At 46.6% G+C, this 72,089-nt stretch overlaps 2 protein-coding genes and 1 pseudogene across 3 annotated transcripts; 2 read left to right on the top strand and 1 right to left on the bottom strand.

Annotated features, from left to right (window-relative positions):
- The first annotated feature begins 33,462 nt into the window (after positions 1-33,462).
- Positions 33,463-38,748, top strand: LOC127302380 (beta-glucosidase 31). Its single transcript, XM_051332823.2, has 13 exons — positions 33,463-33,720; positions 35,906-35,969; positions 36,066-36,124; positions 36,215-36,290; positions 36,433-36,504; positions 36,621-36,708; positions 36,810-37,068; positions 37,199-37,314; positions 37,402-37,622; positions 37,724-37,749; positions 37,852-37,966; positions 38,071-38,173; positions 38,279-38,748. The coding sequence occupies exons 1-13, from the start codon at positions 33,592-33,594 to the stop codon at positions 38,493-38,495; spliced, it is 1,545 nt and encodes a 514-aa protein (XP_051188783.1). The 5' UTR covers positions 33,463-33,591; the 3' UTR covers positions 38,496-38,748.
- LOC127302382 (F-box/kelch-repeat protein At3g61590) lies at positions 38,194-43,095 on the bottom strand. 2 transcript variants are annotated; one of them, XM_051332825.2, is made up of 3 exons: positions 41,040-43,095; positions 40,080-40,179; positions 38,194-38,949 (listed from the first exon to the last, which is right to left on the bottom strand). In XM_051332825.2, the coding sequence occupies exons 1-2, from the start codon at positions 42,190-42,192 to the stop codon at positions 40,127-40,129; spliced, it is 1,206 nt and encodes a 401-aa protein (XP_051188785.1). In that variant the 5' UTR covers positions 42,193-43,095; the 3' UTR covers positions 38,194-38,949; positions 40,080-40,126. The 2 variants fall into 2 exon arrangements, with proteins under 2 accessions (XP_051188785.1, XP_051188784.1); XM_051332824.2 differs by having other exon boundaries at positions 38,194-40,179.
- An 11,437-nt stretch (positions 43,096-54,532) lies between these two features.
- Positions 54,533-56,035, top strand: LOC127304219 (uncharacterized; annotated as a pseudogene).
- Positions 56,036-72,089: the final 16,054 nt, after the last annotated feature.

The raw sequence follows: 72,089 nt of genomic DNA, 5'->3' as shown, positions 1-72,089 counted from the left end.
ACCTTCCCAATAGAAAAAGTACTGTTCAACCTTCCCCTGTTGGGCCCAATATTTCACTTTTGGGTTGCCAACGAACATCTACATGGTAATTGTTATCGGTCTACTTGCTCCGTCTGTCGAAGCCCAATAACTACAAATGGGCCTTTCTGCTCATGCAATTTCGGCCCTTTTCTAATGAAACACAGATCCTATGATTGGCAAAAAAAACACGGAGATTCTACATAAAAGTTGTTTTTATTTATTTTGAATTATTGGGTTCCAATTTTTGAAACTGCTCATGCCCAATATGAAAATCCATGATCGCTCCATACCCACATGGATAACGGTATTTTTAAAAATTCATAAAGTGGATTTGAAATTTAAAACATATCCTGATAATTCCATGATTTAATCTATCAACTTGCAAGATCTTGGAGCGAAAGAGCTTGTATTAGTCTGCAAAAATAATACTGATAAACCTATCGTTAACAAGAAATGAAGGTTTATCGTTCAGAGAGGATGCCACGTGGGTCCCATGAGACAGTAGCGTCCTCAACGTTTCAAAGAAAAAGGCAAGTAGCCCGAAAATAGGGGTAAAAAATAAATCCTAGAAAGGAAACATTTATAGTTCATAGAGGCTAACCTGTGGGACCGATCTGCCAGCAGCATCCTCATCATTTCGAAGTCGGCAGGGATCAGAAGAAAAAAGCAAATAGCCAGAAATTAGGGGTCAAAAATAAATCCAAAAAAGGAAACTTTTATTCTTCATAGAGGGTGACATGTGGGACCGACCTGCCAGCAGCATTTCAAAGGGGGCAGGGGATCAAAAGAAAAAGGCAAATAGCCAGAAATTAGGGGTAAAAAATAATTCCAACAAAGGAATGGTTTATGGTTCATAGATGCTGACATGTGGGACCCATGAGCCACCTGCGACCTCAATTTCAAAGGCGGCATAAAAACGAAAGAAAAAGGCAAGTGACCAAAAATTAGGGGGTAAAAAAAATCTAAGAAAAGAAACTTTATTGTACATAGAGGATGACATGCGGGTCCCATGAGCCAGCACCTTACTCAACGTTTCAGGGGCGGCATGAGATCGAAAGAAAAAGGAAAGTGACCAAATATCAGGAGCAAAAAATAATCCAAGAAAAGAAACTTTTATTGTACATAGAGGATGACATATGGGTCCCACTTATACAAGCTCTCCAAGATCTTGCAAGTTGATTGTACATAAAGGATGACATGCGGGCCCCTTATGTCAGCAGCTTACACAACGTTTCCAAGGCGGCAGGGGATCAAAAGAAAAAGGAAGTAGCCAGAAATTAGCGGTCAAAAATAACTCCAAGAAAGGAAACTTTTATTGTTCATAGAGGATGACATGTGGGACCCATGCGCTAGCAGCTTCCTCAATGTTTCAAAGGCGGCATGAGATCGAAAGAAAAAGACAAGAGATCAAATATCAGGATTCAGGAGCCAAAAATAATCCAAGAAAAGAAACTTTATTGTACATAAAAGATGACATGTGGGTCCCATTTTGCAGCAGCGGTGTCAACGTTTCAAATGCGGCTTGAGATAAAAAGAAAAAGAGTAGCCATAAATTAGGGGGTAAAAAAAACTCCAAGAAAAGAAAGTTGATTGTACATAGAGGATGGCATGCGGGTCCCATTTTGCAGCTTACTCAACGTTTCCAAGGCGGCAGGGGATCAAAAGAAAAAGGAAATAGCCAAAAATAAGAGGGTGAAAAAAATCCAAGAAAAGAAACTTTTATAGTACAGAGGATGACATGTGGGTCCCATGAGCCAGCATCTTCCTCAACGTTTCAGAGGCTGCATGAGATCGAAAGAAAAAGGCAAGTGACCAAATATCAGGAGCCAAAAATAATCCAAGAAAAGAAACTAGATTGTACATAGAGGATGACATGCGGGTCCCATTTTGCAGCAGTGGTCCCAACGTTTCAAATGCGGCTTGAGATCAAAAGAAAAAAGAAATTAGGGGGTAAAAAACTCCAAGAAAGGAAAGCTTTATCGTTCATACAGGCTGACATGTGGGACCTATGAGCCAGCAGCTTACTCAACGTTTCAAAGGCGGCAGGGGATCAAAAGAAAAAGGAAATAGCCAAAAATCAGAGGGTGAAAAAAAATCCAAGAAATTAAACTTTTATTGTACATAGAGGATGACATGCGGGTCCCATGAGCCAGCAGCTTCCTCAACGTTTCAAACGTGGCATGAGATCGAAAGAAAAAGGTAAGTGACCAAATATCAGGAGCCAAAAATAATCCAAGAAAAGAAACTTTATTGTACATAGAGGATGACACGCGGGTCCCATTTTGCAGCAGCAGTCTCAACGTTTCCAAGGCGGCACAGGACCAAAAGAAAAATGAAGTAGCCAGAAATCAGGGGTGAAAAAAATCCAAGAAAAGAAAGATTTCAATTGGGCTGCATCTGGACATCTGGGACTTCGAACTATCTTGCTGGGCCTTTTGACTCGTACAATTTCAGGCCACTCCAAAACATGAAAGTTCGGATTTTTCTCAAAAAAAAAAAAAACAGGAAAGTCCTATGCTTCGCAAAAACAAAAAACAAGGAGATTCAACATATAAGTTGTAAAAATAAAGATTTAATTTATTCGTTGCAATAGCTCAGAGCGAAATACACTGTTTATTGTCTGCAAAATAATCAAGATATCACATGTTTCTTGTACGGTGAGGCTGACATGCGGGACCCATGAGCCAGCAGCGTCGTCAACGTTTCAAAGGCGGCAGGGGATCGAAAATAATAATAAAATTAGTTGGTAAAAAAATCCAAGAAAAGAAAACATTTATCGTTCTGAGAAGATGACATGCGGGACCCATGAGGCAGCAGCATCCTCAACGTTTCCAAGGCGGCAGGGGATCAAAAGAAAAAAAAGGAAATAGCCAGAAATTAATTAGGGGTCAAAAATAAATCCACCAAAGGAAACTTTTATTGTTCATAGAGGATGACATGTGGGACCGACACCTTATGAGAGTCCTCAACGTTTCAAAGGGGGCAGGGGATCAAAAGAAAAAGGCAAATAGCCAGAAATTAGGGGTCAAAATAACTCCAAGAAAGGAAACTTTAATTGTTCGTAGAGGATGACATGCGGGACCCATGAGCCAGCAGCTTACTCAACGTTTCAAAAGGCGGCATGAGATCGAAAGAAAAAGGCAAGTGACCAAATATGAGGTGCCAAAAACAATCTAAGATTTATTGTACATAGAGGATGACATGCGGGTCCCATTTTGCAGCAGCGGTCTCAATGTTTGACATGCGGCTTGAGATCAAAAGAAAAAGAAAGTAGCTAGAAATTAGGGGTAAAAAAAACTCCAAGAAAGGAAAGCTTTATCGTTCATATAGGCTGACATGTGGGACCTATGAGCCAGCAGAGTCCTCAACGTTTCAAAGGCGGCAGGGGATCAAAAGAAAAAGGAAATAGCAAAAAATCAGAGTGTGAAAAAAAACCAAGAAAATGAACTTTTATAGTACATAGAGGATGACATGCGGGTCCCATGAGCCTGCAGGTTCCTCAACGTTTCAAACGTGGCATGAGATCGCAAGAAAAAGGCAAGTGACCAAATATCAGGAGCCAAAAATATTCAAGAAAAGAAACTTGATTGTACATAGAGGATGACATGCGGGTCCCATTTAGCATCAGCGGTATCACCGTTTGAGAGGCTGCACGGGATCGAAAGAAAAAGGCAAGTGACCAAATATCAGGAGCCAAAAATAATCCAAGAAAAGAAATTTTATTGTACATAGAGTTTGACATGCGGGTCCCATTTTGCAACAGCGGTCTCAACGTTTCCAAGGCGGCACAGGACCAAAAGAAAAATGAAGTAGCCAGAAATCAGGGGGTGAAAAAAACCAAGAAAAGAAAGATTTCAATTGGGCTCCATCTGGACATCTGGGCCTTCGAACTATCCTGCTGGGCCTTTTAACTCGTACAATTTCAGCCCACTCCAAAGCAGGAAAGTTCGGATTTTTCTAAAAAAAAACAGGAAAGACCTATGCTTCGCAAAAACAAAAAACAAGGAGATTCAACATATAAGTTTGTTTATGTAAAAATAAATATTTAATTTATCCGTTTGCAATAGCTCAGAGCGCAATACACTGTTTATTGTCTGCAAAATAATCAAGATATCACATGTTTCTTGTACGGGGAGGCTGACATCGTGGACCCATGAGCCAGCAGCGTCGTCTACGTTTTAAAGGCGGCAGGGGATGGAAAGAAAAAATATACTCCCTCCGTTACTTTTTAATTGACTCAAATTTAGTACAAAGTTGTACTAAATCTGAGTCAATTAAAAAAGAACGGAGGGAGTACCAGAAATCTGTTGGTAAAAAATCCAAGAAAAGAAACATTTTCGTACTGAGAGGATGACATGCGGGACCCATGAGGCAGCAGCATCCTCAGCGTTTATTGTTCATAGAGGCTGACATGTGGGACCCGTGAGCCAGCAGCGTCCTCAACGTTTTAAAGGCGGCAGGAGATCGAAAGAAAAAATAAGCCAAAAATCATTTGGTAAACAAAATCCAAGAAAAAGAAACATTTACCATTCTGAGAGGATGACATGCGGGACCCATGAGGCAGCAGCATCCTCAACTATTCCAAGGCGGCAGGGGATCAAAAGAAAAAAAAGGAAATATCCAGAAATTAATTAGGGGTTCAAAATAATCCATCAAAGGAAACTTTTATTGTTCATAGAGGATGACATGTGGGACCGACCTGCCAACAGCGTCCTCATCGTTTCAAAGTGGGCAGGAGATCAAAAGAAAAAGGCAAATAACCAGAAATTAGGGGTAAAAAATAACTCCAAGAAATGAAATCTTTTATTGTTCGTAGAGGATGACATGCGGGACCCATGAGCCAGCAGCTTACTCAACGTCTCAAAGGCGGCATGAGATCGAAAGAAAAAGGCAAGTGAAAAAATATCAGGAGCCAAAGATAATCCAAGAAAATAAACTTTATTTTACATAGAGGATGACATGCGGGTCCCATTTAGCAGTAGCGGTCTCAATGTTTCAAATGCGGCTTGAGATCAAAAGAAAAAGAAAGTTGATTGTACATAGAGGATGACATGCGGGTCCCATGAGTCAGCAGCTTACTCAACGTTTCAAAGGCTGCAGGGGATCAAAAGAAAAAGGAAATAGCCAAAATTCAGAGGGTGAAAAAAAATTCAAGAAAATAAACTTTTATAGCACATAGAGGATGACATGCGGGTCCCATGAGCCACCAGGTTCCTCAACCTTTCAAGGCATGAGATCGAAAGAAAAAGGCAAGTGACCAAAAATCAGAGGGTGGAAAATAATCCAAGAAAAGAAACTTTTATTGTACATACAGGATGACATGCGGGTCCCATTTTGCAGCAGCGGTCCCAACGTTTCAAATGCGACTTGAGATCAAAAGAAAAAGAAAGTAGCCAGAAATTAGGGTGCCAAAAAAAATCCTAGAAAAAAAAGTTGATGGACATAGAGGATGACATGCGGGTCCCATGAGCCAGCAGGTTCCTCATCGTTTCAAACGTGGCATGAGATCGAAAGAAAAAGGCAAGTGACCAAATATCAGGATCCAAAAATAATTCAAGAAAAGAAACTTGATTGTACATAGAGGCTGACATGTGGGACCTATGAGCCAGCAGAGTCCTCAACGTTTCAAAGGCGGCAGGGGATCAAAAGAAAAAGGAAATAGCCAAAAATCAGAGGGTGAAAAAAAAACCAAGAAAATGAACTTTTATAGTACATAGAGGATGACATGCGGGTCCCATAAGCCAGCAGGTTCCTCAACGTTTCAAACGTGGCATGAGATCGAAAGAAAAAGGCAAGTGACCAAATATGAGGAGCCAAAAATAATTCAAGAAAAGAAAGTTTTATAGTACATAGAGGATGACATGCGGGTCCCATTTAGCAGCAGCGGTCTCAACGTTTCCAAGGCGGCAAGGGATCATCAAAAGAAAAAAGGAAGTAGCCAGAAATCAGGGGTCAAAAAAATCCAAGAATAGAAAGAATTTTGGTTCATAGAGGATGACATGCGGGACCCATGAGTGCCAAAAATAATCCAAGAAAAGAAATTTTATTGTACATAGAGGATGACATGCGGGTCCCATTTTGCAGCAGCGGTCTCAACGTTTCCAAGGCGGCACAGGACCAAAGGAAAAATGAAGTAGCCAGAAATCAGGGGGTGAAAAAAAATCCAAGAAGAAAGATTTCAATTGGGCTGCATCTGGACATCTTGGCCTTCGAACTATCCTGCTTGGTCTTTTGACTCGTACAATTTCAGCCCACTCCAAAACAGGAAAGTTCGGAATTTTCTAAAAAAAACAGGAAAGTCCTATGCTTCGCAAAAACAAAAAAAAACAAGGAGATTCAACATATAAGTTTGTTTATGTAAAAATAAAGATTTATTTTATCCGTTTGAAATAGCTCAGAGCGCAATACAACACATTTATTGTCTGCAAAATAATCAAGATATCACATGTTTGTTGTACGGGGAGGCTGACATCGGGGACCCATGAGCCAGCAGCGTTGTCAACGTTTTAAAGGCGGCATGGGATGGAAAGAAAAAATAAACCAAAAATCTATTGGTAAAAAATCCAAGAAAAGAAACATTTTCGTTCTAAGAGGATGACATGCGGGACCCATGAGGCAGCAGCATCCTCAGCGTTTATTGTTCATAGAGGCTGACATGTGGGACCCGTGAGCCAGCAGCGTCCTCAACGTTTTAAAGGCTGCAGGAGATCGAAAGAAAAAATAAGCCAAAAAACGTTTGGTCAACAAAATCCAAGAAAAGAAACATTTACCGTTCTGAGAGGATGACATGCGGGACCCATGAGGCAGTAGCATCCTCAGCGATTTCAAGGCGGCAGTGGATCAAAAGAAAAAAAGGAAATATCCAGAAATTGATTAGGGGTTCAAAATAAATCCATCAAAGGAAACTTTTATTGTTCATAGAGGTTGACATGTGGGACCGACCTGCCAACAGCGTCCTCATCGTTTCAGAGGGGGCAGGAGATCAAAAGAAAAAGGCAAATAGCCAGAAATTAGGGGTCAAAAATAATTCCAAGAAAGAAAACTTTTATTGTCGTAGAGGATGACATGCGGGACCCATGAGCCAGCAGCTTAGTCAACGTTTCAAAGGCGGCATGAGATCGAAAGAAAAAGGCAAGTGACCAAATATCAAGTGCCAAAAAAATCCAAGAAAAGAAAGTTTTATTGTACATAGAGGATGACATGCGGGTCCCATGAGCCAGTAGGTTCCTCAACGTTTCAAACGTGGCATGAGATCGAAAGAAAAAGGCAAGTGACAAAATATCAGGATCCAAAAATAATTCAAGGATAGAAACTTGATTGTACATAGAGGCTGACATGTGGGACCTATGAGCCAGCAGAGTCCTCAACGTTTCAAAGGCGGCAGGGGATCAAAAGAAAAAGGAAATAGCCAAAAATCAGAGGGTGAAAAAAAGCCAAGAAAATGAACTTTTATAGTACATAGAGGATGACATGCGGGTCCCATGAACCAGCAGGTTCCTCATCGTTTCAAACGTGGCATGAGATCAAAAGAAAAAGGCAAGTGACCAAATATCAGGATCCAAAAATAATTCAAGAAAAGAAACTTGATTGTACATAGAGGCTGACATGTGGGACCTATGAGCCAGCAGAGTCCTCAACGTTTCAAAGGCGGCAGGGGATCAAAAGAAAAAGGAAATAGCCAAAAATCAGAGGGTGAAAAAAAATCCAAGAAAATAAACTTTTATAGCACATAGAAGATGACATGCGGGTCCCATGAGCCAGCAGGTTCCTCAACGTTTCAAACGTGGCATGAGATCGAAAGAAAAAAACAAGTGACCAAATATGAGGAGCCAAAAATAATTCAAGAAAAGAAAGTTTTATAGTACATAGAGGATGACATGCGGGTCCCATTTAGCAGCAGCGGTATCACCGTTTGAGAGGCTGCACGGGATCGAAAGAAAAAGGCAAGTGACCAAATATGAGGAGCCAAAAATAATTCAAGAAAAGAAAGCTTTATAGTACATAGAGGATGACATGCGGGTCCCATTTAGCAGCAGCGGTATCACCGTTTGAGAGGCGGCAGGGGATCGAAAGAAAAAGGCAAGTGACCAATTATGAGGAGCCAAAAATAATTCAAGAAAAGAAAGTTTTATAGTACATAGAGGATGACATGCGGGTCCCATTTAGCAGCAGCGGTATCACCGTTTGAGAGGCGGCAGGGGATCGAAAGAAAAAGGCAAGTGACCAAATATGAGGAGCCAAAAATAATTCAAGAAAAGAAAGTTTTATAGTACATAGAGGATGACATGCGGGTCCCATTTAGCAGCAGCGGTATCACCGTTTGAGAGGCGGCAGGGGATCGAAAGAAAAAGGCAAGTGACCAAATATGAGGTGCCAAAAAAAACTCCAAGAAAAGAAAGTTGATTGCACATAGAGGATGACATGCGGGTCACATTTAGCAGCAGCGGTCTCAACGTTTCCAAGGCGGCAAGGGATCAAAAGAAAAAGGAAGTAGCCAGAAATCAGGGGGTCAAAAAAATCCAAGAATAGAAAGAATTTTGGTTCATAGAGGATGACATGCGGGACCCATGATCCTGCATCGTAAACGGCTCGATCGGAGAGCGTTGAACGAGATGGCGCGATCAAGAAAAAAAACAATGCCAGAGAGGCTACCATCTGGGCCCTACATCCCTCGGCGGTGCGGATTTGCGTTGACTCGGCCGGCGAACCGGAGATTTCGAGATGCACCACGTCCCGGGCCACCATACGCCACGTTTTGGCCGTTTTCGTCGGGCTAGGTGGCCTCAAAAACGAGAAAAAAAACGTTTTGACATGCACAACGGAGAGACCAAAAATCGTCGGCCATAGTACACCAGCAACCACGGCGCGACTTCAACTTCGTCGGCCATGGCAACTTTTCTTGTAGTGGGTGTTGCGCCGCACTACATCCCGCCGCCATCAACCTTCGACGTGCTTCTTGGCTCCTACTGGTTCGATAAACCTTGGTTTCTTACTGAGGGAAAACTTGCTGCCGTGCGCATCATACCTTACTCTTGGGGTTCCCAACGAACGTGTGTATTACACGCCATCAAGCATATTTTCTGGCGCCGTTCCCGGGGACCTGAGGAAAAGTTACTCCACAAAGATTTCTAACTCCCACGTCAACTGCACGCCAGCAACATATTTTCTGGCGCCGTTGCCGGGGAGATCAAGACACGCTGCAAGGGGAGTCTCCACAATCCAATCTCTTTACTTTGTTTTTGTCTTGCTTTATTTTATTTACTTTCTTGTTTGCTGCATTATATCAAAACACAAAAAAATTAGTTGCTAGTTTTACTTTATTTACTGTCTTGTTCTCTATATCAAAAACACAAAAAAATTAGTTACTTGCATTTACTTTATTTACTTTTTGTTTATTTCATCATGTTTCCTCCTAAGTACACTCTAAAAGACATACCGGTAGGACGTGGGTCTATAATTGGGAGAGATAATATAGAAGATTTTTTCACTCATGTTAGTACCACTGAAGATTTTGAAGATAGACACTTGGTAGAACTTGCTCCTACTTATGAAATTGCTGCTGCTTCTTTAGTTCACATGTTGGAAACTAAATTTGTTAATCTTAATCCTATAATCCAACACATGTTTCTCACACTTGGTGATATGGAAGAAGGGGAAAAGAAAGATTTTATTTTAGAAACCCTTCTTAAAGAATTTGGTGGTGTAGCAAGAGAGGCTAGAAAGGTCTTTATCAAATACAATATGCTTGGCTCTTATACCAATTTTGTTAGTATCCTTCAAAAGATGGATATGGAGAGAGTAAGGTACACTAATAATATTAATGATGGTGGGGAGATTAAGACAACAATACCTTGTAAGCTCCTGGGAATGAATGACGCTCTAGAAAATAACTATGGTTGGCTTGTTCCTGAAAATTTGTTTGACGAGGATAGCAAGCCTAAGAATAATGAAAAGGGAGCCTCTGAAACTCACATAGATAAGATAAAATTCATAGTTGAGAAAACTCCCAACACCTATGTTGATGCTTCATCTTTTGATAACACTTGATATACACTTTCTGCGCCTAGCTGAAAGGCGTTAAAGAAAAGCGCTTATGGGAGACAACCCATGTTTTTACTACAGAACTTTATTTTATATTTGAGTCTTGGAAGTTGTTACTACTGTAGCAACCTCTCCTTATCTTAGTTTTGTGCATTGTTGTGCCAAGTAAAGTCGTTGATAGTAAGGTTCATACTAGATTTGGATTACTGCGCAGAAACAGATTTCTTTGCTGTCACGAATTTCGACCTAATTCTCTGTAGGTAACTCAGAAAATTATGCCAATTTACGTGCGTGATCCTCAGATATGTACGCAACTTTCATTCAATTTGGGCATTTTCATCTGAGCAAGTCTGGTGCCACTTTAAAATTTGTCTTTACGAACTGTTCTGTTTTGACAGATTCTGCCTTTTATTTCGCATTGCCTCTTTTGCTATGTTGGATGAATTTCTTTGTTCCATTAATGTCCAGTAGCTTTGTGCAATGTCCAGAAGTGTTAAGAATGATTATGTCACCTCTGAACATGTAAATTTTTATTATGCACTAACCCTCTAATGAGTTGTTTCGAGTTTGGTGTGGAGGAAGTTTTCAAGGATCAAGAGAGGGAGATGATACAATATGATCAAGGAGAGTGAAAGCTCTAAGCTTGGGGATGCCCCGGTGGTTCACCCCTGCATATTTTAAGAAGACTCAAGCGTCTAAGCTTGGGGATGCCCAAGGCATCCCCTTCTTCATCGACAATATTATCAGGTTCCTCCCCTGAAACTATATTTTTATTCCATCACATCTTATGTGCTTTGCTTGGAGCGTCGGTTTGTTTTTGTTTTTGTTTTTGTTTGAATAAAATGGATCCTATCATTCATTGTGTGGGAGAGAGACACGCTCCGCTGTTGCATATGGACAAATATGTCCTTAGGCTTTACTCATAGTATTCATGGCGAAGGTTGAATCTTCTTCGTTAAATTGTTATATGGTTGGAATCGGGAAATGCTACATGTAGTAATTCTAAAATGTCTTGAATAATTTGATACTTGGCAATTGTTGTGCTCATGTTTAAGCTCTTGCATCATATACTTTGCACCTATTAATGAAGAAATACATAGAGCTTGCTAAAATTTGGTTTGCATAATTGGTCTCTCTAAAGTCTAGATAATTTCTAGTATTGAGTTTTGAACAACAAGGAAGACGGTGTAGAGTCTTATAATGTTTACAATATGTCTTGTATGTAAGTTTTGCTGCACCGGTTCATCCTTGTGTTTGTTTCAAATAACCTTGCTAGCCTAAACCTTGTATCGAGAGGGAATACTTCTCATGCATCCAAAATCCTTGAGCCAACCACTATGCCATTTGTGTCCACCATACCTACCTACTACATGGTATTTCTCCGCCATTCCAAAGTAAATTGCTTGAGTGCTACCTTTAAAATTTCCATTCTTTACCTTTGCAATATATAGCTCATGGGACAAATAGCTTAAAAACTATTGTGGTATTGAATATGTACTTATGCATTTTATCTCTTATTAAGTTGTTTGTTGTGCGATAACCATGTTCCTGGGGACGCCATCAACTACTCTTTGTTGAATATCATGTGAGTTGCTATGCATGTCCGTCTTGTCTGAAGTAAGGGAGATTTACCACTCATTTAATGGTTAGAGCATGCATACTGTTAGAGAGAAGAATATTGGGCCGCTAACTAAAGCCATGAATCATGGTGGAAGTTTCAGTTTTGGACATATATCCTCAATCTCATATGAGAACATTAATTGTTGCTACATGCTTATGCATTAAAGATGAGTCCATTATCTGTTGTCTATGTTGTCCCGGTATGGATGTCTAAGTTGAGAATAATCAAAAGCGAGAAATCCAAATGCGAGCTTTCTCCTTAGACCTTTGTACAGGCGGCATAGAGGTACCCCTTTGTGACACTTGGTTAAAACATGTGTATTGCGATGATAATCCCGGTAATCCAAGCTAATTAGGACAAGGTGCGGGCACTATTAGTACACTATGCATGAGGCTTGCAACTTGTAAGATATAATTTACATAACACATATGCTTTATTACTACCGTTGACAAAATTGTTTCTTGTTTTCAAAACCAAAGCTCTAGCACAAATATAGCAATCAATGCTTCCCTCTGTGAAGGGCCTTTCTTTTACTTTTATGTTGAGTCAGTTCACCTATCTCTTTCCACCTCAAGAAGCAAACACTTGTGTGAACTGTGCATTGATTCCTACATACTTGCATATTGCACTTGTTATATTACTTTACATTGACAATATCCATGAGATATACATGTTATAAGTTGAAAGCAACCGCTGAAACTCAATCTTCCTTTGTGTTGCTTCAATACCTTTACTTTGATTTATTGCTTTATGAGTTAACTCTTATGCAAGACTTATTGATGCTTGTCTTGAAAGTACTATTCATGAAAAGTCTTTGCTTTATGATTCATTTGTTTACTCATGTCATTACCATTGTTTTGATCGCTGCATTCATTACATATGCTTACAATTGTATGATCAAGGTTATGATGGCATGTCACTCCAGAAATTATCTTTGTTATCGTTTACCTGCTCGGGACGAGCAGGAGCTAAGCTTGGGGATGCTGATACGTCTCCGACGTATCGATAATTTCTTATGTTCCATGCCACATTATTGATGATATCTACATGTTTTATGCATACTTTATGTCATATTTATGCATTTTCCGGCACTAACCTATTAACGAGATGCCGAAGAGCCGATTCTTTGTTTTAACTGTTTTTGGTTTCAGAAATCCTACAAAGGAAATATTCTCGGAATTGGACGAAATCAACGCCCAGGGGCCTATTTTTCCACGAAGCTTCCAGAAGACCGGAGGACTTACGAAGTGGGGCCACGAGGCGCCGCCACACTAGGGCGGCGCGGCCCAAGCCTTGGCCGCGCCGGCCTGTTGTGTGGGGCCCTCGTGTGGCCCCCTGACCTGCCCTTCCGCCTACTTAAAGCCTCCATCGTGAAACCCCCAGTACCGAGAGCCACGATACGGAAAACCTTACTGAGACGCCGCCGCCGCCAATCCCATCTCGGAGGATTCAGGAGATCGCCTCCGGCAACCTGCCGGAGAGGGGAATCATCTCCCGGAGGACTCTTCACCGCCATGATCGCCTCCGGAGTGATGAGTGAGTAGTTCACCCCTGGACTATGGGTCCATAGCAGTAGCTACATGGTCGTCTTCTCCTTATGTGCTTCATTGTCGGATCTTGTGAGCTGCCTAACATGATCAAGATCATCTATCTGTAATGCTATATGTTGTGTTTGTCGGGATCCGATGGATAGAGAATATTATGTTATGTTGATTATCAATCTATTACCTATGTGTTGTTTATGATCTTGCATGCTCTCTGTTATTAGTAGAGGCTCTGGCCAAGTTTTTGCTCTTAACTCCAAGAGGGAGTATTTATGCTCGATAGTGGGTTCATGCCTCCATTAAATGCAGGACGGTGACAGAAAGTTCTAAGGTTGTGGATGTGCTGTTGCCACTAGGGATAAAACATTGATGCTATGTCCGAGGATGTAGTTATTGATTACATTACGCACCATACTTAATGCAATTGTCTGTTGTTTGCAACTTAATACTGGAAGGGGTTCGGATGATAACCTGAAGGTGGACTTTTTAGGCATAGATGCATGCTGGATAGCGGTCTATGTACTTTGTCGTAATGCCCAATTAAATCTCACTATACTCATCATATCATGTATGTGCATGGTCATGCCCTCTCTATTTGTCAATTGCCCGACTGTAATTTGTTCACCCAACATGCTATTTATCTTATGGGAGAGACACCTCTAGTGAACTGTGGACCCCGGTCCTATTCTTTACATCTGAATACAATCTACTGCAATACTTGTTCTTTACTGTTCTTCGCAAATAATCATCATCCACACTATACATATAATCCTTTGTTACAGCAAGCCGGTGAGATTGACAACCTCACTGTTTCGTTGGGGCAAAGTACTTTGGTTGTGTTGTGCAGGTTCCACGTTGGCGCCGGAATCCCTGGTGTTGCGCCGCACTACATCCCGCCGCCATCAACCTTCGACGTGCTTCTTGGCTCCTACTGGTTCGATAAACCTTGGTTTCTTACTGAGGGAAAACTTGCTGCTGTGCGCATCATACCTTCCTCTTGGGGTTCCCAACGAACGTGTGTATTACACGCCATCAAGCATATTTTCTGGCGCCGTTACCGGGGACCTGAGGAAAAGTTACTCCACAAAGATTTCTAACTCCCACGTCAACTGCACGCCAGCAATGACCTGCTTTATTTTCCTTCTGTATGCAGATTTGGCTACAATTCTGGATGGTCTCAGCAATACTTAATCCATGTTGACGTGATATTTGTCCATTGTTTCTTGGCTATATCATATCAAGAAAAGAGTATAAATATGTTAATATTTACTACGTATCAAGGCAGTTAGTTAGATAAAGTTGTTTGCTTGGATCGCTCTAGGATTGTGATTTGGTCATCTTTATATGAATGAAAGATTAGTTCTTCGAATCATGAACCGGGTGTGATGTGTGCAATCTCGCGATGAGGCGGAAAACATGTCTTCACTGAAATACAGTAGGATCTTTAGTGAGTCAAAACAATTTTTCCTATATACTAATAGTGAGCTCCGAAATATTCTGTTTAATAATATCTGGTAGTGCTATCACTCGAAATCACTTGCATCCGTTTCTTCTCAGGTGTAGGGGAAGCGGTGCGCTGCTGCATGGTTTCGGATGGCCGACCCCTGAACCGGTGGTTGGCTGGTTGAGGTTGGTTCCAGACACATTTTCTCCATCCCATTTCCCGATCCAAGGTTGTGATGTTCTTGATCCCCTTTTAGTCTGTTTCTGATGTGTGCTTCTGACTGTTCTTTGTACAGGTTCATGCGGAACCACTGGGTTTGTGGTTTTCTGGACGGGTTTGCTCTTTTACTCTGAATCATGGATGCTTTGGTTTGGATGTTTGTGTAGTTACTAATCTCTATTTTTTTTTGGCTTTGTAGTTCAGTGTACAGATTTTCTCTTCCATTTTGTCGGTTCTTTTGGTTGCTTGTAACAGATTTATGTGCTTAGTAGGTTTGTTAATTCTGGAGCATTCGTAATTCGCAAAAGAAAAATCACAGTTATACAAAATTTATATTGGTAAGAGCTCCACGGGTTCGTGCGCCAAGGCGCACATTTAAATCTAGTACAACATAATGCTGCAACGCAAATCCCAATAATCCTACATGGTCGGCCTGCAAGACCTTGCAAAACCCCTGTTAGGTCTCCAATCCCTACTGGATTCTAGTTGCAGCCCAGAAATTCCCTAACACACACCCACATGAATCTCGCAAGAGCACACTGAAACATAACGTGGTTCACATCCTCCACCTCCCCATAGAGAGTGCACTCCCCGTTAGAGCGGTCGTTTCAAATCCAGATTTGTTCACATGAGGGGAGTTTGTTCCTGATCATTTGCCACATGAAGATTTTGATCTTCCTAGGAATATTGGAGCGCCACACATCCTTGAAGTGAACGGTGGTGCAATCATTACAAAGATTGTGGTAGATCGAGCTTGTGGAGTAGCACCCCGATGCATTTAGCTTCTAGACCACGTTGTCGTCACCCACCTTGAACCGCATGTGCTCGATATTGTGGGAAAGACTGTCCCAGTCAATAACTTCCGCCGTCCCAAAGGCTCTATGAAAGCCCAGAATCTAGCGGAAGTCCACCCTGGCATCGCTGATCTTAACATTCGGGCTCACACATACACGCACACACTCATTCCTATGAACACACACGCACACCTACCTCTATGAGAACCTTCGAGAGACCGCGTCGAAGAAACTGCTCTAGTCGGTCTTGAGATTCATGAAATCACCGTAGACACCTCGATATCGATGGAAACATCGCCTCCCACTAAAGAATATTTCGCTTTTATGAGACACCAAAGTGCCAAATCTAGGATTTTAATTCTGGTGAACTTGGGGTGCCATTTCCCTCCTAACACTAGTAGAAAAACGGTCATCTATACCGGTTCCAGAGGGCCATTCGTACCGGTTTTGCAACCGGTACAAATTATTCGGCACTAAAGCCCCCCCCCCTTTCGTACCGGTTGCTTACGAACCGGTATAAAACGGGCCTCCACGTGGGCCACCAGGAGAGCTCAGGGCTGAGGATCTTTGGTACCGGTTGGTAATACGAACCGGTACCAAAGGTTCCCCCCGCGGCAGGGAATTTTCCCAAATCTCTGCCGCGGCAGAGAATTGGCTTTTTAGGGTTTTGGAGAGGTTTAGGGATATCGGTTTGATTCATATCGCGTCGATGCACCAGAAACGCGTTTGGGTTTAGGTAGTACATGAAGATCAAGATGATGCATAGCAAGTTGGTGCATATAATATAACACACATGTTATTGCATGAGATCGCAAATTAAGTAGCACTATGCATGAAGATCGATCTTCATGCATAGTGGTGCTCTCCGAGGCGTACTCTATATATGTCTATTACATGTAGCATAGTGGTACTCTTCGAGTCAACGATATATGTAACATGTACATCTTCATTCATTGTGGTGCTCTGCGAGTGGTGGTATGACGTCCCGAAGGAAAAATCCCGCCAATTCCTCGCCTATTGCTATGAAGCGGTCATCGATTGAGAGCTTGTTCCGCTTTCTTGCCAACTATAAAAGAATAAGATACAAATGAATACATGAAACAACTATTACTGAAACTCGGCACAACTTATGATAACAAAACAAATTTGTGAAGATTGTTTTTGTACCTCTTTATTTCTCTCATTATTCGTTCTCTCGTTGACAATTCTGCGGATGAACTCGCAAACGAAGAATCCACAGAGATCGGTCCCCGGAGGTTGTTGCGGGCATTTCTTTACAAGAATATAATTCAATCAAACAATAGTCAAGTATGATAATTGAAAGGTGTGTGGACCTAGGTAGTACTACTTACTTTCGCACGCCATCGCAGCCTTGGTGGCCATTCACGGGACGTATCTTCCTTGATGAAAGTTTGCCATACGCTGCTCGACAAAAGAAAATGCATAAAAGAGTCATCAATTAGTTCAAAGCAGAAATTAACGAAACAAACCGATAAGAATTCAAATTACCTTCGAGCATTAAAAAACAAGACACGTATAGATCCTTTTCTTTGGTTAGTGAGTCCAAGACTTCAACTTCTCCAATTTCCAAATTGATGACGAGAAGAATAAAGTGAAACCTACGCACGTTTCAATATGTAGTCATTAGTTAAAATTTTGACATACGGTGAGCAAAATATAATGTGTTATAAGACAGTAAGACTCACTCGAAGTTGTAAGGCCAAAGTATTAGCTTTTTGTCACGTTGTCGCTTCAAAAACCTTAGCAAAGTCTGCGGTGTATCCTTGTTATAGAGGGGATCATCTATGGTTTTGACATGCATTGTGTTCGGGTCAATGAACCCAATGTATTTGATATCGTCCCTTTTTCATTCGAGAATCTTCGATCTGCATAATATAGCGCACAAAAGATTATAATCTGCAGGACAATGAACGACTTCTCAAATTAAATAAATAAATCACTTACAGACAATAGCAACCGATGATTGATTTGTCGAGGGCCCGGAGATTGTATAACTGAAAGAGTTCGGTGAAGTCAACGTTCACACGGTACTCACGGAAGTAGTGCTCTTCCCTAACTCGCACCATGATAGTCTCGATCCCTTCCTTTGAGGCCTTAAGGTACCACGAATGCAAGTTACGCATACATGTTGGTACCTTCCTGAGATTCTCGACCAAATCTTTCCCTTGAACAAACTGATATGCTCGTTCAGCTAAGGCGTAATCAGTTGCGTCTTGTCGAGAACTTTGAACGGTCTTCCCGTCAAACACCTTGAGAGGGGCGACCGATTGAACGGGTTGTTGTCCGAGCTGGTAGACACCGTGTATCCCTTTTATCTCCCCGATACCCGATTTAACGGGTTTTGTCGCCTCGATCATCTTGTCATACGACCTTTCAATAGAACGCGCATAGTCGGATGGCGGCGATGGTACAGGTCATATAGATTGTCAACGGTACGCACAACTTTCTCCCGATCTAGTGTCTTCTCGAAAGGTATCTCTGGCACTTTCGGTGCAAAAAATTTCTTCACCTCGGCCTTAACGGCCTCCGCGTTTTCCTCTGGAGTTTTTTCCCAAGGTAACTTCTCAGTAGGCGGCAGTTGTTTCTCCTTTCTAGCTTTCTTCCTAGGCGGCGTACCGTTCCGCTTAACGGACGCTGTCTTACGCGGAGGATCTCGAGATGGTGGACTCACGCTGGGGTCCCTCTCAGGTAGGTGTGGACTTGGCTGCTCACCGGACTGCCACCAGGAGGAGTCGATGGCATTTGCTGCTCATGTGTAGGAGTCGGTGGCCTTTGCAAAAGGACGACGTACTTCTTCGGCCATAGGGCGAACCCGTGCTGGACATCGCCCCGGGGCCGCTCCTCTTCACCTCTACGACTATCAAGCTCCACGAGTGCAAACCCCCCAACAACTTCATCCACCCCGACCCGAACACACCCCCGTGGAATGGGCATATGATGGTGCATTGCTCCATCTTCACTTGGGTACACATAGCCGACCGCCACCTTAACGAGACGCGGTCCTGATTAACATATGTAGCTCGCAATCTGTCTTCTCCGTGACATAATCCACGGGGTAGCTTCCTCCACATCCGTCAAGATGCGAGGAACCGACACTGCTTCTTCGCTGAGATGGGGCAGCATCGGCTTGTGGATCCTGTAGAAACAGCGGCTGATCAGGTGCCCTCTGATTTCTCTCAAGAGCCTCCACCCTAGATAACAACTCCGTTACAATGTCGGCGTCCTTCTTCTTCTTTCGCGAACGGCTTCTATAAGTGTCGGCGCTGTCCGGCCACGCTTCCTTCATGGTGAGACACTGGGCGAGCTCGTACCCGTCCAACATGTTCAGGGTTCCCCAGGCGAGTGTCAGCTCGTCATTCTCTCGATCGGGAATGTACTCTCCTTTCTCGACCTTTTCAATTGCATCTACAAGCTTCGGTACAATTGCCTCAATTTTTTCCTTCCATTTTCCCTTCGCAACGATCAACCCTGTCTTTGGGTCCAACCTGCCCCATGAGCGAACAACGAACTTGGACCGTTCGGGCCAGTCCCATGTCTGTGGAGTGATTCCATGATCCATCGGTTTATTCTCAAACGCTGTCCACTTCGGAATGGCACTCTTGTAGCCACCTGACCCCAAATGATGCGGAAGTTTCTTCTTTGCAGCATTTTCGGTATTTTTCTTCGATCGGGACACAAACTTAGACGATTTCTTATACTCCTTAAATGCGGCCCAGTGATCTTTTATCTTCACTAGATTTTCGGTATTATCATCGAATCTGGATCTTCATTCTTATATTTGTCCCATAAATTTTTCTTGAAGCTCTGGAATTGTATGGCCATCTTCTTCCATGTCCATTCCTTGACTTTATCCTTCGGCCTTCCGTCATGTCTTCCGGTAGGCTGAACTTTGTCGATGGCGTTTCCCAAAGAAATTTTTTCATCTTTGTCGTTGACATAAGTAGCACCACTCTCCGGGTTCTTCGGCTTATGCCACTCTTGAATGCTGATCGGTACATGGTCCCTAACAATAACTCCGGATTGACTTGTAAATTTGCGGCAAAACTCCTTGGGCTCCTTTGGTTCACCATTAGCCTTGAATGCCGTGAGGCTAACCTGCCCTCGCCCTTTAGCACCCGCGTCGGGCCTCGTTTTGTTCTAACAGACTTGCTCGATGATCCGTAAGGCTAAAAGAAAAAATTATTCGTTAATAAGTGCAATACAAATAAATGAATGCATCTAGGGATGAACACGAGACTAATTGATACATAGATATACACCTCGCCGGAGTTTGTGATGGACACTTCATTGTCTTTTCTAACTTGTTCAGACTCAAGTCCCTCGCCAAAATCATTCAGAAAGTCGGCGTACTCGTTGTCATCTCCATCGTCGGGTTCCGGACCACGGGCACTCTCATAGATCAATCGCTGCACCGCTTCTTCCCCCTCCTCATCTCGGACGAAGGTGCCGTCCTCCATACCTCAATGTCACTGCAAAATTAAGAAAGCAATTGTATTTCATTCATCATGTAATGATCATATAACAGATTGCTAGATGGATAACAATTGAAATGAAGAAAGCAAAAAAACCCTAACGGACCGCCACGGCCACGGACACGGTGTTCCCCCTCCTCCTCTCGCTCTTCTCTCTATGTCGCGGCGGCACCGCCACGGACTCGGCACCTTCTGAGACCCTAACCCTAACACTCGGCGCTCGCCCTCTCGCTCTTCTCTCTATGTCGCGGCGGCTGTCTATATATCGACCGTACACCCCTCGCCGTATGGATACACGCCTAGCACTACTAGTATTTAAACCGCATCGTGCAGATGCTAATTAACTTCCGGTGCTTCTTCATGGTCAGATTTGCAAATCATGGAAGGTTTTGTTCGGTTCTGATTTTGCTCTGTTTTCGAGATAATGGGCGACGGCATGACTGACAGGATGTGGGAGGCAACGACGAAACACGCCAGGCAATGCGAGGTCGGCGACAGGGTGTACGCGTACACCGCAGGGCAGACCGGCGGCGTCGGCGGCGCCACCGTGTACGTGAACTCCATCTGCCAGCTCGTCAAGATCGAGCTCGCCGGCGTCGAGTGCGTGCCGCAGCACCTCAACAGGGCGCAGAAGGCGTACGTGCACCAGCTGCTGCTGGAGGCGTTCGAGCAGCGCGCCAGCCTCCAGGAGGCCGACATACTCCTCCACGCCAGCCACGGCGCGCGTTCAGGTCGATAACGAGCGGCCCTTCGCTGCATCGCCGAGCATGTTGCGCATGTTGTCGCCGCAGCGCGCGTACAGCGTGGCGAGGGTGTTGGCGACGTAGGGCATGGCGTCGATGCCGAGCTTGGCGCAGCGCGTGCACCTCACGGCCGCGCAGCGCAGCTGGCCTCGGCGCACGCGGTGAGCACGGCGGCGCATGCGTGCGGTCGCGAGGCACCCCGAGGCGCGCATCTCGGCGAAGCGGCGGAGCGCGTCGTGGCGTCGGCCCGTCCGCGTCAGCGCCCACGACGTCGGCCCGCCCGTGTCGGGCGCCCACGAGCATTTCGTCGAACACCCTGAGCGCGAGGCGGCCGGCCTTGGCGTGGCGTCTGCTAGCGCGGTGGCGTGGCCGGCGTCGGAGGAGACGGCCGAGGACCTGACGGCGAGCGTGCAGCGACGCGGCGTGGCCGGCGTCGGCGGCCGCGGCGCAGGCCTTGAGCGCGAGGCTGACCACGAAAGGGTCGGCGGCCGCGAGCGGGGAGGCGTGGATGCGGGCGGCGGAAAAAAGGAGGAGAGGGCCGGGGAGGTACTGCGGGCGGCGGCGGCTGCGTCGGCGGTGGCGGCTGCGTCTGCGGCGGCGGCTTCGTCGGCGGCGGCGTGGGTGCGTCGGCGGCGTGGGTGCGTCAGCGTCGTCGGCGGCGTCGGGGCTCTGTTGTCGCGCGGGGAGAAAGAAGATTTTGGGATTTTTCGGTCGCCGGCTAAGTGTAAAACAGGCGATGGGCCTTTAGTACCGGTTGGTACCACCAACCGGTACGAAGACTTTCGTACCGGTTGGTGGTACCAACCGGTACTAAAGGGTTTTTTTTTGTTTTCTTTTTTCTTTTCTTGTTTTCTTTTCTATTCTTTGTTTCTTTTTTCTTTCTTGTTTTCTTCTTTCTTTCTGTTTCTTTTTCCTTTTATTTTGTGTTTCTTTTCTTTTCTTCTCATTTTCTATTTCTTTTCATTTTCTATTTCTTTTCTTTTCATTTTCTATTTCTTTTCTTTTCATTTTCGTTCCCCTTTCTTTTGTGTTTCTTTTCTTTTCTATTTATTTTGTTTTCTGTTTCTTCTTTCTTTTCTTTTATGTTTTTTTTCTTTTCTTTTGTGTTTCTTTTCTCTTCTTTTTATTTTCTGTTTCTTTTCTTCTCTATTTCTTTTCTATTTCTTTTTCTATTTCCGTTTGTTTTCTTTTCTATTTGTTTTCTATATCCTTTTTTATATTTCTTTTCTATATATTTTCTAATTCTTTTCTATATATTATCTATTTCTATTCTTTACTCTTGCCACGACGCCGTCCGCGCGGGAAACTTTCCGGCCACGACGCCGCGCGGGAAAAGAAAGGGCGGGAATGAAATTTTATTACGATTGAACTCGAATTAAAAGTACATAGCTTAACTGAAAATTAAAGATACATGACCAAATTCTACTGGGGAGTCATTCAGTCATACTCCTGCCTAGCCCTGTAGTACTCGCCACTGTAGTCGTCGTAGTCGCCGTCATCATCGTCGCTGGCATCGGGGTCGCGGTACTCGAACGTCGGCGGGTGAGCACGCGTGGGCTGGGACTGAGGGTAGCGCAGGCGGGGGCCACGGTAGGCCATGACGCCCTGGAGAGTCCGGCCGCGCCACCACAGCCGACGGCCGGCCTCGTTGAAGTTCGGAGGAGGCGGGCCGCCCTCCTCGTGCACGGCAGCGCCCTCTCACGCCGATTGATGAAGAAGCTGTCCCAAGTCGGGCTGTAGTCGGGATGCCACTTGGGATTCCTCCGCTGCTCTGGCGAGAGCTCGAAGTAGTAGTGGTTCGTGATGGCCATCTCGCGCGCCACACCTAGAGGGACTGGAGGGACCGGTACGCCTCCGACGCTTAGCAACCAGCCCGTCGGGACGCGGTAGCCCGGCGGGCGAGGGGTAGTTCGAGGCGCAAAGCGCCTCCGCCTCCCGGGGGTTAGAGATGCGATGGAAGCCATGGGAGAGAATGATGAGGTTTGCAGATATGAGTCTAGATGTGATATGTAAATGGTGGCCAAGCCTACATATATATAGTGAAAAAATGGCGGGAAGACAGAGGCGGGAACCGGTGGAAAGCGCGGGAAGAAAATAGGCGGGAAGACAGATCGAGGCAAACCTTTAGTACCGGTTGGTGGGTGCAACCGGTACTAAAGCTGTCGGCGGGATAAGGACGCCCTGCTCGATGAGATAAAGTATGTAGCGCACGACGCCCTGTCGGTGGGATAAGGACGCGTGGGTAACCTTTAGTACCGGTTGGTGGGTGCAACCGGTACTAAAGCTGTCGGCGAGATAAGGACGCGTGGGTAACCTTTAGTACCGGTTGGTGGGTGCAACCGGTACTAAAGCTGTCGGCGGGATAAGGACGCCCTGCTCGATGAGATAAAGTATGTAGCGCACGACGCTCTGTCGGTGGGATAAGGACGCGTGGGTAACCTTTAGTACCGGTTCGTGTCTACAACCGGTACTAAAGGCTGTCGGCGAGGATAAGGACGCTCTGCCTATAAAAGGAGCATCGATACACCATGGGAAGCAGCTCAACAAGCCAACATGGATGGAGAGTTTCATCACCATGGATGGAGGAAAGGGTTGGGAAATCTCCGTGGCGGAACTTGTCGAAGATGCCCTTGGTGCACACGCCCTATGGCATCTTCGGAAGTTCCGCCTCGGAAAAATTTCCCTGCAAGCCCGTGGAAGACTTCATCTCCTCTAACAAATGTTGGGGAAAGGGTTGGGAAATCTCCGTGGCGGAACTTGTCGAAGATGCCCTTGGTGCACACGCCCTATGGCATCTTCGGAAGTTCCGCCTCGGAATTTTTTTCCTGCAAGCCCGTGGAAGACTCCATCTCCTCTAACAATGTTGCGGAAAGGGTTGGGAAATCTCCCGTGGCGGGACATATCGAATATTGCCGTGGTGCACAAGCCCGATATATGGGATATTCGGTAGTTACGCCGCGGGAATTTTTTTCCTGCAAGCCCGTGGAAGACTCCATCTCCTCTAACAATGTTGCGGAAAGGGTTGGGAAATCTCCCGTGGCGGTACATCTCGAATATTCCCGTGGTGCACAATCCCTATATATTGCAAATTCGGGAGTTCCGCCACGGAAAAATTTGCCTGCAAGCCCGCGTGGCTTAACTAGTAAAAAAAGCCCACCCTCTCCATTGTTAATATCTTACATACGGTAACATCATTACACAAAAGTGATTTCCATATTGAGATACACAAGTTATGATCCCTATATGTAGCTAGCTAGTCTTACGAGTTTTCTTCGCTCGTTTCCCTTTCTTCTTCTTTGCGACGCAACCATGGACAATCTTCATTGTTTAAGATGATGCTTGGGTCAATTTTTACCTTGAAGGGTGGAATATCGTCAAACTTATTATAATCTTCTGACATGTCTGTCTTGTCCTCTACTCCCACGATGTTTCTTTTTCCTGAAAGAACTATGTGCCGCTTTGGCTCATCGTATGATGTGTCCTCTTGCCTTTCTTTCCTTTTTTTCGGTTTGCTAGACATATCCTTCACATAAAAAACCTGAGCCACTTCACTGGCTAGGACGAATGGTTCGGTGTCGTACCCAAGATTCTTGAAATCCACTGTAGTCATTCCGCATCGCGGGTCTACATGTACCGTCTTTCACGTTGAACCATTTACACCGGAACAAAGGGACCTTGAAATTAGGTCCATAGTCAAGTTCCCATATCTCCTCTATGTACCCATAATATGTGACCTTGTTCCCATTGCCATCTTCTGCATCAAAGCGGACACCACTGTTTTGGTTGGTGCTCTTTTTGTCTTGGGCGAAAGTGTAAAATGTGTTCCCATTAATCTCGTACCCTTGAAAAGTCGATATAGTAGAAGATGGTTGCTTGGCCAACAAGTACAGCTGCTCGTCATCGGTGACATTCATGAGACGTGTTTGCAACCAACCGCCGAAAGTCTTCATGTGTTCTCCATCAATCCAATCTTCACGTTGCTCCGGGTATTTAGAGCGTAAGATCTCCTTGTGTTCCTCTTTGTACGGAGCCACCAAGATGGAATTAAGTAGAAGCGTGTAGTGTGCTTGAGTGAAAGAATGTCCGTCCATACACGTTGCTGATTTCTTTCCTAGCGTGCCTTTTCCACGCAGTCTCCCCTCATAGCGCGATTCGGGAACACCGATCGGCTTAAGGTCGGGAATAAAGTCAACACAAAACTCAATGACCTCCTCTGTTCCATAGCCCTTGGAGATGCTTCCTTCTGGCCTAGCACGGTTATGAACGTACTTCTTTATGACTCACTTGAATCTCTCAATGGGGTACATGTTGTGTAGAAATACAGACCGAGAACGCCAATCTCTTCGACCGGGTGAACTAGGAGATGTGTCATAATATTGAAGAAGGATGGTGGGAACACCAACTCGAAGCTGACTAGACATTGGACCACATCCTTACGTAAATTTTGTAGAGTAAGTGGATTGATCACCTTACTGAGAAATTGCATTGAGGAACGCACATAGCTTCACAATGGGTACTCGAACATTTTCCGGCGAAGCCCCTCAATGCAACCGGAAGTAATTGTGTCATAATCACGTGGCAGTCATGAGACTTTAGGTTTTGAAACTTTTTCTCCGACATGTTTATTATTCCCTTTATATTCGACGAGAAGCGAGACGGGACCTTGATGCTACTCGGGACTTCAAAAAAGATCTCCTTCTCCTCTTTGGTAAGAGCATAGCTGGCAGGACCTTGATACTTCTCTGGATTCAGGTTGTTTCCTTCGTGGATACTTTCTTTGGTCCTGCCGTGCATCCGGTGTATCTTTTGTCTTCCCATACACGCCCAAGAAGTTTAGCGAGGTTCACGCAAAGATTTTTCGTCACGTGCATCCACGTCGATTGCGAGTGAACCTCTAAGAATTTCCAGATGGGGTAGCTCCCAAAATATCGACTTCTTCTTCCACATGGGTACGTGTCCGTCAACATCATGCGGAGCAGTTGTCCGCCGGGACCCTTTCCAAAGATCACTTCTAAATCCTTGACCATATCATATATAACTTCCCCATTAGGGCGGGTAGGCTTGGTTCGGTTATCGCCTCACCTCCGAAATGCTTTCCTCTCTTTCTTACGTGATGTTGTTTTGGAAGAAATCGACGATGCCCCCACACATTCTTGTTTCCCAAATAAATACTATCAGTCTCACCTAAACAAGTGTGTGCATGCATTGTATCCCTTGTTTGACTGCCCCGAAATGTTACCAAGAGCAGGCCAATCATTGATGGTTACAAATAACAACGCTCGTAGGTTAAATTCCTTTTGTTCGTGCTCATCCCACACGGTACACCTTCGTCACGCCACAACTCTAAAAGTTCTTCAACCAATGGCCTCGAGTACACATCAATGTCGTTGCTTAGGGTTGCTTCGGGCCACTGGATGAGCACGGCATCATAATGAACTTCCGCTTCATGCACAACCAAGGAGGAAGGTTATAGATACATAGAGTCACGGCCAGGTGCTATGACTGGAGCTCTGCTCCCGAAAGGATTAAAGCCATCTGTACTTAGACCAAATCTTAAGTTCCTTGCGTCATCTGAAAATGACTTGAACTCTCTGTCGATTTTTCTCCATGCGACCCGTCGGCGGGGTGTCTCGACATCACATCTTTCTTACGGTCCTCTTTGTGCCATCGCAACAACTTGGCATGCTCTTTGTTCTGGAACAAACGTTTCAACCGTGGTATTATAGGAGCATACCACATCACCTTCGCGGGAACCCTCTTCCTGGGGGTGGACTCACCCTCAACATCGCCGGGGTCATCTCGCCTGATCTTATACCTCAATGCACTATATACCGGGCATGCATTCAAATTCTCGTACTCCCAGCGGTAGAGGATGCGGTCATTGATGCATGCATGTATCTTTTGCACCTCTAATCCTAGAGGGCAGACAACCTTCTTTGCTTCGTACGTGCTAGAGGGCAACACGTTCTCCCACGGAAGCATCTTCTTTATTATTTTCAGCAACTTTTCAAATCCCTTGTCGAAGTACCATTCTCTGCCTTCCACTGCGACAATTCCAGCGTGGTACCCAGCTTTTCTGACCATTTTCGCAATTTGGGTACAACAGTTTGTTGTGATCCTCTAACATTTTCTCCAACTTCAACCTCTCCTTTTCATTTCCGCAGTTCATCTTCGCATCAAGAATGGCCCGACCCAAATCGTCATCCGGGTCATCAAAAATCGGCTCATCGAAAATGAGGTCTTCTTGACTTCATCTTCCCCATTCTACTACCACCGTCTTCGGTGAATAAGCTGGGATAGTTGTCACTATCCTCTTCTTCTTCGTTGTCTTCCAATATAACTCCTCTTTCTCCGTGCTTGGTCCAACAATTATAGCTGGGCATGAAACCATTCTCCAGGTGGACGTGAAGGGTCTTCGAGGTAGAGTAATCCTTCATATTCTTACAGGAACTACATGGACAATACATGAAACCATTCGATTGCTGTTTGCCTCGGCCACGTTGAGAAAATAATGCATGCCAGTAATGAACTCGGGATGGCACCGGTCACCGTACATCCATTGTCGACTCATCTGCATTTTATATGTATATCAAAAATCATTAAGTACACAACATCATGGATATATGAGTGACCAACTTAATTAATATTCAAGTTCATCACATAAAACTAAGTTATTTTTATAAAAAAGAAGAGGGGCTCACCGAGGTGGTACCGTGCCGGCTAGGGGACGACGCTAGCGATCGACGGCGGTGAGGACGGGGATGATACTAATTAAAACCTACAAAACATACCATAATTTCAGCTCAAATTGCATATAAAAAAATAAAATCACTAACTTAGGCATTTCATCGAACACCTTGATTGCACTACAAAAATAGTACGAGTTAAAACTACCAAAGAACTGAGCTAAATTAGGAACGCCGGAAGGAAGGATGATATTGCTAACCCTTGGATAGATGTATGCCGTTAATCTTGTTAAAATGGTGGAGAAAAATAAAGATTATTGGAGTGTGTGAGAGGTGGAGAAAAATTTAGAGTGTGAGGAAGATGAGAAAAATGAGAGCCAGCAGGGGGCTCGGGACGAGCTGGGCGATTTTGATATGGCTGGGTACCCTTTGGTACCGGTTCGTGTTACGAACCGGTACCAAAGGTCCAGCCCGGGCCCCACCACGCGTCTGAATTTTGGCCGAAGACCTTTCGTACCGGTTCCTAACACGAACCGGTACGAAAGCCCCTCCCAAACCGGTACGAAAGCCCCTCGCCCACCTGAGCCCTCAAACCGGTACAAATGGCCCCATTGGTACCGGTTCGTAAGGGAACCGGTACCAATGGCTTAGATGGATGTGAGGTTTTCTACTAGTGTAACAACCCAGCCATTGTTGGTTCACTTTCAAGTTTATGTACTAGTTTAATCCTAGGTGCTAATACCTCTTTTTTTCAGTTTGTTCACCTTTAATACTTACGGTTTTGTACATCGTAACTATAGACATATCACTTGTAAGCTATCTTGAATTGATCAACGCGATGCTAACTTTTAAGTTTATAAAAGCCAGAAACTCGAAACGGAGACGGATTTACACGTAACCCTTAATCTATTTTGAAGCACCAAGAATTTGAATTTCAAAGTTTCAAACAAAATCTGAAACAAAATTTTAAAGGTAGCCAATGATGCATACTATATATGTGCAAAATCTCAATACAAACTACTTTTTTTCTAGGCTACACCGTCAAATTTGTGTACCCTAGAATACAAAGTAGTTCGTACTAGGGTTTCACAGGTTTGTAGCATACATCCCTACGAAAATTTAATTCGCCCTCGGGTGCGTATGGTCTCTACCAGAAAAATCATATTTTGAAATGTCCAAAAAAATTGGCAAAAAAAAAATCTACATCTACATCTCCTTAATCTGTCAAGTTTCACGGAAAATCAATATTTTTGTGATCTATGTAAAAAAGAGAAAATTTATCTTGTGAAAAACACTATTTTTAACACTGAATTTTGTCTTTTTACACACGTCACATGATAAGTCGATTTTTTCATGGAACGACTTTGTGAGTGCGTAGCACGTGAAGATGCACTTGCGAATTATTTATTTCAATTTCTTTGAAATTCAAAATGTGTGTAAGATGCATTTCAAAACAGAGGGAACATATGCTCTCATGTTCAAAACACCACTCCCCAAAATTCAATTCGGCCCCCGGATGCATATATATGCTCCCTCTATCAAACTCTAGAATTTTAAATTCTAATTTTAAGTGTTTTAAAATACAAATCTAGGTGTAGCTCGGTCATCATTTGTGCACTCTGAACAAAATCCGTTTTAAAAAATGCACCCATTCCATTCTTTTGATTCTCAATAAATTACCACAGAAAACGTAGCATTTTTTGCTTTTCTGGGAAAAAAATGACGAGTACGATTTTTTAGACGACTATGACTCGGAGATCATAAGCTGAAATAGACCACATGTCGACCAATCATCGGCATCTTCGATAGGCCAAAACATGGAAACAAATCACGTCAAGAAAAGAAGGAAACAAACGAGCTCGAATAGACTCGAGAAGAGAGAGAGAGGGAGTGGCCGATTTGAGTTGGCCCTCGCGTGATCTCGAGTAGTTGTCGATGGAACAGTCTTCGTTGTTTGTCAGGCAGGAAAAGACACGCACACCGCTGTGCTGCTCACACCACACGTATGCAGGACAAAACGGTTAATTTTGTCCGTGTGTGTTTTTCACCAGAAGAAGAAAAAGTTAGGCACGCGAATGTAGAAGAAGCCACCTCGGACGGAGGAGAACGCTGTGGATGATGTCAGCCGGACGGGCTCCAAGCTTTTGTTGCCACTAGTGGAAAACAGGACTTTCGTACAAACCTTTTATCGCGGCCGCGTCTGGAGTCGCGATAGATGGTCTGGTCACGTCGCCCTAAAACCAGCTGGATGGCTCTGAACCTTTTATCGCAGCCTTTTGTCGCGGGTCGCAGACGTACCGCGACAAAATCCGAGGCTACCGCCTCTTTCACCGCTTTGTCGCGGGTCGTGATACGGCCCGCGACAAACGATCCCTATACATACAGCCAGCCAGCTAGCCTGACAGTACGTACAATCGTGCCCTGCAACGACAGCATGTTACTAGTCCCGCGCTTGAATAATTAATCGCAGCGCGTACCGGCCGGCTAGATCGACGTCGATGTGTACTGCAATGACTGCCTCCCTACCGCCTTGTACCACGTACACATACGATTTCGTTTCGTATTTGGGTCAACATGCTTCTGATCGATCTCTTTTAAGCGGTAGGGCTTGCACTAATAGCATATAACCACAAATTATCAAGCTAAATCAACCAAATTGGTACCACTTATGGGTTTTCGACAAAAAAAAACCACGAGAAAGTTTTAAGTCTTCGCAAAAAAAGACAAGACCAAAAGAAAAGACAATAGATATATTATTTAATAATAGTAATAAAAATGAATAAAAAATAAATTATTTCATATTTAAGTTCCTCACATTTTTCTAATAATAATGGACATATTATTTGTCCAATTGCGATTTACAGATTCAAAGATATTAATTATGCCATATTATATGAGTAATGGATATATTATTTAATAATAGTAATAAAAATGAATAAAAAATAAATTATTTATATTTAAATTTCTCACATTTTTTTAATAATAATGGACATATTATTTGTCCAATTGCGATTTACAGATTCAAAGATATTAATTATGCCATATTATATGAATAATAGATATATTATTTAATAATAGTAATAAAAACTAAATTATTGATATTTAAATTACTGACGTTTTTCTAATAATAATGGACATATTATTTGTCCAATTGCGATTTACGGATTCAAAGATATTAATTATGCCATATTATATGAATAATAGATATATTATTTAATAATTGTAATAATAATGAAAATAAATAAATTATTTATATTTAAATTCCTCACATTTTTTTAATAATAATGGACGTATTATTTGTCCAATTGCGATTTACAGATTCAAAGATATTAATTATGCTATATTATATGAATAATATATATATTATTTAATAATAGTAATAAAAAATGAATAAAAAATAAATTAATTATATTTAAATTCCTCACGTTTTTCTAATAATAATGGACATATTATTTGTCCAATTGCGATTTACAGATTCAAATATATTAATTATGTCATATTATATGAATAATGGATATATTATTTAATAAAATAGTTTTATTACTTATTTTACTTTCATTAGAATTTAATATTATTATCTTATAAATTATTGTTTACTTAAAAAAATATTTTTGTTTTGTTTTCAAAAAATACAGAAAAGTGACACAATGGTATAAGAGTTAATAAGATTGATATGGTAGTATTGACAACAAGGTACAATCAGCTTCGCGGGAACACAGCAGGAAAGAATAGAGAAGTTAAGCGTGCTGAGGGTGGAGTAGTGTGAGGATGGGTGACCGACCGGGAAGTGTGACCAACACTTCAATTTGACTAAAGATTAAGTGTAATTAGTGTTAACAATGGTCCAAGTGAGAGAGTAACGAGTCAAAAAAAAAAAAAAAAAAAGTAAAAAAGGGTAAAAGGTAAAAAGAAAATGAAAATACCCTAAAGGAGCAGCGTCCTGCGCGCGGCACGTAGAGGGCCTTTTGTCGTGGGCGGTGTTACCACTCGCGACAAAAGGGGGTGTCCCCTGCGCGCCCCGTGGTTACCACGTGGTGGACCTTATGTCGCGGGTGGTAAGCGACCCGCGATAAAAGGGGGGGGCCTTTTGTCGCGCCTCCGTTGTCGCGGCTGGCCGCCCGCGACATTAGGCCTGTTTTCCAGTAGTGTGCGTTCTCTCGCGTCGCGCGGAGCGTCCTCCATTTCTTATCCGGTCCCGACAAGTTAGGGACAGCGAAATCGACCGCTTCGATTTGCTTCTTTTTCCCCTTCTTTGCTGCCCTAGTGCGACGCCACCACCCCAACCCCACCTGCCGCCGCAGCGCCGCAGTAGTCGCCGTCGGCTCCGTTCTCGCCGCGCGGGAGAGCAGGATCGTACTCAGGCTTGGCTCCGCCGCGTACCTGCCGGCTGTTTTCGGGCCAAACGCTCCCGGTTGCGCCGCCCTTCCGCGCCGCCCACGACCTGTTCGGTCAATTGCGTCGGTAGGTTTCTTACTCGTGTTTTCGGCGCTATTGTGCGCGGCCATTGATCGCAGTTTGTACCCACGCAGATGGACATGTGGCAGATGTTGGACAAGTTCCGCGCTGAGGTCGTCGACTCCTCTTCCGACGAGTTTTGCCTTGTGTCCTCCTCGTCGTCGAAGGTGCTCGTCGGCTGCGCCTTCGCCTTCGCTTCCGCCTCCGCCTTCGCCCAGGCCGCCGCGTCCTCAACCTCTTCCTCCTCCTTCTCCTCAGCTTCTTCCTCCTCCTGCTCCTCGACCTCTTCCTCCTCCTCCTCATCGGCCTTCCATTCCTCATCGCTGTCCGGCGGCGGGGAATCGTCACTGCTAGGCGTTGCAGCTTTGTCGCGCCAATGGCCCCTCGTTGTCGGTATCCGATGGCAAAGAGAGATTGCTCATGCTAACAGAGGATGGTGAGAGAGGAGAGAAGAGATGAATGACGCCGTCCGGTTGTAGATCAGAAAGCGTATATGTAGGGGTCTATCGACGAAGAGAGCGGCGGCGGTTGCTCTTCCGCGAAGTTCATGCTCCATTACGGCGGTTCCCGCGTCGAGGCCACTGCGACGGTTCCCCGACGAGGCTTCCCAGGCCACTTCGCGGACCATTACGGTGGTTCAATGCGTCGATCGACACGGTTGCCACTGCGACGGTTCCCCTTCCCGACGCCTGCACCTTCGCTATGTACGCGGTGGTTGAGCGTCAGCAGGCGACCATGGGCTCGCCGCTAGAAAAATGGGTCTAATTTTACATCCATCCAGCGTTAAATAGCGCCGGATTTCGGCATGAGAAACCAAACGGCTGGAGCTGGAGATGCTCTAACTCGCACGAGGTCGTTAGGGCAATGGTGGAGACGGGTACTCGACGTGGGCAGAAACGGAAACGGTGTTGTCGGTTGTCGACGTGGTAGCCTACCGAACGGCGTCCCGTAATCCTATACTCCGCCACTCCCATGAAGGAACCAGCAGCAAGCAAGCAAGAAAGCGGCCTGCCCCTTTAGTGTTTGCGTGTTTGTTCGCTCACCATCACCATGGGCACGTACTGCCAGATTCGTTTTCCCGACGGCGACGCAGTTCAGATTCCGGCCGACCACAACGGTAGCAGACGAGCGGCGTATACCACACGAGCACGCACACACTCGCAGCCATGCCAAAGCCTAGTAGCGCCACGTGCCCTCGCGCCTCGACCGGAGCCACGGCATAGGTCAAAGCTAGCTAGCCCAGCGCGCGTCACTTGCCAGCCAAGACCCAAGAGGGCATAGCCAAAGCTTCCCGTGCCACGCCGTGCGTCAGCGAGGACGTGGCCTCGCCGTCTTTGGACGCTAGCGGCGGTGTCACTCCTCGTCAGCAGCGGGGACGCCGTATAAAACACGCGCGCCCGGCGAGGGCCTGCAGATCGATCAGTGCATAGACAACTAGAGACCACTAGCTAGCTTCACCACCGGACCACCCAGAGCGCGCGCGGCGGCCGGCGAGCAATCGAGCACGTACGGTCGGCAGGCCGGCGATCCATGAGGATGCCGGCGCTCTCCTGCGCCCTTCTCCTCCTCCTCGCCGTGACGTCTCCGGCGGCGGCGACCATCACCAAGGGCGACTTCCCGCCGGGGTTCATCTTCGGCACCGGCTCCTCCGCATACCAGGTCCGTTGCTCAGCTCGGGCCACCTATATCGGGGATTTCTCCGGTTTGTTCTCGTCGATCAAAACCATTGAATTAACCACAGCTGACAGTCATGACCAAAAGATACATAAGCAACTGCACTAACCAAGTAATCTAACTCTCGACCGGGGAAGATCAAGCTACCCAAATCTTCTTGGGAGCGACGATGATCCAGCGATCGATGCTCGTCTCCATGGAGACCTTCATGCAGGATACGCACGTCAATGGCTGCCAAGCATGCGGCCAAACAGTCGGTCAAATATCCTTGCTAGCGCCGCCGCATGCGCTGCTCCCGTCCATATGTTGCCCGCTCACTCTCAAAGTTCTGGACCATACTTTCATTTAATACATGGATTTTTCCTCCCTTAAATTAGAAATTAATATAGGTTGCATATACAGCAACATTTTTGTTTTGTTTTGCTTTCCTGGCCATCCTTTTTTTTCCTTCACCTGCTCCCTCTCCCTCTCGTCTGTCTCACTCTCGACGAGACTTTTGGCCGCACGGGAGACCTGAGCCATCCCGTCGGAAAAGTGGACGAATCGACCCATCGATTCGAAAGATATTTACAGAACGCTCGACAAAGTAGTGGACATGCAAATTTCTCTTCTCCTTCCATGTGTTCTTGCCTTTCTGCCATTTTCTACTTTCTATAGTTGTAATCCGAAGGCAAATAATCAAAAGCACTTAGCTTTTGCTTATCCAACAGCAGCTAGTCCAAGACGACTTTGCTTTTCTAGCTCTCGAGACCTTCACGCACGTCAACAGAACGCTCGAGAAAGCAGTCGGTCTCTCAAAGTTCTAGATCATACGTTCATGTAATACATGGATTTTTCTCCTCTTGAATTGGAAATTAATAGAGGTTGCATACTCCCTCTGTCCACAAATAAGTGTACTTCTAGCTTTTGTATTAAGTTAAACATTTTAAGTTTTGATCAACCGTGGAAAATAAAGTAGCAACATATATCATGAGATTTTGGTATAATTTGAAACTACATTTCAAAACGAATCTCGGGATACTAAATTAGTGTCATAAATGCTACTATTTTTTCCTATATATTTGGTCAAAGTTTAAAGAGTTTGACTAAACACAAAACCTAAATGTACACTTATTTGCGGACGAAGAGAGTATATGCCAACATTTTTTGTTTTGCTTTCCTGGTAGTGGTAATATTCTCGTCGACTTCAAGTTACTGTCCTGGCCTTCCTTTTCTCGTTCACCTGCTACCTCTCCTCTCGTCTGTATCAGTGTCGACGAGACTTTCGCCCACACGTGACTAGTGAGACGTGAGTACTGAGTACGTGACGAATCCCGTTGGAGAAGTGGACGAGTCGATCCGACTGATTGTTACGAACGCTCGAGAAAGCAGTGGACAGGGAAATTTCTCTTCTGCTTCCATGTGTCCCCGCCTTTCTGCCATTTTTCTAATTTCTATAGTTGATGATCTGAAGGCAAATAATCAAAACCACATGCTTTTGCTGATGCAACAGCAGCTAGTCCGAGAAGTCTTTGTTTTTTTAGCTGTGGCACGAGAATCCTCAGTAATAGAGATATTCTAGACAGTAATATCTTCTAGAAGCTTAAATTCAGGACCCATCTCTGACTGGGGCATTATTTTCTGAAGTTATTTGTCCCTGCCGCTGCAAACTCCCAAGTTAACAACAGCTTGCAGCCGTCCTTCTCCCACGAGACCAGAAGCACTGCTTTGCTACTGACAGCTCGCGTTGATTGGTCGCCTCTGCTTTGTTTTTGACGACGACATGTTCGTCGTTCCATATACCACCGAGATGTCGTTTTCTCGCTACGTTACCTTTCGCCATCTGTTCAACGTCACTGGGCTGCTCTCTCCTTTGGCCGCTTCCTCCGTGTGGCTGGCTGGAGCCATGCCTGGAGTGAAAACAAAGCATACTTGATCAGTGGAAGTTGAAAAACAGACAGTGACATTTGGCAGAATCGAACCGTAAATGGCCTGAAACTACTGAGTGCAGGAAAACAAATTTATGAGTCTGGACATGCGAGAGTTCAGACAAAAACAGGTCAAAACTGTGTTTTCAGAAGAAACAAAAGTGCTTATTTTGCTAAGAAAATTGGTTAAAGTAATTTCTCAGGAAATTCATATGCACGTGTACCTTAGTCTTACTAGCCTGAATTTCCTCCCAATTTCTCAGATTGAAGGTGCAGTTGACGAAGATGGAAGGAAACCCAGCATCTGGGACACGTTCACACATGCAGGTTAGTATAAGATTTTTCTCGAGCCAGCCAGTCTGAATTTATCATGCATTTTTTGCTTTCCTGATCATGACATGGAGTTCTTGTGACTTCCCTCAGGCTACTCTACAGGCGGAGCGAACGCTGACGTGACTGCAGATCAATATCATAAGTACAAGGTTAGTTTACAGTAAATGGCAGACTTTTCAGATGAAAATTACTGGATGTCAAACTTATGGTGGTAACACTCACTCTCTGCCTGACAACAGGAAGATGTAAAACTTTTGAGTGACTTGGGCGTTGACGCGTACAGATTTTCCATTGCCTGGCCTCGGCTTATTCCCGGTAAGGCCATACAAACGACAGTAGAACAACAGCACATGTTGAATAATGCGTCTTCAATTCTTCATTCCTCAACAAAAAAAAAAACGTGTCTTGGAAAAATTGGCTAGCATTACACTGACTTGGTCGTTTGTGAATCATGCAGACGGGCGAGGAGCTGTCAATCCAAAGGGGCTGGAGTACTACAACAATCTTATCAATGAACTCCTGAGCCATGGTATGTAAATTAGTCCCTTGGCAGACTGAATTCTTCATCTAGGAATAAACTTCAAGGATTTTCAAATGTCCAGCTGTGCAAAGATAACCCATGCATCTTTCTGCCTTTTCATCCAGGAATTCAGCCTCACGTAACGATATATCATTTCGACTTCCCTCAGGCTCTGCAAGATGAATACAGTGGATTGCTTAGCCACAAATTCATGTACTTTCTTTTTGCCACAAATATCATTTCTGTTACTGCACGTGCAATTCCATAAAAATAAAAGAAATAACAGTCTTGCGCTTCCTGTGATATGGTTGCAGAGATGACTACACTGCATATGCAGATGTGTGCTTCAAGAACTTTGGCGACAGGGTGAAGTACTGGAGCACTGTCAATGAGCCAAACATCGAGCCGATTGGCGGATACGATCAGGGCATCCTCCCACCGCGCCGATGCTCATTCCCATTCGGCATCCTCAGTTGCGACAACGGTAACTCTACCACAGAGCCATACATTGTAGCGCACCATCTTCTGCTTGCACATGCCTCCGCAGCGACCCTATATAAAGAGAAGTACCAGGTTAGGAACGATGGCACATTTTACAGAACCAGCCTGTTCATATTTTTTTTTAAACATGGCGGGACAGCCTGTTCATCTGGATTAGTCATTCTCACATGCGTAACATTCCCTTTTGTTCCTTATTCATCAGGCCACGCAAGGAGGCAAAATTGGACTCACATTGCTGGGTTGGTGGTATGAGCCAGGGACGCAAGCACCCGAGGATGTAGCAGCAGCTGCAAGGATGAATGATTTCCACATTGGATGGTATGTTCTAAAGTACATCTCAAGTACAATTGGAAGATCTAGAATCTATACATAACGACAGCTAATGATCAAGTTATCATGACACAGGTATATGCATCCATTGGTGCATGGAGATTACCCCCCAGTGATGAGGAAGAATGTTGGGTCCAGGCTACCATCTTTCACCGCTGAAGAGCTGGAGAGAGTGCGCGGATCTTTCGATTATGTCGGATTTAACCACTACATTGCCGTATACGTGAAGGCTGATCTTAGCAAGCTGGACCAGAACCTGAGAGATTACATGGGTGATGCAGCAGTGAAATATGACAGTAAGAATTCTAGTAACCTCAAGTTCTGTTATATGCTGTATCCCGTAATGTGATGAGAGAAATGGGATTAACCTAAAAGTTCTGTAAATGTATTCTTGCAGTGCCATTTCTGAACTCAAAGAACCAGGTATTTGCCGATACTTTTCATTTCACTAAATCTAGTTGGGAAGTGAAATTTGTTTGCAGCGTAACTAAATCATTTGTATGTCTGCGTCGCTAAACTTAACAGTTGTTGTTCGGATTGAAAACCGATTTCGCGACATCGACTCCATGGGCTCTGAAAAAAATGCTGGAGCATCTCCAGGTCAAATACAAGAACCCCGTGGTCATGATCCACGAGAACGGTAAATTATAACAGAAGTTTCAGCAACCCGATATATCATCATCCTGAGAAATCATCAACATGTCATCTCATCTCCGCGTTTCCTCGTATGTTCATATCCATCAGGAGCTGCCAGCGTACGTGACCCCTCAGGCGGGAACAACTACGACGACGAGTTCAGGTCGCAGTACCTGCAGGATTACATCGAGGCGGCCCTTGAATCCAGCAGGTACCAACTCCCTCCATTCATCACACAAAAGGAGCAATGCCATAACTGAAATAAATTGATACAACAGTTTACTCATCATTCTCCTCTCTGTTGCTGGGTGTCCAGGAATGGGTCGAACGTGCAGGGCTACTTTGTATGGTCATTCCTCGACGTCTTCGAGTACCTCTTCGGCTACCAAATGGGCTTCGGCCTCTACGGCGTCGACTTCAACTCCGAGGAGAGGACGAGGTACCAGAGGCACTCTGCCAAGTGGTTCGCCAGCTTCCTCCGTGGCGGGGAGCTCAGGCCAGTGGCTCTACCTGGCAAGGCCTACTCCCAGTGATGTTTGCACATTCCAAGCTGTCAGTATTGGAGATATTAGAAGAATTTATGAATAAGCCTCATACGTAGAGCATGGATAATTGGGTGGTGACATGATATTAATTACTGTTTTGTTTTCTGGATAGAAGTTGAATTTTTTGTTTGTGAAGTAGGGTTCGTTCATAGGTCTCTGCTCCTTTTCTCTCGATTGTTTCAACTATACCAATGTTGATGTGTGTTCTGAAAATAATATAATATGTGGTATACAAAGTTTAGATACCTGAATTCAGATAGTACTAGTAGCCAATAGTTCACCGAATGTTGGATCAGCACCTGCCATTACCTTCATATGATGACCGAATACGACCCACAATTTTTAGTTCAAATCCAGATACCTGAATTTAGGTAGCAACTACACACTTTTCTGAATTTCAGGTTTAACAGCATTTCAAAATGGTCGACGACGCTCAAGGCACCTACATATCCAAGCAAAGAGCCTGCTATTTATCTTGTGTGTCCAAATGACCAAACAAATTGCAGTGCCTCTAAGAAAAAGGTCAACACGAAAAGAAAGGGTGACGGTGCAATAGTTAGGACCTACATCAATCTACCGTTACATGGAACTTGAGCAGATTACTATGTTTCAACTCGAGGTTAGGAATAAGTAAGTAAATAAAAGACATATATAGTACCTATGGGAGCACCCTTACTCTAAACAAAAGGAACCACTCAAAAGAGTAACATTCATGTACCTACTGACGAAGGCATTTTCAAACTAAGTCAACCAGGCTAACTGTTGTTGCTTAGGACTACTCTGGAGTCAAATACATTAATAGTACTCCCTCCGATTCATATTACTTGTCGCTAATATGGATGTATCTACAACTAAGAGACGGTTAATATGAATCGGAGGGATTAGGATTTTTTAGCAGACACGTTCAGATGGTAAAAAAAACTCAACTATTTGGATTTAAATTACATCCGGCCTTATAAAAGAGAAATCAAAGCATTTTTGTTTCTTATCGGGTAGCTGGTACAAACGAGCTTATTTGCAGCAGAATTGTTGAACAAAAGCTGAATAACTACATTGTTTATTTCATGTTTCATAACACAAGGTATATATATGCAGGTCGTTTTAAAAGATTTGTGAAACATGAATAAACACATAAATTTTATTAGCAAACATATAAAAGTTAATTTCAGGTGCAGGTACTATATATATGTACAACTTTCAGCTTTTGACATCACATGCTGCCATTCTAGCGACGCCACTGAACTATCTTGTAGAGAAGAATAATACCAGCTGTATGAGAGTCATAACTTGGTAAGCCTCCAAATGTGCAAACAGAGTTACATATATAAATAACATTTAGGATGATAGGAATTCGATTACTGAGAAAAAAATAAAAATGGCCAGAAGAAAACACAAATGTTTTGCACTCAATAAAATACATAATATGCAGCTTGTTATAAACTGAAAGAAATTTTGATCCCAATATGGTCATGAACTACATAAATTCTTGGAAATAAACAGTTTGCAAAATATATTAAAATGTTTACAATGTAAAAAATAAATAACTTTGAAGCAGAAGCAAATTTACACCACCTGTTCAATTAACATGTCATAGTAGCTTATCAAATGGGATAATCAGGTCATGTACTTCTTGATATTCCAGGTTCAGCATCTGTGCCACTAGTTGCCAAGTCTACAAGCAAAAGAACGAAAATAAATTAACCAAAAATCTATGAAAAGTTCAACACAAAAAACGAGGGTGAATGTGCAATAGTTAGGACTTATGTCAATCTACCATTACTTATAACTTGAACAAATTACTAGCTTTAGACTCAAGTTTAGGAATAGGTAAACAAAGACATATATAGTGCCTATGGGAGCACACTTTAACAAAATGAATCGCTCAAAACTGTAATGTTCATCTACCTACTAATGAAGGTTTCTAAAACTAGAGCCAATCTAGTAATTCTGTTGTCTAGAAAAACTCTGGAGTGGATTTATTCGATGATCAGTCAAATGCCGTAATGATAATACTTTTTAACAGACACATTTTGGTGGGAAAATAACTCAACTTATCAGGTAATCTGGTATAAACGAACTTATATGCAGACAAATTCTTAAAGAAAAGGGGAACATAATTGTATTGTTTAATTCAGTTTTCATAACACAGGGCATATATGCAAGTCGTTTTCAAAGATTTGTGATTAACAGGAAATACGAAGTGGCAAAGCTATAAGACTGGTGTAAGTGACATCACAGAAATTTTATTACCAATCAAGTAGTGGTTAATTTCAGGTGTATGTACTATATGTATGTAGAACTTTCAGCTTTTGACATCACATGCTGCTATTCCTAGTGATGCCACTGAACTATCTTGCAGAGAAAAATAATACCTTCAGCACCATGGGTTCAGAAAACTGACACGAAACAAAAGATTTGATTTATGCAGTAATTGCTAGCTAACCCTTAAGCACAAAAATGGTACCCCAGCAAACACATATTAAAAAGATAAATATACTTTGATACTCTTAGAATGTAAGGGCCAACAATTACCTGAAGCATAATAGCTTGTGTAGGGAAAATAGGAGGTAATGAAATTGGTTCCAAAAATCTCCTTGAACCGCATTGAGTCGAGTTGGATCATGAATAAACCAATAGAAATCCGTAGAAGTATCACATTGTGATCCTCATCGTACCCCAGTATCAATGGCCAGATGTCCTCGACGGGCACTCCTGGCGAAAGGTGACTAGCCAGTTCAATGGTTTCCTGAGGGACCCATCTGCCAACCTCATCCGAATAGACCCATAACAGCATGCTCAGTTCTGTAAAAACAACGAGTCCAAGACTACCTTCCGCTGTCCGTATGATCTCGGAAGAAAAGTCGCCGGTACAGCGGTACACTGGCTTCTCGATTACAACAAGCTTCTGCGCATCAGAATCAAGCTGAAGTGTGTCACCTTCCTCGCTAATCATCCAGCAAAGTGTGTTCCTAATCAAGACACTCCCTCTTCCCCAATTGTGCAACCTATCTGTAATTGTCGTCGTTGAGATAAGATTTCCCCATAAGGCAGACTTTGATTTGTAGAGGCAAGCGAATACGCGTGTGTGACGTTGGCCACCGCGCACCAAGGCCAATTTATAGGAGCTCAAGTCGCAATCACCGTGCACATGGTTAGGGTCGTCATCGCCGGCAGCGCAGAGCACCGCCGCGCACCTGACGTCGCCTTGTACGGTGTTGTCGAACTCGGGCGGAAGAGCAACTCTGCGTTGCTCACCGGAGATTGGGTTCCACACGAGGGCCTCCGGAAGCTTCTTGTTGAGGAAAAGGGCGAGGCCGTGGCGGCAATCCACCAAGTGCAAGCACTCGCCGGGGCGCTGCGTCAGGGAGAAGCGCGCGGCGGGTATGCGGTCGGGCGGGTCCAGCGTGGGAGTGAAGCGGTAAAGGGGGCCGTATCCTTCGAGGGAGATGAAGCCGAGGAGCGGCGGCTTCCGGTGGTGCGCGCGGAAGCGGCGGAGGAAGCCGGGGTCGGAGACGAGGCGGCGCCAGCGCTTGCAGACGACGGAGGCGCGGAGGAGGGAGGTCGGCTGCGGGGGGAGGCGGAGGAGGATCTCGAGGAGGAGGTCGTCGTCGTCCAGCGGGGCGGCATGCGCCGGGCCCGGCAAGACGGGGGACGCTTCAAGGCGGCGGCGGCGGTGGCGATCCATGGAAACCGCGCTAGTGTTGGTCGTCGCTTTGTCGCAACTCTCGCAAGGGCGAAGGCCTTTAGGGAAACCCTTCGCTACCGCTGGAAATTTTGCTGTTTTTGACACAAGTTTGCTGTTTTTTTTTTTTTTTTTGTAACCATAGACTACGCATATACATGTAGTCACCCCACAAGACAAATATTTGCGTCAAGCAACTTTACACAAGGAAACTCACAAGAAGTAAAACTACCAATTCGCCCTTAGAGAAATATATGTCTCGCTGAAACATCATCCATCTTCCTCCACCGCCACCATGGTAGCGCTGGAAAAAGAGGGGAACAACCACCACACCTTGATCTGTGAGAGTACCATCGCATTCAATGATGCTTTTTGAGCCGATGAACAGGGTCGTCGCAGAGGACGAGCCGGAGACTTTGTGGCACGTTGGCCGGGGATCTTCCCCGTGGTCACCAGATCCCAACACCGTCATCTTCTCCAGACTCAGTCGAAGAAGACAAACACTGACGCCTGCCGTCATCCTCACACCCAACTGCAAGACGCCAGACATAACTGCTGCAGCCAACGCAACCGTCACCCGCGAGAGTGTCGAACGCCAACCACCAGATCCGAAGACCGTCGAGAAGACCAGGCCACCTGCCCTCCGACGTCACCGGTTAGAGCGACACCGAGATGGAGAAAGAGAAGAGGAAAATTATTTTGACGCGACACAATCTCCTCCATAGAACAGGCCCCAAGAAAACACTTGGCCAACCCTAACTACTGGCCGGAGACGCTACTCCGGGGTCCCCACCCCCTCCCGTCAGCCGAGCGGCCGATGGAGAAGGCAGGGACCGGCGGCTGGCCGCTATAGTTTGGCGACAGGGATCGCCCTGTGGTCTTTTTTTGGGAGCGGTTCCTGGTTTGGGATAGGCAGGCATCCATAGAGCATCTCCACCAGCCTCCTAAAAATAGGCGTCAACACGTGCGTCGACAATGTGATATGGGGACGTTGATACCTTCTCCCCAATTTGGGGAGAGGTTACACTTACACACGTTGGCGACCGAGAGACATTGGCGACTGACAGACATTGGCGACCGATGATCCCAATAGCAACTAAAACAACCTTAAAGTGAAAATTTGGTTGTTTTCATTCGAATTTGTACAAAGTTTGACTAATATAAAGTAAAAAAGTAAATCCTAATATAATGATGGTGGTCGAACGCGTTGAAGTCGAGGCTCTCAGCACCTTCACCATCGTCGCCTTCGGAGGAATAGCCGAAGTCGAAGTCGCTGCTCTCTTTGGCGTCCTCTATATTTACCGTTGTTGCTGGTGTGGGTGCCGATGAAGGGTCATGGGGGTCAACGACGTTCTTGTTGTCGAAGTCTGACCACCACAACGCATGTCGCTGCATCGCCACCGACACGTCCTCGTCGATCAACCGGTGAACCAGCAGATGATGCCCCGGTGCATCCTCTGGTTCCTCGGCGTCACGGTACTCCGCCTGCATCTCCACCTCCCACCATTTCTTCTCCGGTGGCAACGCCGGGAGAATTGGTGGGAGGAGCGGTGCCCTATGGTCCCTTAGGTGTAGATGCCCATGTGGTAGTGAGTGCACCTCCTTCTTCACCGCCGCCTCCCTCTTTATCGGCGCTGAGGAAGAACCACGAGGTGCATCGCGGATGACGATACTGTCGCGCCTCGGTGGCGGATGGGCGCTGTGCGCGTCCACCCTGTGGAGCCCAATGAGCCGGATCGCAACGAACTAGAATGGCAGGAAGTTGGGTACGCCGGTGTAGCGACGGACTGCGGCACCAGAAAACAAGAGACTTGTCCCAGAGGATCATCGGAGTTTAGTGGGAGATACCCGTACGCCACGAGCGTGCCGTCGACGCCACGCCCATACCACCGCTCGCGCTCGAAGACAGCCGACCACTCCAGGATGTTGCTGTTGGCGTGGTAGTTAACACACGTCCGTTGGCAACCCCAAGAGGAAGGTGTGATGCGTACATCAGCGAGTTTTCCCTCAGTATGAAACCAAGGTTATCGAACCAGTAGGAGTCAAGGAACACGTGAAGGTTGTTGGTGCCGGAGTGTAGTGCGGCGCAACACCAGGGATTCCAGAGCCAACGTGGAACCTGCACAACACAATCAAAGTACTTTGCCCCAACGTAACAGTGAGGTTGTCAATCTCACCGGCTTGCTGTAAACAAAGGATTAAACGTATGGTGTGGAAAATGATGTTTGTTTGCGAAGAACAGTAAAGAACAGAGTTTGCAGTAGATTGTATTTCAGATGTAAAAGAATGGACCGGGGTCCACAGTTCACTAGTGGTGTCTCTCCCATAAGATAAATAGAATGTTGGGTGAACAAATTACAGTTGGGCAATTGACAAATAGAGAGGGCATAACAATGCACATACATATCACGATGACTACTATGAGATTTAATCAGGGCATTACGACAAAGTACATAGACCTCTATCCAGCATGCATCTATGCCTAAAAAGTCCACCTTTAGGTTAGCATCTGCACCCCTTCCAGTATTAAGTTGCAAACAACAAACAATTGCATTAAGTATGGTGCGTAATGTAATCAACACAAATATCCTTAGACAAAGCATTGATGTTTTATCCCTAGTGGCAACAGCACATCCACAACCTTAGAACTTTCTGTCACTGTCCCAGATTCAATGGAGGCATGAACCCACTATCGAGCATAAATACTCCCTCTTGGAGTTACAAGTATCAACTTGGCCAGAGCCTCTACTAGCAACGGAGAGCATGCAAGAACATAAATAACACATATATGATAGATTGATAATCAACTTGACATAGTATTCCATATTCATCGGATCCCAACAAACACAACATGTAGCATTACAAATAGATGATCTTGATCATGATAGGCAGCTCACAAGATCTAACATGATAGCACAATGAGGAGAAGACAACCATCTAGCTACTGCTATGGACCCATAGTCCAGGGGTGAACTACTCACACATCAATCCGGAGGCGATCATGGTGATGAAGAGTCCTCCGGGAGATGATTCCCCTCTCCGGCAGGGTGCCGGAGGCGATCTCCTGAATCCCCCGAGATGGGATTGGCGGTGGCGGCGTCTCTGGAAGGTTTTCCGTATCGTGGCTCTCGGTAATAGGGTTTTCGCGACGAAGGCTATAAGTAGGCGGAAGGGCAGAGTCGGAGGGCTGACGAGGGGCCCACACCATAGGGCAGCGCGGGCCCCTCCCTGGCCGAGCCGCCTTATGGTCTGGCCACCTCGTGCCCCCACTTCGTATCCCCTTCGGTCTTCTGGAAGCTTCGTGGAAAAATAAGACCCTGGGCGTTGATTTCGTCCAATTCCGAGAATATTTCCTTTGTAGGATTTCTGAAACCAAAAACAGCAGAAAACAGCAACTGGCTCTTCGGCATGTCGTCAATAGGTTAGTGCCGGAAAATTCATAATAATGACATAAAGTGTGTATAAAACATGTGAGTATCATCATAAAAGTAGCATGGAACATAAGAAATTATAGATACGTTTGAGACGTATCAGATGTTCGGAGCCCACATCGGTTGGTTACGTTGCGCTGCTGGTAGTTGTGCTCATCACTCGATGATGAGGGCGCGAATCTCCTCTCCCTCCGGCGCCGATGGGACAGTGTAGCTGGCGTTGGATAGGTGTCAGCCGTGTGGCAGCTTGTACTCTGGTAGCACTAGCAGACACGCATGGAAGATGACTTCTGCGACATGGCGCTAGAGGATGAGGTTGTCGGCGGCTAGGGTTTTCCTAGGAGTGGCCGCGCTGGGGAATGGGCAGAGAAGGCAGTGCAGGTGCGGTTTATAGAGGACGGCCGCATTGCACTTTTGATGACGCGGTGAATGATACGTCTCCGACGTATCGATAATTTCTTATGTTCCATGCCACATTATTGATGATATCTACATGTTTTATGCACACTTTATGTCATATTCGTGCATTTTCTGGAACTAACCTATTAACAAGATGCCGAAGTGCCAGTTGCTGTTTTCTGCTGTTTTTGGTTTCAGAAATCCTAGTAACGAAATATTCTCGGAATTAGACGAAATCAACGCCCAGGTTCTTATTTTGCCCGGAAGCATCCAGAACACACGAGAACCGCCAGAGAGGGGGCACAGGCCCACCAAACCCTAGGCCGGCGCGGCCAGGGGGGGGCCCGCGCCCCCCTATAGTGTGGCCACCCTGTCAGCCCTCCTGCGCCGCCTCTTCGCCTATTTAAAGCCTCCGTCGCGAAAACCCTGATACGATCGACGAAACCCACAGAAACCTTCCAGAGCCGCCGCCACCGCGTCGCCAAGATCTGGGGGACAGGAGTCTCTGTTCCGGCACGCTGCCGGAACGGGGAAGTGCCCCCGGAAGGCTTCTCCATCGACACCGCTGCCATCTCCACCGCCATCTTCATCACCGCTGCTGCTCCCATGAGGAGGGAGTAGTTCTCCATCGAGGCTCGGGGCTGTACCGGTAGCTATGTGGTTCATCTCTCTCCTATGTACTTCAATACAATAATCTCATGAGCTGCCTTACATGATTGAGATTCATATGATGATGCTTGTAATCTAGATGTCGTTATGCTAGTCAAGTGAATTTTACTTATGTGATCTCCGGAGACTCCTTGTCCCACGTGTGTAAAGGTGACAGTGTGTGCACCGTGTGGGTCTCTTAGGCTATATTTCACAGAATACTTATTCACTGTTATGAATGGCATAGTGAAGTGCTTATTTATATCTCTTTATGATTGCAATGTATTTGTATCACAATTTATCTATGTGCTACTCTAGCAATGTTATTAAAGTAGTTTTATTCCTCCTGCACGGTGTAATGGTGACAGTGTGTGCATCCGTGTTAGTACTTGGTTTATGCTATGATCATGATCTCTTGTAGATTGCGAAGTTAACTATTGCTATGATAGTATTGATGTGATCTATTCCTCCTTTCTTAGCATGAAGGTGACAGTGTGCATGCTACGTTAGTACTTGGTTTAGTCGTATTGATCTATCTTACACTCTAAGGTTACTTAAATATGAACATTGAATTGTGGAGCTTGTTAACTCCGGCATTGAGGGTTCGTGTAATCCTACGCAATGTGTTCATCATCCAACAAGAGTGTAGAGTATGCATTCATCTATTCTGTTATGTGATCAATGTTGAGAGTGTCCACTAGTGAAAGTCTAATCCCTAGGCCTTGTTCCTAAATACTGCTATCGCTGCTTGTTTACTGTTTTATCAAGCGTTACTATCGCAATACTACCACCATCAACTACACGCCAGCAAGCTATTTTCTGGCACCGTTGCTACTGCTCATACTTATTCATACCACCTGTATTTCACTATCTCTTCGCCGAACTAGTGCACCTATTAGGTGTGTTGGGGACACAAGAGACTTCTTGTTTTGGGGTTGCAGGGTTGCATGAGAGGGATATCTTTGACCTCTTCCTCCCTGAGTTCGATAAACCTTGGGTGATCCACTTAAGGGAAAACTTGCTGCTGTTCTACAAACCTCTGCTCTTGGAGGCCCAACACTGTCTACAGGAAAAGGAGGGGGAAGTAGACATCAAGCTATTTTCTGGCGCCGTTGCCGGGGAGGAAAGGTAAAAGGTACTCACACTCCGGACCTCGGCTACCAAGCTATTTTCCGCCGTTGTAAGTACTCAAAGCTATTTCCTTTAGATCCTGCAATTGCATCTTTTTGTTTCTTGTTTACACTAGTTTGGCATAATGGACAAGAATGAGCTTCTTATGCTATTTCCTGATTTAAAACATGGATTGTTTGATGCGAAAATTAAAAAACCTATGGAATCTTATTTGCATGCTGGTAGTAATATTAGTATGAACGCTTTGAACACCATTGTTGATAATGATATAGAAAGTTCTAAGCTTGGGGAAGCTGGTTTTCATGATCTTTTTAGTCCCCCAAGCATTGAGGAGAAATTTTTTTTTGATGATACTTTGCCTCCCATATATGATGATTATAATGATAGTGGTCTTTTGGTGCCACCTACTATGGAGAGTAAATTTTGTTGTGATTATACTATGCCACCAACACTTGATGAGAATAATAATGATAGCTACTTTGTTGAATTTGCTCCCACTACAACTAATAAAATTGATTATGCTTATGTGGAGAGTAATAATTTTATGCATGAGACTCATGATAAGAATGCTTTATGTGATAGTTATATTTTTGAGTTTGCTCATGATGCTACTGAAATTTATTATGAGAGAGGAAAATATGGTTGTAGAAATTTTCATGTTACTAAAACACCTCTCTATGTGCTGAAATTTTTGAAGCTACACTTGTTTTATCTTTCTATGCTTGTTGCATTATGCTTCTTGAACTTGTTTATTTACAAGATTCCTTTTCATAGGAAGCATGTTAGACTTAAATGTGTTTTCAATTTGCCTCTTGATGCTCTCTTTTGCTTCAAGTACTATTTCTTGCGAGTGCATCATTAAAACTGCTGAGCCCATCTTAATGGCTATAAAGAAAAGAACTTCTTGGGAGATAACCCATGTGTTTATTTTGCTATAGTATTTTGTTTTATATTTGTGTCTTGGAAGTTGTTTACTACTGTAGCAACCTCTCCTTATCTTAGTTTTGTGTTTTATTGTGCCAAGTGAAGCCTCTAATCGAAGGTTGATACTAGATTTGGATTTCTGCGCAGAAACAGATTTCTATCTGTCACGAATCTGGGCTGTTTTCACTGTATAAAAATCAGAAAAATATGCCAATTTACGTGCGTGTTCCTCAGATATGTACGCAACTTTCATTAGTTTTGAGTTTTCTGATCTGAGCAACGGAAGTATTTATTAAAAATTCGTCTTTACGGACTGTTCTGTTTTGACAGATTCTGCCTTTTATTTCGCATTGCTTCTTTCGCTGTGTTGGGTGGATTTATTTGTTCCATTACCTTCCAGTAGCTTTGGGCAATGTCCAGAAGTGTTAAGAATGATTGTGTCACCTCTGAACATATGAGTTTTTGATTATGCACTAACCCTCTAATGAGTTTGCTTTGAGTTTGGTGTGGAGGAAGTTTTCAAGGGTCAAGAGAGGAGGATGATATACTATGATCAAGAAGAGTGAAAGCTCTAAGCTTGGGGATGCCCCGGTGGTTCACCCCTGCATATTTTAAGAAGACTCAAGCATCTAAGCTTGGGGATGCCCAAGGCATCCCCTTCTTCATCGACAACATTATCAGGTTCCTCCCCTGAAACTATATTTTTATTCCATCACATCTTATGTGCTTTTTTTGGAGCGTCGGTTTGTTTTTGTTTTTGTTTTGTTTGAATAAATGCTTGTGTGGGAGAGAGACATGCTCCGCTGGTTCGTATGAACACATGTGTTCTTAGCTTTTAATATTCATGGCGAAGTTTCTTCTTCGTTAAATTGTTATATGGTTGGAATTGGAAAATGATACATGTAGTAAATTGCTATAATGTCTTGGATAATGTGATACTTGGCAATTGTTGTGCTCATGTTTAAGCTCTTGCATCATATGCTTTGCACCCATTAATGAAGAAATACATAGAGCATGCTAAAATTTGGTTTGCATAATTAGTCTCTCTAAGGTCTAGATAATTTCTAGTATTGAGTTTGAACAACAAGGAAGACGGTGTAGAGTCTTATAATGTTTTCAATATGTCTTTTATGTGAGTTTTGTTGCACCGGTTCATCCTTGTGTTTGTTTCAAATAAGCCTTGCTAGCCTAAACCTTGTATCGAGAGGGAATACTTCTCATGCATCCAAAATACTTGAGCCAACCACTATGCCATTTGTGTCCACCATACCTACCTACTACATGGTATTTCTCCGCCATTCCAAAGTAAATTGCTTGAGTGCTACCTTTAAAATTCCATCATTCACTTTGCAATATATAGCTCATGGGACAAATAGCTTAAAAACTATTGTGGTATTGAATATGTAATTATGCACTTTATCTCTTATTAAGTTGCTTGTTGTGCGATAACCATGTTCACTGGAGACGCCATCAACTACTCTTTGTTGAATTTCATGTGAGTTGCTATGCATGTTCGTCTTGTCTGAAGTAAGAGAGATCTACCACCTTATGGTTAAGCATGCATATTGTTAGAGAAGAACATTGGGCCGCTAACTAAAGCCATGATCCATGGTGGAAGTTTCAGTTTTGGACATATATCCTCAATCTCATATGAGAAAATTATTAATTGTTGTTACATGCTTATGCATAAAAGAGAAGTCCATTATCTGTTGTCTATGTTGTCCCGGTATGGATGTCTAAGTTGAGAATAATCAATAGCGAGAAATCCAATGCGAGCTTTCTCCTTAGACCTTTGTACAGGCGGCATAGAGGTACCCCTTTGTGACACTTGGTTAAAACATGTGCATTGCGATGATCCGGTAGTCCAAGCTAATTAGGACAAGGTGCGGGCACTATTAGTATACTATGCATGAGGTTTGCAACTTGTAAGATATAATTTACATGATACATATGCTTTATTACTACCGTTGACAAAATTGTTTCATGTTTTTAAAATCAAAGCTCTAGCACAAATATAGCAATCGATGCTTTTCCTCTATGGAGGACCATTCTTTTACTTTTATTGTTGAGTCAGTTCACCTATTTCTCTCCACCTCAAGAAGCAAACACCTGTGTGAACTGTGCATTGATTCCTACATACTTGCTTATTGCACTTATTATATTACTCTATGTTGACAATATCCATGAGATATACATGTTACAAGTTGAAAGCAACCGCTGAAACTTAATCTTCCTTTGTGTTGCTTCAATGCTTTTACTATGAATTATTGCTTTATGAGTTAACTCTTATGCAAGACTTATTGATGCTTGTCTTGAAGTACTATTCATGAAAAGTCTTTGCTTTATGATTCAGTTGTTTACTCATGTCATATACATTGTCTTGGATTGCTGCATTCATTACATATGCTTACAATAGTATGATCCAGTTTATGATGGCATGTCACTCCAGAAATTATCTTTGTTTATCGTTTACCTGCTCGGGACGAGCAGAAACTAAGCTTGGGGATGCTGATACGTCTCCGACGTATCGATAATTTCTTATGTTCCATGCCACATTATTGATGATATCTACATGTTTTATGCACACTTTATGTCATATTCGTGCATTTTCTGGAACTAACCTATTAACAAGATGCCGAAGTGCCGATTGTTGTTTCTGCTGTTTTTGGTTTCAGAAATCCTAGTAACGAAATATTCTCGGAATTGGACGAAATCAACGCCCAGGTTCCTATTTTGCCCGGAAGCATCCAGAACACACGAGAACCGCCAGAGAGGGGGCACAGGCCCACCAAACCCTAGGCCGGCGCGGCCAGGGGGGCCCGCGCCCCCCTATAGTGTGGCCACCCTGTCAGCCCTCCTGCGCCGCCTCTTCGCCTATTTAAAGCCTCCGTCGCGAAAACCCTGATACGATCGACGAAACCCACAGAAACCTTCCAGAGCCGCCGCCACCGCGTCGCCAAGATCCGGGGACAGAGTCTCTGTTCGGCACGCTGCCGGAACGGGGAAGTGCCCCCGGAAGGCTTCTCCATCGACACCGCTGCCATCTCCACCGCCATCTTCATCACCGCTGCTGCTCCCATGAGGAGGGAGTAGTTCTCCATCGAGGCTCGGGGCTGTACCGGTAGCTATGTGGTTCATCTCTCTCCTATGTACTTCAATACAATAATCTCATGAGCTGCCTTACATGATTGAGATTCATATGATGATGCTTGTAATCTAGATGTCGTTATGCTAGTCAAGTGAATTTTACTTATGTGATCTCCGGAGACTCCTTGTCCCACGTGTGTAAAGGTGACAGTGTGTGCACCGTGTGGGTCTCTTAGGCTATATTTCACAGAATACTTATTCACTGTTATAAATGGCATAGTGAAGTGCTTATTTATATCTCTTTATGATTGCAATGTATTTGTATCACAATTTATCTATGTGCTACTCTAGCAATGTTATTAAAGTAGTTTTATTCCTCCTGCACGGTGTAATGGTGACAGTGTGTGCATCCGTGTTAGTACTTGGTTTATGCTATGATCATGATCTCTTGTAGATTGCGAAGTTAACTATTGCTATGATAGTATTGATGTGATCTATTCCTCCTTTCTTAGCATGAAGGTGACAGTGTGCATGCTACGTTAGTACTTGGTTTAGTCGTATTGATCTATCTTACACTCTAAGGTTACTTAAATATGAACATTGAATTGTGGAGCTTGTTAACTCCGGCATTGAGGGTTCGTGTAATCCTACGCAATGTGTTCATCATCCAACAAGAGTGTAGAGTATGCATTCATCTATTCTGTTATGTGATCAATGTTGAGAGTGTCCACTAGTGAAAGTCTAATCCCTAGGCCTTGTTCCTAAATACTGCTATCGCTGCTTGTTTACTGTTTTACTGCGTTACTACTGCTGCAATACTACCACCATCAACTACACGCCAGCAAGCTATTTTCTGACACCGTTGCTACTGCTCATACTTATTCATACCACCTGTATTTCACTATCTCTTCGCCGAACTAGTGCACCTATTAGGTGTGTTGGGGACACAAGAGACTTCTTGTTTTGTGGTTGCAGGGTTGCATGAGAGGGATATCTTTGACCTCTTCCTCCCTGAGTTCGATAAACCTTGGGTGATCCACTTAAGGGAAAACTTGCTGCTGTTCTACAAACCTCTGCTCTTGGAGGCCCAACATTGTCTACAGGAAAAGGAGGGGGAAGTAGACATCAGTGAACTCATCCGCCGATGCTTAGAGTTGGCGGCAACGTCCTGTCGCGTCGTCGCCCCGGGAACCGGCGCGCCCATTGAAGACGACGACCAAACTTATGCGGTTGGTCATTTAAAACGTGACTGCCTCTTTCTCTCAGTGCCAGGGCAGTGCCACAGCGCGAATCCGCCGTGGCGTTCCCTGCGTGTAGGGAGCGGCAAGGGCGTGCGGGTAATTCTATGGGCTCCAAAACTGGTCGGCTACTTTTGGGGTGCACCCGTGTGGTCCAAAAAAACGTCGGGCCCCGAAATAGCTATTGCGATCGCTATGAGGCGCGCTGGTGGAGATGGTATTAGTGGAGATGGTATTAGGGCATATGTACAGTGGTTATATTCTAGTTATGCCTCCTAAGATATATTTGGAATATCTTATTACTAAAGATAAGATTAAAATATAACTCATTGTATATCATGTGTTTATTGTTATATTTGGATTACGTGATGGGACTAGGATATGACATTCTCATCAACCTTTCTTCATGAAAGGTAAGACTATAAATTTCTCCAGTGTAGTCGCCTCCACTAGCATGTCGCTGCTCCAAGTCACGAATCATCAAGCCAATTCCCCATTACCGTCTGGAGTCAAACCACTATGTAGTCCTCAGAACTTAGTTTCCACAACATTCTCCACCAACACCATAGAACGAGAACGTGCCCCATGATATTAACATCCAACAGAGTTTCGAAGCGCTCCCTCTGAAATTAAACGGTCGGAGAAAAAAACATGGTTACGTACGACCGAATGCCACCCGATCCAGCAATCTCCAGGTAGAGTACGCTGGCGGAGCTTTCCGAAACACGCCACTGCAACAACATCAATGAGGTCATGCTCATGCAATCATTAGGTCTACATCTTGACATAGGAGAAACCCTAAGACCGCCACAATCATTCGCGAGACTGTTAGGCCCCCACGCCGCCTGTCGCCTCCATGCCAGATTGGTCGGGGAGGAAAGAGGCAGTCCAGGCGCAAGGTTGCAGGTGCCAGCGATCCGAGGAGCCACCAGACCACGTCGCCGGAGCCGTGGCTGAACCCATCTGGCCACATCGGCCTCAGCCTTGATCTCGGCCCAATGATCCAACACACATCCCCATGCTCGTCGAAGACTTGCTTGGGGGGCACCGCCTCCTCGTCGCCATCGCACCAACGGAGGGCCTCAGGCCCCGGCCGGAAAAGCCACGCGGCCTTGTGCTCCATCGAAGTTTCCCCATCTCCCGAGGAACCCCAACGTGCCACACCTCGCCGTCTCAGCCGCCGGCTTTGACATGCCGGTACCAATGTTGGCAAGGGTAGCCCCGGCGGCCAGGGCTCGGGGGTGGAAGGGAGGGGGGGTGAGGTGGGAGGGTGTCTCCAAAGCCATCCGGGAGGGAGCGACTCGGTTCGAGTATATAGCCCCAACCATCCGTACGTGAGTCGAACTCGGACACGATCGATCGTGTCTTTATATAGTTCCAGCCGGGCCGCGAGATACAGGAAATCAAAGGGACTACTGTCACATCCAAAAAAGGGGATTACTGAGTCGTTCCGGCCGGCACGCTTAGCGGAGAGATCAAACTAAGATGGACTACGCCACGGAAGGGCACTCGCTGCCGTCGCCGTCGTGCGGCGATGGCCGGAAGAGGAACGTGTGCTACTACTACGACTCCGGCATCGCAAACGTCGACTACGGCGCCGAGCACGTCATGGTGCCCCGCCGCGTGGCCATGACGCACGCCCTCGTCGCCTCCTACGGCCTCCTCCCCCACATGACCCGCCTCCGCACCACGCCCGCCACCGAGCACGACCTGCGCGCCTTCCACGACGACGGCTACGTCCGCCTCCTCCGCGACATCAGCCCGGACGGCTACTACCGCCGCCACGACAACAACATCCGAGCGAGGGCCAGGGCGTGCCGCGTCGGCGTGCCGGACGAGGACGAGGAGGCCGACGGCGGCCACTACGACAACCCCGTCATCGACGGCCTCTGGGACTACTGCCTCCGCTACGCCGGCGGCTCGCTCGCCGCGGCCCGCGCGCTGGCCGCCGGCCGCTCCGACATCGCCATCAACTGGTCCGGCGGCATGCACCACGCCTGCAGCGGCAAGGCCAGCGGCTTCTGCTACGTCAACGACATCGTGCTCGCCATACAGCACCTCCTCGACACCTTCGCCCGCGTGCTCTACGTGGACATCGACGTCCACCACGGCGACGGTGTCGAGGAGCACTTCAAGGGCGACGAGCGGGTCATGACCGTCTCCTTCCACCGCTACGACGGCGACCAGTACTTCTTCCCGGGCACCGGCAAGGCCGGGGACGTCGGCGAGGGCAAGGGCAAGTACCGCACCCTCAACGTGCCCATGAAGGCGGGCATGGACGACGCCTCGTACCTGCACAGCCTCTTCGTGCCCATCATGGACACCGTCATGAGCAGGTTCCAACCTGACGCCGTCGTGCTGCAGTGCGGCGCCGACTCGCTTTACGGCGACAGGCTCGGCGGCTTCAACCTGTCCGTGAGTGGCCACGCCGCCTGCGTCAGCTACCTACGGAGCTGCAACGTGCCGCTGCTCCTCCTCGGCGGCGGCGGGTACACCGTCAACCACGTCGCCTCCTGCTGGTGCTACGAGACGGCCGTCGCCGTCGGCAAGGAAGAGGAGATCCCCGACGACATACCGCACCACGGCTACGAGCACTACTACAGGGACCAGGGATACAAACTCCATTACCCGGTGCCCAAGAAGAGCAGTATCAAGAAGGAAGACATCGACAAGATAAAGCAGGACGCCCTCGCAAATCTACGCATGCTCAACGAGCCACCGCCCACGTCGACTATACTGCACCACCGGCCAAGCAGAAGCCATGCCATCGAAGACGACAAGGCCCTCTACGACGATGAGTACAACCCTAAGTCCAAGAGACACAGGGAAGCTGACGACCCTATGGAGAGGCTGCACCGCCTCTGCGGCAAGGCGGACGCCATCAATTTCTTCACCGACCTAGGGATGAGAGGCATGAAGCAAAAAAATAGTAACTCTACTAAAAGACCAGACTCCTGTAATCATACTAGATCCACCTCAAAAGATTAGTCTGGTTTTGTTATTCCGGGAGAAGAGTTTATTAGCAGGATCAATTGTCAAATCCTCGCCTCTCTTTTGAGCAAGCTGCAACTCTTCTCCTTCATTAACTTTTTCTCATAGTTTAAAATTCTGGCTATTTCATTTAGCCGCCAAATTTTTTGAGGCTATAAGAGCATGTCTAACATGCCCCGTATAACCCGCCCACCCCGTAAAATTCCGGCGGGACACGGGGCAGGCGCGATTTGGGGCGTCTAGCAGGCCCCGTATTCGGGCCGGCCCGTTTCGGCGGAATACGGGGCCCAGGAAATCGGCCCCGTCGCCCCGTACTTATACTGGGCGCAGGTGCGAGTGAGGGGTTAACCCCTCACTCGCAACCCTAGCTCCGCCGTGCGCCGCCACCTCCGTAGTTAGCTCCGGCGAGCAATCCCTAAGTATCTACCTCCACATTTCACCCCAGCTTCAGCATGGACGCACGCCGCCGCAGTACCGCCTCGCCGGCGAGCGGATCGAAGCGATCCCGCTCGCCGGACAACGTGGAGGATGCGTGGCGGCGCCAATGCAAGAGATCCGCCGCCGGGAGCCGGCGTGCGGCCTGCAGGTACGCCGGCGCCGCGTACGTCCCGCCGAAGCTCGTTGACTTCGCGGCGGGCGGGCGCTGGTACAACCAGGATCCGCCAATGAAGCCGATGAGCGGCCCCAAGTTCGACGAGTGGCGCGCCGAGTGGGAGCGCCGACGCTGGGCGAAGGAGGCTTGGAACGCGAGCAGCGGGAGCACCAGCGCTGGAGGAGCTCCGCTCGCCGGCGAGGAGGAGGAGGCCCCCGACTTGTTGAAGGCGCTACGACAGTTCCTCAAGGACGACGCCGAGAGGAAGAGGGCGGAGGAGGAAGAGGTGGCGGCGGCCATCGCCGCCGCGAAGGAGGCGCAGTTGCGGGAGGCGGAGGCGGACTCGTACCTAGTCGACCTCTCCGAGTAGAAGTCGCGATCCATTTAGGATCGCGCATTTTGGATGTAGAAGCGTTGATCCATATGTATGATCGACGAACTATGAATATGAAAGTTTCCCGGGGATTTAAATTTACGAATTTACGGGGTGAAATACGGGGTCTGCTAGACGGAACGGTGTATCTACCAGCATTTTTTTTATATGGGGCGCAATAATCGCGATATACGGGGCAGAAAAGTAAAGGGCCTGTTAGACATGCTCTAAGAGGCTATAGCCGAGTTATAGCGGGCTATTCCATTTAGCTTTTTTAATTTTTTTTTTGAAATATTTCAGTCATATCTTAGCAAAAGAAGAGGAAAAAACTATGACTCGAACACAATTATTCCACTTTATCTAATCTATCTATTATCTATTATATACTAAAAGCAAAATACGGATGTATAATAGAAGAACCACGTTAATCCACATCATCTAGATTATTATGATAGTTAGATCTAAAATTTACGACTAAGATTTAATGAACAAATATTAGATACGTAACCTATCAGGCACCAGTTGACACGTAACCTGCCTCCACGTTCTTATCCACCTACATAGTTTGCCTTTTTTTGAATGGACCCAATGATGGCAGGAGATAACTACAGGAATCTGCCCAGATGCCGACGGCCGCCGGCCCTCGGCGTAGCACCGCCTAGCCCTCGGCGTACGCTACGCCGACGGTGGCCCTCGGTGTAGCTCCTCGGGGAAGGTAGGCCTCGGCGCTGCCAACGTGGCCCTCGGCGTATCGTCGACCGTCGGCGTAGACGGAGTGGGCCGACGGCTGGCCCACCCGTCGGCGTACGAGCCCTCGGTGTAGCACGTTAACGGGCACAGTCAAGCTGACGGCCGTTATACCTACGCCGAGGGGGTTGCCGTCGGCGTACGTTGCGACGTGGCGCAGCCTGGGTAGCTCTGGCGCCCGCTACGCCGAGGGGGTTGCCGTCGGCGTACGCTGCGACGTGGCACAACCTCGGCAGCTCTGTCGCCGGCTACGCCGAGGGGGGGGGGCCGTCGGCGTACAATGCGACGTGGCGCAGCCTGGGCGCCTCTGGCTCTGGCTACACCGAGGGGTTGCCCGTCGGCGTATGCTGACCATTTGGTCCTGGTCGATCCTATGCCCAGGGGGCGGCCGTCGGCGTACGATGACCATTTGGTCCTGGTCGATCCTATGCCGAGGGGATAGCCGTCGGCGTAGCAGTGCAATTTTTTCAGATTTTTGCTGTTTCGGCTATTCCCAGGTTTGCACAGTTAAATAGCACATAAATTCACAAATATTTCACAGGAACTTCACAGGAGCCTCACATGTGCAAATATACATACCATGAAGTGCATGAAATGCAAATAGGTACAAATCTCTCATAACATTGCATACATAGTGTCATAGTGTCATAGTGTCGATAAGAGATACATGGGACAACTAGAGGAGCTCGTCACCGCTAAACACCGGCCCGGGCCGATTCCTTCCGGTAGAAGCTGCGGAAGAACCACCGGGAGAAGGACCGGGAGAAGTACCGGGAGAAGTACCGGGAGTAGCACCGGGAGAAGGACCACCATGATGAACCGGTGTGATCTCCCTCCCACCACCCTGATTTCCGGAACATCCCGTTCCCTACACACATGTTCTCGAGATGTTAGCAATTTGCGAGGCAAAGGAAAGCCGTAGTATTCGGTTTGGCGAAGAACTTACCGTTGTTCTCCCATAGTACTCCGCAGCGAAATTTTCCTTCGATGGCATGTTTGGCGCCGGCCCCGGAAAGGGAGGCATCGGCCCTAAATCCGTTGTCTGTCCAGTTTGATTGGCCACCATCGACGCCTGCAAGATAGTTTACATGTCAGTCTTTGCAGAAATGAAGCATCAAACTAGGGGAAAGTGGGACTTGTCATCATTTGCGAAAACAAAGGTTGGAACTTACATGTATATATGCCATGTACTCCATGAACTGCTGCTGGTGCTGGTTGAAGGCCACCTGATATTCTTGATGAGCGGCCACGTAGGCGGCCTCGAAGTCAGGCTACAATTTCACAAATTCATGTCTCGTTAGCACTTAGCAATGTATGAACGAAAGTCGGAAAGAGGATGGAAATGAGGGAAACTTACGTCGTATGCGGGTTGTTGCCGAGCCCGGCGACGAGGCGGGAGAGGGGGGCTGTCCTTGGTGAGTCCCGCCTTGAGACGCGTGAAGGTCGTGGTGAGGGTATGCTTGACGGCCTTGTTCAGCATGGCGAGACGGCCATGCGGCAACCCTCCGGACGACAGGACCAACGACTCCTCGTCGACCTCCGCGCTCATGGGGTCATCCACCTCCGGGTGACGATGCCTCACCATCTCGCAGTAGTTCTCGACGTCCTCGGCGTAGGTGCCGAAGTACTCAGGGAGCGAGGGCTGAGGCTGCGAGAGATCGGGCTTCTTAAGCCGCATCTTGTTGTATATCTCGAGGTCAGACATCTCCTCCTCGGGTCCTAACGCGGCCCTCTGCATCGCGAAAGGAAATGTTGTGAGTACCAACTTTGAACCTGAAGGAAAATAAAATGTATACATACCGTCTTCCCCTTGTAGCGCTCGTAGCTGAGGTTTCCCCCACAGTGTGTGCCACCGTCGCCTCGGTTCTCCGCGTTCCGCCTCGCCACGGCTGCAAAGTCCTCGTCCATCTTGAGCCACCTCGTCCTAACCATCTCCTCCCATGCCTCGGCATGCGGCTCGGCCCAATCGGGGATAACCTGAAAATGCAATACTCAACTCAATCTAATGCAATCGCAACTTAGTAGCAATGTAGAATCTCATTGACATTTTACTCACCGACATGTAGTCCTCCACCGTCATCTCGTACTCGGCCTTAGCATTCTTACCGACAATGTCCGGCTTATGGACCCTCTCGCCTCTCTCTGCCCAGAAGTGACCCGCGGACGTGATCCTTTGGTTGTACCACACCTGCGGTGTCAACCTCTCACAAGTCGCCCGCAAAGTCCTGTTCGCGGCCGTCTCCTCAACCTCGGGCGCCACACGATAAAAACACTTCAATCATGCAAAAAACAATTGTGAGATTCATGAGTTAGAACATTGGGGTCATCAAATATGAACGAAGCTCGAGAAAATATGTCTTACCCAAAACTTTGTCATCACGGCCTCAGCAGCCGTCGGGAAGCCTACGCCAGGGGCACTCTCGTAGTCCGTCCAAGTAGTGGCTAGCTTCATCTCGCCAGCTGGGACAGTGCCGAGGGGATAGTACTTGCCCGGCCGTAACTTCCTAAGCAAAGCTCCAATCATGCCGCTAAGCGGCGCCCCTTGACCCCCGGAGGAAATATCCAATTGCTGCACATGAAAATCAAACATTAGCACATGAAAATCAAACATTAGTACATGAAAATCGAAATTGCCAAATTAGTACACTTACTCAGGGCCAGCAGGAATAATAAGGGTCTTCGCCTCATGGGTCTTAGGCTCCTTCCTCTCGTCGGGGACTCTCGCTTCCCCACGAATCTTCAGTGCCTTCGGCCGCCCATCCTCCTCCGGAGTCTCAAACCCGCGGCTAGAGTCCTCCTCGGCTCTAGACTCCGTCTCCGCCTCCTCTCTAGACGTCCCCTCCAAAAAGAACCCGGAAGCAACGTCGCCTGAAGCCGAGGGTGGTGGCTCAAAGTCCGGTCCTCCCCAGCCACCTCCACCTCCACCTCCACCTCCACCTCCACCTCCTCCCAAGCCACCTCCAGCTCCACCACCTCGTCCCCGTCCTCGTCCTCGTCCTCGTCCTCCTCCTCCTACCGCGCCGTCCTCGTAACGCGGATTGCGACGCGGTTCCCTCTCACTCCTTCTAACATTGTTCTTGCGTTGTTGCATCTTCTTAAGCAAGCTCGACGAGTCCTCCTTGCCGCCGCTCATATTGTTCAATCACCTGCATTGAGAAAGAGAAAAAAATTAAGAAGCATGTTGAAAAATATATAAATAGTAAGCATAAAGACACTAAACAATTAAGAAGCATGTTCAAAAATATATAAATACTAAGCATAAAGATACTAAACAATAAAGAAGCATGTTGAAAACAAGAGGATGTGCATCCGGAGAACAACGGTGAGGCGCTACCGAAATCCTGACTCGGACCGGAGCAGAGCATGGAGAACGTACCCAACTACGGATCCGCCGACTGTCCCGTAAATGCCGCAAGCGTTACGGTTGAAAATATGCCGACCACTAATGCATATTTATCCGCGTAACGCTTGAGGACGGGAAGTGACACCTAGGTGACGCAACTTGACTTGGAAAATGAATCTAGTGACATAAATAAAATGCGGAGAAGAAGTTGGAAATTTTGCTCACCCTCGGCTGTAGAGGAAGTAGTCGAACAACCGACTGTCGATGTCGGCGACCGTCGAGAAGCGCGTCACGCCGGGGTGCTCACGACGAGGCGGTCACGGCATAGCCTATTACAAATCCGCATTCAGGGTCAGCGTTAGTGGAATAGAAACATAGAATCTACATACCAAAAGATGACAAATTCACAAACTAGCAACTGAACAAATAAACTACAAACAGCGGCGCATCATATCCCAGTAATTTGACAGCAATTGGACAATATTTGTGTCTTAGAGCAAGTCCAGTAATTGGAGTTTGGAGAAAACCTCACTTAATTTCCCAAACAATTGGACTTCATCCACAAATTAATTGGATAGAAAGCAGTACCAAATAACAAACAGTAGCAAGCACTAGCAAAATAAACAGAGAACTTATGCATAACAAAAATGAAAAAAAAAACAGGGGCTAACCTAGCTTACCATGTGCAGGCCGGGTACTGGGCAGGGGTGCGAGGTGGAGGAGGGCGGCGCGAGGAGGAGGCCGGCGACGGGAGGAGGGCCGGGCCGGGGCAAGGAGGTGGGCGGCGCCGGGAGGAGGGCCGGGGGCGAGGTTGGGGATGAGAGGAGGAGGGCCGGGGCGAGAGGGAGGGCCGGCGAGGAGGAGGGCGCGGCGCGGAGGAGGGCGGCGAGGGGTGGATGGGGACGGGCCGGAGGAGGAGGGGGAGGGGAGGAGCGGCGGGCAGCAGGCGGCGGCAGCGGCGTCGGGCGGGAGGCGGTGGCGGCAGCGGCGTCGGGCGGGAGGAGGAGGGGGAGGAGCAGCGGCGGGCAGGAGGCGGCGGCGGCGGCGTCGGCGGGAGGAGGAGGGGGAGGGAGCAGCGGCGGCAGGAGGCGGCGGCAGCGGCCGGGCCGAGGAGGAGGGGAGGAGGAGCAGCGGCGGGCAGGAGGCGGCGGCAGCGGCGTCGGGCGGGAGGCGGTGGCGGCGTCGGGCGGGAGGCGGCGGCGGCGGCATCGGGCAGGAGGCGGCGGCGGCGGGATTGGGGGAGGGCGCGGGACTTGGGGAAAATGGGCGGGCTTTGGCGCGAGGAGGAGGCCGACCAGGGGATTTTTTCGGGCTCAGATCCCCAGCTACGCCGAGGGCCACCCATACGCCGAGGGCCACCCTCGGCTTAGCCAGGTGCATTTTTTTAATTTTTTTGTTTTTTCTTTCATTTTTTCTTTCATTGTATCTTTCATGGTCTAAAGAAGAACCACAGAGTATATATACCAGACAAAGGGATATGGGATCACATACATGGTATATATTTTTATGAGTTGTGCATGTTATCTTATTAAATTTGTTATTACGCCATGCGAAAATAGGTAAAATCTATTATTTTACGTCGTTTTAGTTTGATAGAGCTTTATTCTTACAATGATGAACCCATGGTGTACCAATGTTGTTGAATACTATTTCATGTTCATCGTATGTCATAATAATATTTCGATGTATGTGGGATTCCCAGATGGCTTCCGCGCGCATATGGCATGTGATAGGTGGTGCGTAGGAGGTATCCTACCGCCGCGCGGAGGTCCCGCGCGATACTAAAATGCGCGCCATGTAGCTGCTTCACAAAAAAAAGCCCTTCCGGCACCCCGAAAATGGAAAAACCGTTGCCCGTGGTTCGGATTGGAAATCCGCGACCGGGGCCTTGCTTCCCATCCTAAGGCCCACGCACGTGCCAAATATGGCCTCGTTCCGACAAACTATGTGGTGAAACGGGCCGTTTCCTACTCATTTCCCCTAAAAGCCATAGAACTCCGGACGAGATAGCCCTGTTCGTGAAGGGTTCTCCAAGATAATTGCCGTATCCCAGTTCCGTCTTTTGCAGTGGTTACTAGGACACATAAAATGACGCCACGCGGCTCCGCTCGATTTTTTGGCTCCGTTTGCTTTGCCAACTGCGCAAAACGGGGCCGCCGGGACATGCGGTATGGCCGTACCGGGCGCGCGCGTGCACCCGTCCGCCAACGCGCGAAACGGAAAACATTTAGCACATAAAATGACGCGTCCTAGACCTAAAAACATTTTTCCCTCCATTTATTGAGCGAAGGAAAGTGTGGCCCCAGTTCAAATCCGGTCAGTTTCCAGCGGATTCGGCGGGGCACCGCAGGAAGCGGGTGGGATTCCCAGATGGCTTCCGCGCGCATATGGCATGTGATAGGTGGTGCGTAGGAGGTATCCTACCGCCGCGCGGAGGTCCCGCGCGATACTGAAATGCGCGCCATGTAGCTGCTTCACAAAAAAAAGCCCTTCCGGCACCCCGAAAATGGAAAAACCGTCGCCCGTGGTTCGGATTGGAAATCCGCGACCGGGGCCTTGCTTCCCATCCTAAGGCCCACGCACGTGCCAAATATGGCCTCGTTCCGACAAACTATGTGGTGAAACGGGCCGTTTCCTACTCATTTCCCCTAAAAGCCATAGAACTCCGGACGAGATAGCCCTGTTCGTGAAGGGTTCTCCAAGATAGTTGCCGTATCCCAGTTCCGTCTTTTGCAGTGGTTACTAGGACACATAAAATGACGCCACGCGGCTCCGCTCGATTTTTTGGCTCCGTTTGCTTTGCCAACTGCGCAAAACGGGGCCGCCGGGACATGCGGTATGGCCGTACCGGGCGCGCGCGTGCACCCGTCCGCCAACGCGTGAAACGGAAAACATTTAGCACATAAAATGACGCGTCCTAGACCTAAAAACATTTTTCCCTCCATTTATTGAGCGAAGGAAAGTGTGGCCCCAGTTCAAATCCGGTCAGTTTCCAGCGGATTCGGCGGGGCACCGCAGGAAGCGGGTGGGATTCCCAGATGGCTTCCGCACGCATATGGCATGTGATAGGTGGTGCGTAGGAGGTATCCTACCGCCGCGCGGAGGTCCCGCGCGATACTGAAATGCGCGCCATGTAGCTGCTTCACAAAAAAAAGCCCTTCCGGCACCCCGAAAATGGAAAAACCGTCGCCCGTGGTTCGGATTGGAAATCCGCGACCGGGGCCTTGCTTCCCATCCTAAGGCCCACGCACGTGCCAAATATGGCCTTGTTCCGACAAACTATGTGGTGAAACAGGCCGTTTCCTACTCATTTTCCCTAAAAGCCATAGAACTCCTGACGAGATAGCCCTGTTCGTGAAGGGTTCTCCAAGATAATTGCCGTATCCCAGTTCCGTCTTTTGCAGTGGTTACTAGGACACATAAAATGACGCCACGCGGCTCCGCTCGATTTTTTGGCTCCGTTTGCTTTGCCAACTGCGCAAAACGGGGCCGCCGGGACATGCGGTATGGCCGTACCGGGCGCGCGCGTGCACCCGTCCGCCAACGCGTGAAACGGAAAACATTTAGCACATAAAATGACGCGTCCTAGACCTAAAAGCATTTTTCCCTCCATTTATTGAGCGAAGGAAAGTGTGGCCCCAGTTCAAATCCGGTCAGTTTCCAGCGGATTCGGCGGGGCACCGCAGGAAGCGGGTGGGATTCCCAGATGGCTTCCGCGCGCATATGGCATGTGATAGGTGGTGCATAGGAGGTATCCTACCGCCGCGTGGAGGTCCCGCGCGATACTGAAATGCGCGCCATGTAGCTGCTTCACAAAAAAAAGCCCTTCCGGCACCCCGAAAATGGAAAAACCGTCGCCCGTGGTTCGGATTGGAAATCCGCGACCGGGGCCTTGCTTCCCATCCTAAGGCCCACGCACGTGCCAAATATGGCCTCGTTCCGACAAACTATGTGGTGAAACGGGCCGTTTCCTACTCATTTCCCCTAAAAGCCATAGAACTCCGGACGAGATAGCCCTGTTCGTGAAGGGTTCTCCAAGATAATTGCCTTATCGCAGTTCCGTCTTTTGCAGTGGTTACTAGGACACATAAAATGACGCCACGCGGATCCGCTCGATTTTTTGGCTCCGTTTGCTTTGCCAACTGCGCAAAACGGGGCCGCCGGGACATGCGGTATGGCCGTACCGGGCGCGCGCGTGCACCCGTCCGCCAACGCGCGAAACGGAAAACATTTAGCACATAAAATGACGCGTCCTAGACCTAAAAACATTTTTCCCTCCATTTATTGAGCGAAGGAAAGTGTGGCCCCAGTTCAAATCCGGTCAGTTTCCAGCGGATTCGGCGGGGCACCGCAGGAAGCGGGTGGGATTCCCAGATGGCTTCCGTGCGCATATGGCATGTGATAGGTGGTGCGTAGGAGGTATCCTACCGCCACGCGGAGGTCCCGCGTGATACTGAAATGCGCGCCATGTAGCTGCTTCACAAAAAAAAGCCCTTCCGGCACCCCGAAAATGGAAAAACCGTTGCCCGTGGTTCGGATTGGAAATCCGCGACCGGGGCCTTGCTTCCCATCCTAAGGCCCACGCACGTGCCAAATATGGCCTCGTTCCGACAAACTATGTGGTGAAACGGGCCGTTTCCTACTCATTTCCCCTAAAAGCCATAGAACTCCGGACGAGATAGCCCTGTTCGTGAAGGGTTCTCCAAGATAATTGCCGTATCCCAGTTCCGTCTTTTGCAGTGGTTACTAGGACACATAAAATGACGCCACGCGGCTCCGCTCGATTTTTTGGCTCCGTTTGCTTTGCCAACTGCGCAAAACGGGGCCGCCGGGACATGCGGTATGGCCGTACCGGGCGCGCGCGTGCACCCGTCCGCCAACACGCGAAACGGAAAACATTTAGCACATAAAATGACGCATCCTAGACCTAAAAACATTTTTCCCTCCATTTATTGAGCGAAGGAAAGTGTGGCCCCAGTTCAAATCCGGTCAGTTTCCAGCGGATTCGGCGGGGCACCGCAGGAAGCGGGTGGGATTCCCAGATGGCTTCCGCGCGCAGAGGGCAGGTGCTAGGTGGTGCGTAGGAGGGATCCTACCGCCGCGCGGCGGTCCCGCGCGATCTTGAAATGCGCACCATGTAGCTGCTTCACAAAAAAAGCCCTTCCGGCACCCCGAAAATGGAAAAACCGTCGCCCGTGGTTCGGATTGGAAATCCGCGACCGGGGCCTTGCTTCCCATCCTAAGGCCCACGCACGTGCCAAATATGGCCTCGTTCCGACAAACTATGTGATCTGTATCTTGGGAAACCCTAGGGCGGGGACCCTGCAGATCTACCCCTATAGCTTTCTCCGTGCGAGGGTTTACCAATGGATTTTTTTATTTGCTTTGCTTTGTTTAGGACATATGCACATGGAAACCATAGGTTTGGAATGAAATAGGCCCCGGATGAGCCGTAGCAGGAGTTTCCACATACAAATCCTGGATTTTACCAAGTGTCGGCCCATGTATGCGGAAATCGTCAACGCGGGGTACATGCAAGGTTAGACAAACCTTACATCACACTTGTACACATATGTTAGGGACAAATGCAAGTTTTCAAGCGATTCCGACGCTCCGGTGATCTGTATCTTGGGAAACCCTAGGGCGGGGACCCTGCAGATCTACCCCTATAGCTTTCTCCGTGCGAGGGTTTACCAATGGATTTTTTTATTTGCTTTGCTTTGTTTAGGACATATGCACATGGAAACCATAGGTTTGGAATGAAATAGGCCCCGGATGAGCCGTAGCAGGAGTTTCCACATACAAATCCTGGATTTTACCAAGTGTCGGCCCATGTATGCGGAAATCGTCAACGCGGGGTACATGCAAGGTTAGACAAACCTTACATCACACTTGTACACATATGTTAGGGACAAATGCAAGTTTTCAAGCGATTCCGACGCTCCGGTGATCTGTATCTTGGGAAACCCTAGGGCGGGGACCCTGCAGATCTACCCCTATAGCTTTCTCCGTGCGAGGGTTTACCAATGGATTTTTTATTTGCTTTGCTTTGTTTAGGACATATGCACATGGAAACCATAGGTTTGGAATGAAATAAGCCCCGGATGAGCCGTAGCAGGAGTTTCCACATACAAATCCTGGATTTTACCAAGTGTCGGCCCATGTATGCGGAAATCGTCAACGCGGGGTACATGCAAGGTTAGACAAACCTTACATCACACTTGTACACATATGTTAGGGACAAATGCAAGTTTTCAAGCGATTCCGACGCTCCGGTGATCTCGTATCTTGGGAAACCCTAGGGCGGGGACCCCGCAGATCTACCCCTATAGCTTTCTCCGTGCGAGGGTTTACCAATGGATTTTTTTATTTGCTTTGCTTTGTTTAGGACATATGCACATGGAAACCATAGGTTTGGAATGAAATAGGCCCCGGATGAGCCGTAGCAGGAGTTTCCACATACAAATCCTGGATTTTACCAAGTGTGGGCCCATGTATGCGGAAATCGTCAACGCGGGGTACATGCAAGGTTAGACAAACCTTACATCACACTTGTACACATATGTTAGGGACAAATGCAAGTTTTCAAGCGATTCCGACGCTCCGGTGATCTGTATCTTGGGAAACCCTAGGGCGGGGACCCTGCAGATCTACCCCTATAGCTTTCTCCGTGCGAGGGTTCACCAATGGATTTTTTTATTTGCTTTGCTTTGTTTAGGACATATGCACATGCAAACCATAGGTTTGGAATGAAATAGGCCCCGGATGAGCCGTAGCAGGAGTTTCCACATACAAATCCTGGATTTTACCAAGTGTCGGCCCATGTATGCGGAAATCGTCAACGCGGGGTACATGCAAGGTTAGACAAACCTTACATCACACTTGTACACATATGTTAGGGACAAATGCAAGTTTTCAAGCGATTCCGACGCTCCGGTGATCTGTATCTTGGGAAACCCTAGGCCGGGGACCTTGCAGATCTACCCCTATAGCTTTTTTCGTGCGAGGGTTCACCAATGGATTTTTTTAATTTCTTTGCTTTGTTTAGGACATATGCACATGGAAACCATAGGTTTGGAATGAAATAGGCCCCGGATGAGCCGTAGCAGGAGTTTCCAGCGATTCGGACGCTCCGGTGGTTTGTATCTAGGGAAACCCTAGGGGGCGGGGACCCCGCAAATCTACCCCTAGGGTTAGGGTTAGGGTTAGAGTTAGGGTTAGCAATGGACTTTTTTCCTTTGTTTTAGGACATATGTACATCGATAGCAGATGTTGGGCCTACTGGATCCCGTCGACCCGTCTACGAAGAGCGTCACTCGTGGGATCTACATAAGCCATCTACCATTTTTTTCTTTAAAAAAGTAACTATTTTTACATAATTCATACTAGTACATAAATAAAACAAACATAATATAAAGTTAATGACCGAAAAGAAAAAAAAAATGTATGCCGAGGGTGGCCGTCGGCATAGGTGGGTGATGCCCTATGCCGAGGGTGGCCCTCGGCGCCTCGCTGACGCCGTGACCGGGCCGTCACGGCCGGAGCGGGACCGGAGCACATGCCTTTAGTACGCCGACGGCCTTTAGTACGCCGAGGGTGGCCGTCGGCGTATCCGTCTCTACGCCGAGGGTATGTCTACGCCGAGGGGCTCTTTGGGCCGCTGCCCTGGACCGGACGTACGCCGACGGCCCCGACATTTGGCCGTCGGCGTACGCCACGGCCGTCGGCGCATCGCGCCATTCCTGTAGTATGTTGTTTGGTTTTCCTTTCTTTTTAAACGGACGCATACCTGCATAATCTGGAGTTTTATCTTTGCACGCTATTATCAGATTATTATCTATCATCAGATTATTTTTTTAACAAAACTAGCTTAAAGAACCACGGTTCAAGACGTACTACATAGGGAAGTACACGTCAGTTAAATTTTAGTTATATTTATAGTTAATCTACAACTTATGACTAGAATTTAACAAGTCTAATTTAACACGTGAGCGGTCCACTTTTTAAAATTATGAAACGAAACTGCTATTCTGGATTAGCGTACAAAAAAGGTGACACGACTTGACAAGTGAAATTATGGAAGATACTACCAACGTGATAAAAGATGATTTACAAAGAGGTATCACATTTGGACTCAACTCCAACCAAAAAATGCACTCCCTCCGATCTGAAAAAAATGTCGGATCCATTATTACAATGTCATTTTACAAAATAATCCTTGTAGTAATCTAAATGATAAGGGGTGGCCCAATCTTCTCAGTAAGCAACGGTGGTGATGATGTTCACGGGGTGATGGCAGCGGAGGTTCACGACGATGAAGTGGATGATAACTTGTATGACGCAACGAGATCTCTCGATTGGTCCCTGTCGCCAATGCAACAGCTCTCAACCCTGCAAGATATTCGCAACTCCACACACTTGCGCACGTAGCCGCCGACCACGAAGCGGTAAGTTGCAACCGTATAATTCCCAATGGAACAGCAGATCACACAAGACTTTCTCAGGGTCTACACAATATCAAGCAATATGGTGTAGGGATTCAATAGTTTTGCTAGAGCAAACAACTAAGAACTAGGGTTTATCTTAAACGTGGTCTAAAGCAGCTAGGGGGCGTCCTGGGCACTTATATAGGCGTCCGGGACGAGTTCTGGTCGAAAAGATACAAAAATAACCGACCCAGAATAGATCTGGTCGAGACAGACTCGGACAAGTCCGGTCTGGAATCCGGTCAACCGGGCCAGGGACCGGATCGGTCGGTCTGGGGCCCGGTCAACCGGGCGGCAACCGGGTTGGCCGGTCTGGGATCTGGTCAACCGGGCGGCAACCGGATAGTTGCGAGGTTTTCCGGTTTTTATCCGGTACGATAAATCAAATCCGGTTGGCGCCCGGTCGACCGGGTCAGTGACCGGGTTGGCCGGTCTGGCGGCCGGTCGGACCGGGTGCTGGACCGGCCTGGACTTCTTCTTCTCCTCTCGCGCATGCCTCCCGCTCCTCCCTCGCGCGACCATGAGATATCTTCATGTCCAGCTCCATGTCCAACTTCACGTCCATCTTGACGTCCGTCTTCATGTCCAGCTGCTTCTCTTCTCCTCGTGCGACGCTCGTCTCCTCTTGATACCTGATGATACATAAGTAATAGGACTTAGGCAGTATAAAGTTCTCATCAATCAAAGTACCGTTTAGAAACAAGTTCACCTGTTGTTTAACTAGCTTCGCACGAGCCCTTGTAATTGGTCCAATCCGAACTTCATTGGACTTGAGCTCCACAGCAGGTTCATCTTCATTTATCAATGATGGAGGTAGTGGTGTAGTAGGGATGTCCTCATCATCTCCCCCCCCCCTTCAAAAGGCGTCGACCCCGACGCTCCAAGGTCTTCTCCGTCATATGGTGTCAAATCAGCAACATTGAAGAATTACTGACACCAAACTCATCAACTGGAAGATCTATCGAGTATGCATTATCATTGATCTTGGCTACCACTTTGTAAGGACCAGCACCACGAGGCTTCAACTTAGACTTCCGCAGCTTCGGGAACCTATCTTTGCGAAAATGTACCCAGACCATATCACCAGGCTTGAACAACATCTCTTTGCGCTTCTTATTCATCCTTGCAGCATTGCTCTTGCCTTTCTTCTCTATCAACTCTTTAGTCTTCACATGGATCTTTCGCACAAAATCTGCCCTCTTGGATGCCTCCATATTAAAAGGCAACAAGTCAAGTGGAGTAATGGGTTTGAAACCATACACCACCTCAAAAAGACATAACTCCGTGGTAGAATGTACCGCCCTGTTGTAAGCAAACTCTACATGCGGTAAACACTCTTCCCACTCCTTCAGGTTCTTCTTTATCATGGATCTCAACAATTGTGACAAGGTTCGATTCACCACCTCAGTTTGACCATCAGTTTGGGGATGACAAGTAGTACTGAACAGCAGCTTTGTCCCTAGCTTTCCCCAAAGTGTCTTCCAGAAGTAGCTCATGAACTTCACATCACGATCAGAAACAATAGTCTTCGGAACTCCATGTAGTCGAACAATCTCCCTGAAAAACAGGTTAGCAATATGCGACGCATCGACGCTTTTGTGGCAGGCAATAAAGTGTGACATTTTAGAAAATCTGTCCACTACCACAAATATAGAATCATGGCCTCTTTTAGTACGCGGCAAACCCAACATAAAATCCATACTAATATCTTCCCAAGGTGTAGTAGGTGCCGGTAATGGAGTATACAAACCGTGAGGCTTCAGCTTGGACTTGGACTTGTTGCAAGTAATGCACCTCTTCACATACCTGTCCACATCCCGCCTCATCTTTGGCCAATAAAAGTGATCAGCGAGCATGAGTAGCGTCTTCTCACACCCAAAGTGACCCATCAAACCTCCAGCATGTGATTCCTGCAATAAGAGCAAACGCACAGACGATTCTGGAACACATAGTTTGTTAGCTCGAAACAAGAACCCATCATGTATGTGATATTTATTCCATGCTTTACCAAGAGCACATAAGCGATATGGTTCAGCAAAATCATGATCAGTAGCATACAAATCACATAACACCTCTAAACCAGGAATTTTAACATCAAGTTGAGTTAATAGCATATTCTTCCTAGATAGAGCATCAGCAACAATGTTATCTTTTCCATTCTTATATTTAATAATGTACGGAAAAGACTCAATGAACTCAACCCACTTAGCAAGACGCCTATGCAAAGTAGATTGGGCTTTCAGATATTTCAAAGCTTCATGATCAGAATGTATGATAAATTTCTTTGGCCACAAATAATGTTGCCAAACCTCAAGAACTCTAATCAAAGCATACAATTCTTTATCATATATTGGATAGTTCAACTTAGCACCAGAAAGTTTCTCAGAAAAATATGCAATTGGGCGACCCTCTTGCATCAACACACCACCAATTCCAATACCACTAGCATCACATTCAATCTCAAATTGCTTATTGAAATCAGGAAGTGCAAGCAACGGTGCAGAAGTTAA

The sequence above is a fragment of the Lolium perenne genome, chromosome 5 (assembly GCF_019359855.2).
Source record: "Lolium perenne isolate Kyuss_39 chromosome 5, Kyuss_2.0, whole genome shotgun sequence".
In the NCBI taxonomy this organism is placed as follows: Eukaryota; Viridiplantae; Streptophyta; class Magnoliopsida; order Poales; family Poaceae; genus Lolium; species Lolium perenne.
Note: the sequence above shows the minus strand (reverse complement) of the source record. Positions and strands in the feature narration are given on the sequence as shown.

Bases quoted from the DNA above. Each gene is read 5' to 3' on its own strand.
- LOC127302380 (XM_051332823.2), top strand. From the start codon at position 33,592: ATGAGGATGCCGGCGCTCTCCTGCGCCCTTCTCCTCCTCCTCGCCGTG. The intron at 36,709-36,809 runs GTACTTTCTTTT...ATATGGTTGCAG, and splicing joins TTGCTTAGCCACAAATTCAT to AGATGACTACACTGCATATG. The intron at 37,750-37,851 runs GTATTTGCCGAT...TAAACTTAACAG, and splicing joins TTCTGAACTCAAAGAACCAG to TTGTTGTTCGGATTGAAAAC.
- LOC127302382 (XM_051332824.2), bottom strand. From the start codon at position 42,192: ATGGATCGCCACCGCCGCCGCCGCCTTGAAGCGTCCCCCGTCTTGCCG. The intron at 40,180-41,039 runs GTAATTGTTGGC...TTTTGCTTGTAG, and splicing joins CACAAGCTATTATGCTTCAG to ACTTGGCAACTAGTGGCACA.